General features: G+C 35.9%; 9 protein-coding genes across 11 annotated transcripts in view; 3 read left to right on the top strand and 6 right to left on the bottom strand.

The window, feature by feature from the left end:
• The window catches only part of LOC110796424 (kinesin-like protein KIN-14P), a 9,376-nt gene extending 792 nt beyond the window's left edge, over positions 1–8,584 (bottom strand). The window contains exons 1-21 of one of the 3 annotated variants that reach the window (XM_022001483.2): positions 8,213–8,584; positions 7,371–7,605; positions 7,133–7,290; positions 6,915–7,025; positions 6,439–6,589; positions 5,883–6,007; positions 5,720–5,803; positions 5,532–5,609; positions 5,353–5,445; positions 5,225–5,254; positions 3,782–4,291; positions 3,602–3,683; positions 3,423–3,518; positions 3,151–3,327; positions 2,913–3,019; positions 2,650–2,828; positions 2,370–2,534; positions 1,830–2,083; positions 1,524–1,687; positions 173–609; positions 1–43 (exon numbers count right to left, since the gene is read on the bottom strand). The exon at positions 1–43 is cut by the window's left edge and continues 67 nt beyond it. In XM_022001483.2, coding sequence (XP_021857175.1) covers positions 1–43; positions 173–609; positions 1,524–1,687; positions 1,830–2,083; positions 2,370–2,534; positions 2,650–2,828; positions 2,913–3,019; positions 3,151–3,327; positions 3,423–3,518; positions 3,602–3,683; positions 3,782–4,291; positions 5,225–5,254; positions 5,353–5,445; positions 5,532–5,609; positions 5,720–5,803; positions 5,883–6,007; positions 6,439–6,589; positions 6,915–7,025; positions 7,133–7,290; positions 7,371–7,446 — 3,120 coding nt within the window. In that variant the 5' untranslated portion in view covers positions 7,447–7,605; positions 8,213–8,584. Of the gene's footprint in view, positions 44–172; positions 610–1,523; positions 1,688–1,829; positions 2,084–2,369; positions 2,535–2,649; positions 2,829–2,912; positions 3,020–3,150; positions 3,328–3,422; positions 3,519–3,601; positions 3,684–3,781; positions 4,292–5,224; positions 5,255–5,352; positions 5,446–5,531; positions 5,610–5,719; positions 5,804–5,882; positions 6,008–6,438; positions 6,590–6,914; positions 7,026–7,132; positions 7,291–7,370; positions 7,606–8,212 lie in introns of those variants that run through there. The other 2 variants (XM_022001482.2, XM_056829210.1) reach the window with 2 other exon arrangements.
• A 3,184-nt stretch (positions 8,585–11,768) lies between these two features.
• LOC110796426 (NADH dehydrogenase [ubiquinone] 1 beta subcomplex subunit 10-B) lies at positions 11,769–16,686 on the top strand. Its single transcript, XM_022001484.2, has 3 exons — positions 11,769–12,138; positions 12,250–12,314; positions 16,452–16,686. The coding sequence occupies exons 1-2, from the start codon at positions 11,850–11,852 to the stop codon at positions 12,279–12,281; spliced, it is 321 nt and encodes a 106-aa protein (XP_021857176.1). The 5' UTR covers positions 11,769–11,849; the 3' UTR covers positions 12,282–12,314; positions 16,452–16,686.
• Positions 16,687–29,008: 12,322 nt separating this feature from the next.
• Positions 29,009–29,563, bottom strand: LOC110796441 (uncharacterized). Its single transcript, XM_056829412.1, has one exon. The coding sequence runs from the start codon at positions 29,561–29,563 to the stop codon at positions 29,009–29,011; it is 555 nt and encodes a 184-aa protein (XP_056685390.1).
• Positions 29,564–40,123: 10,560 nt separating this feature from the next.
• Positions 40,124–40,684, bottom strand: LOC110796446 (uncharacterized). The gene has a single exon (XM_022001508.2). It carries the CDS (start codon positions 40,682–40,684, stop codon positions 40,124–40,126), a length of 561 nt encoding a protein of 186 aa, XP_021857200.1.
• A 1,100-nt stretch (positions 40,685–41,784) lies between these two features.
• Positions 41,785–42,763, bottom strand: LOC110796448 (uncharacterized). Its single transcript, XM_022001509.2, has 2 exons — positions 42,577–42,763; positions 41,785–42,371 (listed from the first exon to the last, which is right to left on the bottom strand). Exons 1-2 carry the CDS (start codon positions 42,761–42,763, stop codon positions 41,785–41,787), a joined length of 774 nt encoding a protein of 257 aa, XP_021857201.2.
• A 2,485-nt stretch (positions 42,764–45,248) lies between these two features.
• Positions 45,249–49,609, top strand: LOC110796427 (uncharacterized). Its single transcript, XM_022001485.2, has 4 exons — positions 45,249–45,386; positions 45,536–45,590; positions 48,377–48,467; positions 49,315–49,609. Exons 3-4 carry the CDS (start codon positions 48,377–48,379, stop codon positions 49,437–49,439), a joined length of 216 nt encoding a protein of 71 aa, XP_021857177.1. The 5' UTR covers positions 45,249–45,386; positions 45,536–45,590; the 3' UTR covers positions 49,440–49,609.
• A 2,649-nt stretch (positions 49,610–52,258) lies between these two features.
• LOC110787300 (uncharacterized) lies at positions 52,259–54,226 on the bottom strand. Its single transcript, XM_021991913.2, has 2 exons — positions 53,397–54,226; positions 52,259–52,626 (listed from the first exon to the last, which is right to left on the bottom strand). The coding sequence occupies exons 1-2, from the start codon at positions 53,700–53,702 to the stop codon at positions 52,465–52,467; spliced, it is 468 nt and encodes a 155-aa protein (XP_021847605.1). The 5' UTR covers positions 53,703–54,226; the 3' UTR covers positions 52,259–52,464.
• A 1,461-nt stretch (positions 54,227–55,687) lies between these two features.
• On the top strand, positions 55,688–60,300 carry LOC110796428 (asparagine--tRNA ligase, cytoplasmic 1). The gene is made up of 6 exons (XM_022001486.2): positions 55,688–56,258; positions 57,534–58,124; positions 58,715–58,965; positions 59,040–59,169; positions 59,724–59,782; positions 59,947–60,300. The coding sequence occupies exons 1-6, from the start codon at positions 55,755–55,757 to the stop codon at positions 60,128–60,130; spliced, it is 1,719 nt and encodes a 572-aa protein (XP_021857178.1). The 5' UTR covers positions 55,688–55,754; the 3' UTR covers positions 60,131–60,300.
• A 3,536-nt stretch (positions 60,301–63,836) lies between these two features.
• Positions 63,837–68,578, bottom strand: LOC130461058 (uncharacterized). Its single transcript, XM_056828954.1, has 6 exons — positions 68,047–68,578; positions 66,112–66,162; positions 65,962–65,999; positions 65,759–65,861; positions 65,036–65,100; positions 63,837–64,051 (listed from the first exon to the last, which is right to left on the bottom strand). Exons 1-5 carry the CDS (start codon positions 68,386–68,388, stop codon positions 65,083–65,085), a joined length of 552 nt encoding a protein of 183 aa, XP_056684932.1. The 5' UTR covers positions 68,389–68,578; the 3' UTR covers positions 63,837–64,051; positions 65,036–65,082.
• Between the last annotated feature and the right edge of the window lie 966 nt (positions 68,579–69,544).

Genomic DNA, 69,544 nt, shown 5'->3' with positions numbered 1-69,544 from the left:
TGCTAACCTAGATGGTTGAGATATCCTTGAAACCGTCCTAGGCCTGCACACAAAACCAGTGTATATATATATATATATATATATATATGCATCATTGTTTTTCCTGTGTGTATAGCTGCTATTTACTCCTTTATCAGTAATAAGTGGTGGTAAAAGGAGTTAAACTACATACTTATCTGCTCGCTTGTCTGCAATATTTGATGGTTTGGCTACCTCATGTGAAGAACTTGTTTCAGTGTCTGTTCCAACAGAGAGATCACCATCAGATATTTCACTGAACCTCTCATCAGTACTAGAATCCCCCAGACCAGTTGTGTTTTGAGCGGTTAAGTCATTCATGGACAATGATGATCGTAACCCTTCATTTTCATCTTCGTGTATGGAACCGATACTCGGATCATAATAACTTGGGAAGTCATCCTGATCAGATGTTGATTTTGGACGAGTTCCCATGCGTCTAAGACTTGATACTTTTGGGCTAATGGTCTTTGTTGATGGAGATGAAGGACCATTCTTTAAGCTCCGCCTTGAAATCGGACTTCTCGGATCTTTCTGTAATCGCTCTATCTCCTCGTCTTTCTTAGCTATTGTATCTTTAAGTGATGCCATCTGAAATTTCCACATAACTTTTATAAGGTATACAATATATTATGGTAACATTTCATATTGCTTGATGTATGCAGAAGTATAGTTTGAAGAATCAAGGAACACAATCTCAGAAGCAATGCATAGTTTGGATTGATAAGGACTTTAAGCCTGACAGATGCACAATTATTCGAGGCTCGCTAATAAAACCATCAGGATGAAATTCATTCAACAATCATTTGTGAAATAAAGTATATTGTTGATGAAACTAAAATGTGAAGATGAATGTGTAAGCTAGTAAAAGTATTAGAGAAAATGATTTCAATCAAAGTTAAAAGGGTTCATAAATGAAATCCTAACCCTTTCAACACATTACTGTTTTAACATTCTGAAACTTGTAAAACTAATTTCTGTTTTCCCATGCCAAAAGAGTGGGTGACGCGGTTGCTAACTCATAGCCAAACTTAATTCTAAATTTGAGGAAGTTAAACTTTGGATTGCTGAAGCTGCTAAATGGGTGCTGATGCTACTGACAGACATTGGTTTAATTTGTTGATTGAAGTTTCATTGAGTTTTACCCATTTACAAAAAGTCTCATCAACGAACCTCTTTGCAAGGCTTTCCATGCAATGTTCTCTTATGTGCACCATGTACAAATTGCTAAATCTCAGGTTCTCAGTACAAGAGTAACAAGACTAGCTATAATTAATGAACATCTAACACTTGGAGGTGACTAGTTGAATGGCTGTGATATCATTAAAGATGACGAACTGACTATCGTAAGAGGCCCATTTTCTGAATTTTTCTAGCTTGATTTAGCAGGGTTTTTCACATTTAACCATAATGTCAAACAAGCCAGTCATTGTACTTCATTTAAGTCAGCCAGAGTAAGCCATTAAAGTACACAACATGCATGTATAAGGTCACAAAAAAAACACCTGATCCATTAATTCTCTGACATCTCTGCCCTCTTTGCTACTCCGAGCAGCACCCAGCTCAACACCGGACACCCTTTCAGCAAACTTTAAAGTGCTTAATGATTCAGAGTAAGAACTAACATCAGGATTAACCTGAACAAACATAAGTGTCTTTGCTCGGCCACCTGAAATATTAATGGTGAGTATCAAACTATCAAGATTCAGTTAACAACATGAGGCAAGTCATATATAGAACAGTGGGGAGAGGAGTTTAGGTTCAAAGAATAAGTTATACTGACTCAAAGGGAAAGAAAAGAAATAATTTACCTAGAGACGCTTGAAGAACCTGCGTAAGCTTGCTATTTCTGTAAGGTACATGGGGGTTTTTCTGAGAAAGTGAAAAGATAACATCCCCCAGAGCAGATAGTGATTTATTGATATGCTGTGCTTCCTTCAACCTATCTCCAGTTGCTTCAGACCTGTCAACTCTTTCACTACCAGCAAGATCTACCAAATGCAGACTTCCATGTGAGGTTGCTCCAGATTTTAGATCTTTTCCCTGAACATGAATGGTGACAACACTGCAAAACAAGATTATGCAACAGAAGCTCAAGAAACAATATAAACTTGATAAAACTCATTTCACTTTTAAATCTTGTAAACTTCACCATTATTTTCTAACAATATAACCAGTAGTTAAACAATAAGTTCGCATATAAATACTTTTTTTAGATAAATAGAGATATGATGCATTCACATTATAGTCGAACTTATTCTACGTAAACCATCAAAGTAAAACATAACATATTATTTTGGATTGGATTAGAAAAAGTAGGTCATGAACTCTTAATAACATTGTGTAAGGACCTGTGTGAGCGGCTACTTCTTTCATTCATTGCAGTAGAACTCACAGATCTGTTTGATAGTCCAATGTCCATCAATTCAATAACATCTTCAGTTGATCTGACTGGATGCATGCTTGCATCTGGGACAGCAAGTCCATGCGCTTGAGGTGTGGCTAGAATCCCAAGTGTATGCAAGTTATGGAAAAGATACTTGAACATAATCAGTTAGATAAAAGTACAGGAGAAAAATAATGCTAGAACTTATCACTCATCATGGGAAGAAAACGGTAACAAAAGGATATTTCTTTTGCGAACCATCACTTGAGAGTAAATCCCGAATTTGCTCATTATATATTTCAATCATCTGAACTCCTATCTCATAGGAAAAGAAGCTCCTTCTATCTTCTGAGATTTGGAAAAGGTCATCTAAAGCACGATAATTGACCCCCCAATCCTCCTTTGCTGCATTATCCGGTCCACTCTGCCACAAGACCAATAAAATGAATATCTCTATTAAGGAAACATAACTTCCTTTAGGATAGATGAAATCAAAGAAAGATGTTACCATCGTGTAGGTTTTTCCAGAGCCAGTTTGACCATAAGCAAATATGCAAACATTGTAACCGTCAAGAATGGTCCGTATCAATGGTTGAGTATCGGAGAAAACCTCAGCTATGACAACAACATACATGTCAAGAGCAAGTTAGTAACACCGCCAATTAAAATAGGAAGAAAAAAGATTTATCTTACAGCATAAGGTAAACAGACACTATATATAAGAGGACAAGAAAAGTAAAAGAAACCTTGAGTAGACATAGGACCGTAAACTTTGTTGAATCTAAATGACTTTTGAGAATCGTTTGGTTTAGTAGGATTTGTAACAGTCATTTCTCCATGTTCCCCAATGCTCTCTAGAATTGTTTGCTTTTGGTTCTCATACGAACGGAATGGCCTTACTCGACAATATACTCTAATATTACCTGTGAAAATAAGAAGAAAACAAAGAGTAAAAAAATGTAGGATAAAAAAACATCACTAGCTCTCACGAGGCTGAAACAACAGCAAGAAAACAAACCTTTTAAATCCTGAAGCTCGTTAAATAATTTGCGATTTTCATTCAGAACTTCGTGATAGCTCTGAGCTGCTTTCGCTAACTTTTTGAGCTTTGTACCTGTGATAGTTAAAAACCCTTGAGTTAGATAATGGAAAAATCAATACTGTCCATAAAGTACAGAACAAGATGGCACTTCTTACCTACTTGGTTCAATTCCTCCAGGTAGGTCCTCTGTGTTAACAACATTTCTTGCTTGATGGTATCTGAAGTGTGTTTAAGCTCCTGAGTGTTGCAGTACGTATATCAGTATGTAGAGTGATCGAAATTTGATCTTTCTTGCTAAAAGGATAACTCTAAATTCTAAAAAATTAAATAAGTACCTCCAAACCAGACCACTGAATCTTCAAAAAGGCTTCATAGACATGCTCTTTCTTGGTCCATCTCTGATCTTTTGTCTGACAATTCATCTCCAGTTCTTTAATCTTAACCTTTGAATCTTCCAAAAGCTGCTCTTGTTTCCTTAACCTTTTCTCCAAGTCAGATTTTACCGATTTAGCCTCACTTTCCAGCTGCAAACTATGCAGTTCATTCGTCTTTTTTGCCATTTCCAGCTCCTGTTTCAGTGTTGAGACCTCAACCAGGTCTTCTGTCTTAACCTTTGAATCTTCTAGAAGTTTCTCTTGCTCCATTAATCTCTTTTCTAAGTCAAATCTCACCAATTTGGCCTGTGTCTCTAACTCCATGTAGCGCAGTTCATGCATCCTTTTGGTCATTTCCAACTCCTGTTTCAATGTTGAGACCTCAACATCATTTTCATCCTTCAGTTTCTGCAGCTTAGCAGTGTCCTGTTGTTCAAACTTTTTCTTCTCTTCCATCTTGCTTTTCTCAGACTATTCACAAGAAATTGAAATGTCAAAGCATGCAAATAAGTTTCATGAGCACTTTCACATCTTCCAGAAGTAAACAATATATTTATTGTCTCTAATGCATATGACCACTTTCATGGGACACCAGCTGATATCAAAGTATGATTGAAATTATCAATAATTATTTGGCAACATTTTTTTTACCAAAATCCTGAGTCTCATAACCAATATATTATCATAGAGAGTTAAAATGTATTCTATTTATGAAGATACATACAAAATGTACTAAGACATCGACGTTCAAATAAAGGTAATACTACAACAACAAATTTTACATCTTCCATTATAGACTTGCAGGAAGCAATGTTGTTTTTCACAGAGGAAGAAGAGTCAAAGTTTCCACATCTATCCCTAGTGGAAGATGGAGGAAGCATATAAGTGGAATAAAACAATGACATCAATTATTTCAGAATGAACTTTTTAATTAGTAAACTTTGTGAAAACCAGCACCCCCAAAGAGAGTAGGTGCTACAGTGAAGGTGGCTGGAACAACGAAGCAACTCCACAGATTGACCAATCTGATCTAAGACAACTGCCGTAATTTTTATTCTGATATTTCAGCGGTAGATATGGGTCATACAAAACAAAATTACATATTAAAAAGGTAAATAGCTTTATAAGTATGGTATTGAAACAGAGACCAGTTGCAAGGAGTCAGTCAGAGGTTAGATGTTTTAAACAAAAATTGATCCAAAATCTTATAACTTATGTTTAGCCCGCCCACTGTATATGGCTTGATCCAGTCCAAGTCAAAACATGATGAAATTTTCAAGTGTTTACAGATAACAATACTAGTATTCAGTTCACACATTTTGTGAATAAATGTAATTGTATCTGCTTAATATTAACACAAAAGCATACTCCGTATTCATAGTTTATACACATTGTTAACTGTACCTTTATATGCTGGAGTTGGTTCATAACGATCTGTCAATAGATGGACGATGTTTAAGTCAAAAGATGGCAGAAAATGGGGTAGTTAGCTACAACAAGACCATAACAGAATTTAACTGCTATTGAACTACCTCACTCTCCTCGCTAGTCCCTTTGGCTAGAGCTTCAAGCACTTTAATTCTGGACTGGTATTTATCTTCACGTGCCTTAAAGAGATTGCTTTGCTGCAGGAAAGGGAAAAAATTAATGAATATGGAGTAATTGCTTTTACTCCATGATATCTCATAGCAAAAAGCGAGGAACACATTACAGTGCGCAAGTGTTCTGCTTGAGTTGCAATTCGTCTCTCAATCTCCAGCACAACTTTTCTCAACAGACACGCTACACGCTGACAAAGGGAACAATGTGAGCAAATGAAAGGAAGTATTAGATAATGTACTCACTACAAACATAATTCCCAATCACATGCAGATACTAAAGAACAAACTCTTAAAGTACTTGAGGTATTTCAGCATTCTTTCTCTCTATGCTTTCATCCAGGATTCCGTTGATTACACTCAGAAGTGACTGAGTTGGAGCATTCTGCACAAAAGATGATAATTATTTCCTTGAAAGTAATTTTGATCCAGAATGCTGAGATTCACAAATATGAAAATCTTACATCTAAGCTATTTGACTTTAACATTTCCGAAATTTTTGTAGCAGAAAGATCGGTATAAAATCCTTGTTTCATCTGAAACACTTCATGGAGCTTATTTCCACCATGCAGTAGCTTAGTTGGTGATTCTAAAAGAGAAACACAAGGTACAGAAAAGAAAGAAGGTCACAACAAAAAACTTAAACACCATTGACATTTAATGCGCTAGTTAGATTTCTTAAACTTATACTCCCTCCGTCCCTCAATATTTTTAAAAAATCACACTTCCCTTTTAGGTGAACTGTTCCATTTCTCTCTTGATCATAACCCTTCTCTTACCTTTTCATCTCTCTCTATCCACAACCACATCTTTTTATTCACCTCTAGCAACTATCCTTAATATTCATGTATAAAGAAATTGTGGAACTTTTTATTGAATGGAGGGAGTACTTCATATGCTAAGCGAACATGGTATGTGTTTATGAGCCATCATATGTGTTTTCTTGCAGGTGAGGGTTAACATCACTTATTGTCAATGCAGGACATCTTTTTTGGCATAAATAGAGAGAGAATATCTAACCTGGTGAAAGTGGACTGCATGCACGTTGAAACTTTGAGTCTGACAATGCCTTCCGCCTTTCATCCGCAGCTTTCAAAACCGAGCCACCAAAATTTGGCATTGAATGTTCTTTGAGTGCTAAAAGGCAATCCAGAACAGGCTTCATAGATCCCTTCAAATAGTAAACAGCAAAGTTGAAATTAAAGTCAAATATAGAGAACAAATTGCACAGTTATACACCAAGCATAGACTGGTAATGAAGGAAGATATCAGAATCTCAATATATAAATAGCAGATAGCAGATGTCAGGAACCGAACTTATATTCATCCTTAAAGTACCTATAAAATGGTTTCCTACCTATAACATATTTTCTTACCTACAACATATTTTCCTCTAAGAAAAAGGAACAATAATCATGCTTCTATGCCCTTTTATAATAAGCTACTATAATGACACTTGTGGAGTAAAAAACACAGATTTTGGTTGCAGTGAATACCTTCTCTAGGTCTGATGTTTCAAAACTCGGCAACCCAATTTCAGACATGACAGAGATAAACCGCTGAATTTTCCTTTTTTTGGATTCTGGAGAAGGACTTGAATCATCCATCTATAAAGAAATCGATATCATACTTTAAAAAATAAATAAATAAACAGTGCAGGGTCAACTACAGGTGAAGTATGAGGCAAAATGATAATATAAAGAATCTTACTAACTTCATCATTAGAAGTGTATTTTAACTTGAACAAAATCTGACTTAGTATATCGCCATCAAGCAAGGATGCCCTCATCTCCTCATCTGAAGCTTTTACCGACAAATAGAAGTGAGGAACAATGGTGTTTATCCATTCAACCAGAGACATACGCTTTTGAACTGCAGTGTAACAAGTAAATTAAGTAATGTCAAGAAGATTGTGGTTCAGAGGCACGGTAAACATAGTCTGCAATCCTTACCTTCGGCCTCAAAAGTTGGACTAGACACCATTTCGAAAGCATTTCCTTTAACATTAAACCTTGGACTAGTATTCATAATGTCGAACTTCCCAGAGACATAAACCTCCAAAACTCATTCATACATAGCAGGGTAAATGATGAAGTTCTATATCAATTCAGGTACAGTGGGAATCAATAACAAAGCATATGGATTATGATTCAGTTGTCTTCGAAGATGGATCTTAATTGCAACTCCCTACATAAAAAAAAAATAGCAATACTCAATTACAACCTGTTGAAATCTATCAATAAAACTTGCCAGCAACAGCAATTCTTGAAGCATATCAAAATGAATCAAAGCAATGGAAAAACTAGTTAAACCGAGAACAGAAACTAATCTATATATATCGCCTTCATATAGTATTGTAAATTCTAGCAGAAGGAAAATTGTCTACAAATTGATTACTCAATCAAGGAATAGCTCATCCTCAACATTGAGCAGTTGAGAAATCATATGACATAATACAACTATGTCAAGCACACAATTTAACGAAGCAAACACGTCGATTTCTACATGTTTGACGTAACCATTTCCAAGAAGAGACCTTATGAACAACATCTACCCTCATTGTACAAGCAATTCAACACATACTCAAACATGAAAGTCGAAATCTGGGTATCAAGATCAATTCTATCATCCAAAAACCAACAAGTAACATTTCATCGAACAGTTGGTAGGCAAAACCCAATTGACTTTTTTTTTTGCACAGCAGAAAAAAATAGTCAAATACCCAAATCAACAAACATAAAGATGATGCCAAAAACCCCCCAACAAAATAACAATAATCTTAGATAAAACTTACTTCTGATTAACAATGTCTGATCAAATAACCCAAAAAAAAGGGGGGTATGACAAATATTTAGCTAAAATACATGCAGAATCTGGAAAAAAATCAGGAGAAAATATTGTTAATACCAGAAGAAAGGTGGGAGAAAGATGGAAGATGATGTGGCGTGGGTGTATGATGAGAACATGAGGAGATGTAAACGGCATTCCTTTGTTGTAGGAAATTAACAAATTGGAGACCGTTGAAATTTTTGAATAATTGTTGATTTTATTAACCAACATTTTTGAGTTAAGACACCCCACTTTCTTCATTTCGTCTAACAACTTTCTTGGAAACAGTCTGACATGGCGGGAAGTTAAATGAAAATGTGGAGGGAAAAAAACAAAATGAGCTACCACTCTACCACAGCGATTTCCTTCAATATTGCATAAAAATTCAATAATTTTCAAAATACGTTTCTTTTTAAGTTAATTCCCACCATACCGTCCACGTCAGCAAGGGTGTTTTTTTGTTAAGGGGATTACAAACGTAGGACGGTAGGAGTGCAAACTTGTAACATGACATCGAACATAGTTAACTACGTAAATAATAGAGGGAAAATGAATTGGCAATTTAATAGAGGGAAAATGAATTGGCAATTTTTGTAGTGTGCAATGGTTTAACCCCACCCGTTTCAATGATATACCTCCTCCGTTTGCGAAAGTTTTTACTCTTTAAAAATATGTCCAAAGTAAGAAAATTTTGACCAAAAATTTTCGCTATCATATACATTAAAATGTTATCATGTAAGATTATGTTAGATTGATCTCGGTATGTTTTCAGAATATCAATTTCTATAATTTTTTCACAGATAGAATTGGATATATTAGGTGGTTAAATATTGCATAGGACTTTGTGCAAATAGTAAGTGTAAAAACTTTAAGGAATGGAAGTAGTTCATAAACGTTTCATCTATTTTTCCGTTTTCAGCTAGGTGGTAAAAAACAAGTTTAAATTTTTTTAAAGTGGTAAATACAAATTTTAGTTTTTAGATGGTAAAATCAATTTTTCGATTTTTTAGTTGGTAAAAACAATTTATCCTTATAGTTAAAGGAGTCGTTCTCTCCCTCCTCTCCCTCTCTCAAACCCTAGCCTCCATTAGTGAATTTCGAAGGGGCTTCCATCGATTTTTTATCGTGGGAAACCCCGATCTTTTTATTTTGTTGTTCTTTTCTTTAATTTTATTTGTTTTTTAGGATTCTAATAATACTTCCTCTTTGTGCGAGGAACTGTTCTTCCTCGAAAGACAGGGTTTTACTTCTCATTTCAGGGCGAATTTGTCTTGGGTTAGAGGAACCTAAATTTCTGGTGTATTATTTAATTATGCAGGAGAAATTGATTCATCGATGAAGATTTGTGTGATGTCGCAACAGATGTCAGTTCTAAGCTTACAATCAATTGAATCTGATTTAATTCAATATCAAAACTACAACAGATCAAAAGACCTCCTCGTTGAATGCTGTATCAAACAACGATGTGTTATAAAGTATACAAGATGTTCGACGTGCAATAATCGTAGTTTTGCAGAAAACGAGTTTTATTTGATTCGGTTTGTTACGTATTTCATAGATGCATACGGAGTACTCCCTCCGTCCCGGAATACTTGACCTGTTTTCCTTATCGGGCCGTCCCTTAATACTTGACCTGTTTCTAAAAATGGAAATATTCTAACAATATTATATTATTTCTCACTCCACCCCTATTAACCCACCTACCCCCTACTCCATACAAAAATAATTAAAAATTCAACCCCTACTCTCCCCCAACCCCACCTCTTAACCCACCTCCCACTAACTACATTAAAATAATACCCCACTATCAACTACTACCTATTAAATTAAATAAGTCAATTCAAGTCCCTTAAACTCTGTGCCGGTCAAACCGGGTCGAGTATTCCGGGACGGAGGGAGTATCTCTTTTGTTGATGGCGTATGACTTTTTATCAATAAATTTTTAGTTTCAAAAAAAGTTAAATAGTTATGTAACACTATTTCATTAGTAGGTGTAGACGTGTAGTGTAACATATTGCCATAGATGATGGAAATTATTTGTGTTCGTTAAATGCAAAATGCTATACTCAACATTCGGGAACGGGTGATTCCAAATCAATAATTGTTATTGATAAATAGTACAAATCACATGGCATAATAGTAAAAATAAATATACTTTTAAGATAGGGTGATGATAAAGGTCGCAAGTTGCGACAACAATCTTACGTGTCGGAGTTTAATTGGTACATATAGGGGCCACGTATGTAGGTTATGCGTCATCAGACTATTTTTACTATGAATGCAATATTTTTACTAGGAAAATATGTAACAAGGTAGTGATTATAAAGAAGGAAACAAATTAGAATATTAAGATTTTCCTACAACACATATAATAGGTTATATAGTATAAGTTAAATACTTTAATTTTCAATTTAAATTATGACACATAAGCATGTCATGTCATCATTGTGACACGGCTTAAAGGTTGCATGTTGCGACCTTTATCATTTTCGTTTAAGATATACATCTAAACTCAATTTATATTTAGTTAATGTCAAATTTTATTCATTTAATACACTTTTCCACCTTTTTTTACCTGTTTAATTACGAAAATATTATATTATTTGCATTATTCATAAATCACGGTTATTAATAAATTCATTTCCATTTGGGAACTACTTTGGACATTATCTTGTTTCAAGAAAAATGCTCAATTTATTCTAAGTTCTATTTATACTCCTGTTAAATAATCTGGAGACAAAGTAATAGAAATCTAAAATATCTTTATTTGGCACGAAATCATAGAATAATAAAGTGATATGAATTATATCGCGACCTCGAGAGTAACTCAATTAATAGAACACAAGATTATAAACTTAACCCGATCTAAACTTGAAACACAAACTCAATCCGTAATTGACCGTATCAGAGTACATTTTATCTAAGCTTGACCCGAACCCGAGACTCACCGATCCATACTTGACCTGAATCCAAGACTTAGTCGATCCGGAAATGACCCCGGTACCCAAAGTAAATCAGTACAATAGTACCCGAATCCAACATACACCCGAACCAAACTCAATCCGAACCAAATCAAACCGACTAAAACCGTTTTAAACTCGAATCAATTCCATTCAAAAACTCGAGGTTAACTCGAATTGGAGTTACCCGAACCGAAACCGAGTTCAATCCCGAAACAACTTATAACCCGACCTCACCGAAATCGAAGTCATATGAACCGATCCGAATAGAAATATTAACACAACATTAAACAATTTTAACGTGACTCCAGCCGTTTATAACCGATCCAATGACCCATTTAACAACCTTAAAATCATAATCCATTATCCATATTTATTTATCACTTTTAATTTTCATTTTAATGATCTAAGGGCCCAATGTGCAATCTTCATTGAGCACTGACCCAATTTAAGTCAACTTCTCTAATAACTTGAACCCGACTAGACCATTATCCTATCTGGTTTGACAGTTCTACTGAAAGGGGGTAATTGGGCCTCTATCAAAATCACGCCCTTAATTCCCAATTCCCTCAGACTTTCACAGTTGCAAACTGCAAAGCAAGAAGGAAGGAGAGAGAGAATTGAGAAAGCAAGAGAGGCGAAATGGGTCGAAAGAGCTTCAAGGTAGAGTTCGACGAGTCACCGCCGGACGACTTCGATCCCGCGCACCCATACAAGGACCCGGTTGCAATGCTTGAAATGCGGGAGCATTTGGTTCGAGAGAAATGGATCGACATCGAAACAGCTAAGATCCTCCGTGAGAAACTCCGGTGGTGTTACCGTGTTGAGGGTATTAACCACCTCCAGAAGTGTCGCCACCTTGTGCAGCAGTACCTTGAGTCCACTCGCGGCATCGGTTGGGGCAAGGATCATCGTCCTCACTCCCTCCATGGTTAATTTCTCTCTCTACCCAATTTGTTTTCTTTTTCATTTAATTGATGATTTTTTTTAGCTGGGGATGTTGTTTTAATATTGTTCTGAATTGGGTTTGATTTGGAAATAGGTCCTAAAGTGGAATCGGTTGAGGCTGAATGAATTTGTTTGCCTTGCTTCTCGCATTGTTTTGAGGTAATACTCTACCCCTTTTCAATTTAGGTTAATTTTGTTCTTGTTGTTGTAGTGTTTATGTTAGATGGGGTTGTGCAAAGTAGTATCCAATAATGAATTGAATGTTTGAGGTGTTGAACTGGGTATTTCTCAAAAATTAGCTTGTTATTTGGGCTAATCTTCAGGGAATTGAAGAGGAAATTAACAGTCTTTGTTAAGTTTTTTCCGTTCACGTGGCTGTCTAATTGGATCATCGCGCTGAACGATCAGTTTTTCTGGAACTCGAGTTTCTAGTGTTAATGTCTATGTTGCAGTGTGGAACAAGATAGAAAGAGGTTTAGGACTGTTATATAGAAGTTGTTGATGCATTTTTCTTCTGAGTTCTTGCTGTTTTCCAGCATAAATCCTAATTTCCTGATACTGGATTGTCTTGGTAGTCAGATATGGGAAGTTGGGAATTGGAACAAATGGGTAGTAAAGCGCATCAGTTAGTTTGTTGAACCTTTTACCTATCCGTAGACTGTAGTGCAAGCCAGGTTACTGTTTTTCTTCAATTTTGTCTCCAGAGCTCAGTGTTTTCTTAGTTTTCTAGGAGATTCAGATTTTTGATTGCGGTGCATTCAAATTTCAAACTATCATATTTCCCACACCATTAAGGTTTTGCGCCTTTAATTGATTGAGGAATTATTGAAATTCTGCTGAAACCTGGGTTGATCTGTTGCTATAAATATTGTAGTCTGGGTGGGGGAACATAGTGTGACTTATGGGCTACTAACACAGATAAAAAGTGTGCAATCTGATGCCTCAATGTGGTGGTTTTGGGTGATGATTAATGTTGCCATTGGGTAAAGATCAAGAAATTTTCTTCGTGGTAGCTGTGTATCTCGTCCTTTAGTCGACATAGCCAAGTTAATTTTCTTGTTGTTGAGCTGTTCCTGAGCATATTCAACTCCTATTGCTTGACTAGTGTTTGATGAATTGGTTGAAGGTGTGGCCATGATAACGTTATGAATTGCTTCCTTTGAAAGCCATTGATCATTTTTCTTTGGGGATTCTTAGGTTAAATAACTGGAGTTGAGCCAACTTTAAGATGGCCTTATTTTATGATACGCACATTTCTATCAAAGTGTTTTGGAATGAATTCTGCCAAAGGATGACGTCTGTAATTCCTGTTTGATCTTTATATGTTGGCTCATAAGATAGTATCTGGGTGCTAATGTATTGCAAGGTTCCTTTATTATCCCAAGAATCACAACTTATGTTATTTGGACTGTTCAAAGTTGTCGACTCGCTAGAAGTATTTGGCACTTGTGCAGAAAGCTTTTTTATGCGTTCTTATTTTTTGGAAGGATCACACTGGAGTATTCTTACCCATTTAAGGCGTCGTATGTGTTTGGTACTTTTGGAAAAATAATTGAATTTTCTTGGACATTAATGTAGGACTAAAGACTAAGTAATGAACCACAATACAGACTGATCACACGCAGTTTTTTTTTCTTAATCCTTTTAGGCATTTGAGCAATTATAGCCTGCTTAAGAGCTTGATTAGTAGCAATGACCTCATAGAACACAGATTTTCTTATGAGCAACATGTTTCTAAATGAGAGCTATGGGTAAGCGTTTGAACTATATGACTATTAGGGCTTTTGAGATGTATGTTACTATGTTACTGCTGCTATAATGCTACATCACTAACATTTTCGAGGGAAAAGGAAGGGAGAGGAAGTGAGGGATTTATCCTCTATTTTTGGATATGATTTTGGGAGAGGGAAGGGAAGAGAAAGGAATTGGAGGGATCTACTTTCATAAAATAAATCCTTTCAATGTTGGAAAGATTTGGAAGACAAATAAAACCCCATTTCTTCCCTCTCATAAACCCCCTTTCTTTTTTCTCTCTACTTCCACCATTGCTATTCAAATATAGTATGATTTAAAAGTAATTAGATGACTTCTTTGTTATATAGCTTTGCAAATGTTAAATTTGTGCAGACATTGGTAATTGATGATATCATAAGAAACTTTTTTGATATGAGTGAGAATCACACATGGATATGAACAGAAAATAAAAAGGGCTAAGGCCAGAAAAATGACTTTTTGTCCGGAATCTTGCCAAATGGTGTCTTTTATAATAAGTGTCAATAAGGGTTTTTTTTCACAAAAAGAAGATTATAAAAGGTCTTATTTCACACACTTTTGGTTATAAAAAGGTGTTTTTTCACAAATTTACCCCAAAAATATTAGGATAAGGAGTGGACTTATGGAAATTTTTACATTTAAGATATGGGGACGTGGTTGATAAGCTTTCAAAATTAGATAAGGCTCGGGGACAAGTGAAAAATTATACTCAGCCTTTTTGTTAATTAGTGTCCTCAAATCTAGATCGAGGATTTTAGAAGCAAAATCTAATCATTCTTTACGAAGGTGTAGCTGTGTCACTCGATATCTTCAGAAGTGTTGGACTCGTTAGATATATTTGATACATATAAATAACGCTTTTGTTCTGTTTCTAGGATCACGCCCAAAAACCCTTGTCCGTTATGCGTCAAAACGGACGGTGAAATAGTTTAAGTGGCAAAGTAACACAGTTTTGTTGAGGAAAGGAAGAAAGCTAGTCTGTTTTCTTATAAAAACATGATCCTCAGTTTTCTCTTCCCTGTGTTGTGCGCATCTAATGTGTCCATATCTAGTTTGTGTTGTGCTCTTGTATCAGCCAGAGCACGACAGGTATTTTTCAGGGTCAAGCATCTTAATTGATGAAGATTCAGCTAGTTTTGCCTGGTTTTCTAATAATCTCAGTGTTGCACCAACTTGTAGCCTGTTTGTTTCACACTTCCACATGAGGTTGTTATCCTGACCAGTAAAGTTAGGAAGTGTTTACTTTGAGGAAATTAACTATGTGTACTCCTCAATTGTCAGAACTGAAAACTTTGGGATTCATGAGCCTATCCCCTCCCCCCCCCCCCCCCCCCCCCAAGTAATTGCTGTACCCTTGCTCCAGCAAAGATGTACGCATTAGTAGACTAAATTTTTTAGGCTGTTTGGTCAACCGGGAGTTGTAGATGTAAAGAGAGAAAGTGGAAATGTGGAACAGTGGGTGGATTAGTTAGACTGTTTGTTCTGTTTTTCTTTCCTCTTTGGTGTTTCTCAATTGTAAATACAAGATGCTGGGAAACAATGGGAAACAGTATGAGTGGATAACGATAAAGTGCGGAGCAATATTGGTTAGACCGAATGTGTTCTGTGAAACCACAGAACAGTATCAAGTAAGCCGAAGCTTGGTCGAGTATCTCAAACTGTCTAGATGTTCTTGGTTGGGCTCTGAATCCTTACTGGAGTATGGTCTAAGGAATAAGTGGAAGACGCCTTTTCAGTTTGACATCCTTTTTTGTGCTGTTGGTCAAGGTCAAAAATGCATTTCATTTTAGGGGCAGTTGGATTAGAATCCTCAATCCAGACTTGAGAAGTAATACAACTTCTGCCCCAAAGTAATAGGCGACAGTTTATTGAGAGAAGTTCTAGGATTATCTTATATTTAGGTCATATGCCACTGCCTAGATTTAACATGTTAAATTCTTGTATTACTGATACTCTTCTAAGTTTTTGGAAGAGATATTACATCACAGTGAAGATGCAAAAATTTTTTGCACCAATGGATAGTTATGGTAAATTTGCGAAACTCTTTTAAAATGACCTCAACCCATTGTTGTTAATTTGAGGTTTTAACCTGACAGAAAGCTAAGGAATCAACGGAAGGTCTATTGTTGTGTGCACTTGTACGGTTTTTGTATCCTCTTGCTGCTTATCCTCTCCGCTTACAAAGCATATTGCAGAGGTGCATATGCAGCTTATGTACTTCTAAATTATGCTGTTGCACAGACCTTAAGACTTGATTGAAATTTATCTTTATGTTCGTCATGTCCTCATTCAAGTACCTCATTGTGACAGAATTCAAACATGGTTTACACCCTTATTTATAAATTGCTATGTAAACAAATCCTCGACATGGAGATTTATCTGTAACTTGATTCATCAATTAACTTCTATAATCAGCAACTGGGTCCTTTTGAACATTTTATTGCTAAACAAGGCTGCTAATAAAATCACATATAATTCAATGTTGAAAAAAGGTATTTAAATACATCTGTCTTTTGTTTGCAGATCACTAAACGTGGTACCATGCCGATGAGAAAAAGGATGTAATGGTATAATACTGCTGGCCTGTTGAAACTGTGCCATGACATTTGATGTGTAGTTTTATTTCAACTTGTTAGTCACCCTTAAAACCTTTTGTAGATCTTGATGGATTTTGCTATTTGGAATAATAAATCATTTTGTTATCTGAAATTTTGGATTGCAATGGTGAATGAAATCACGCTTTATGCTTGTTGCTTTGCGGAGAGCAGAGTCACCATTTCTCTTTTCATGTTAAGTCCCATATCTTATTCTTAACGGATATTTCATGAAATACCCCCGAGGTTTAAGTTAATTCACCAGGTACCCTCGTTGTTTCAGTAATCTACCAGGTACCCCTCAGGTTTCATTTTCTCGCATGACTTAACCCTGCCGTTAAGTGGCCGTTAGAAACTTTTTTTCACCAGGTACCCTCGTAATTTATTTCACCAGGTACCCCTGAGGTTTTTTAAATTTTCACCAGGTGCCCTTGTGCTTTATGGTAATTTCACCAGATACCCCTGCTCACCAACGGCTAGTTTTTTTAAAAAAAACTAGCCGTTGGTAATCCTTCTCTATTTAAAGGGGGAGCCGCTGCAACTCTTCACTACAAATTTCTGTTCTTCCCCTTAACCAACTCATATTTTTCCTAATTCCCAACTCACCTTCAAATGAGCTCATATTCTCAATCCCAATCTTCTTCTACAACGTATGAATCCTCATACGTTTTAGTTCCAAACAAAACATGCAACATATGTGGGAAAAAAATTTGCAATAAGAAGTTCTGAAACAATGAAAAATCCTCAAAGACTATATTACAAGTGTGACTTATGTGACAACTTCAAGTGGTGCAAGGGAAGCATTGAGCAACCACTGCCAATCAGAAACAACAGAGGTAGCACAAAGGAAGGAGAAATTGAAGAAAACAGAAGCTTGGATGAAGAAATTCACCAAATGAAGAAGAAACTCAAGCAGCAAAAGAAATTAATGCATGGAACTATCAAAATTGGCATTGTAATGTTTTTTATTCTAGTATTTGTAATGAGAAAGTGAATGATGACATTTCATCAATAATATGATATTTCATTTCCGAATTAAGTAGCTTTACAAAAGTGTGCCCCCGACACGCAAAAACTTTAAGTGTAGCTCTACAAAAACTTGCTCCCATTGGCAAAAGATATACATGATAAGTTTAGCAAAAAGTTATGCATAAATCACAAAATCAAGTACGCTTCCTTTTTCCCTTACTTGATGCATTACGTTGTTGCTGTGAACTGGAAGCACCTTGATCTCCCCCTTGTTGTGAACCAGCTACACCAGAACCAGCTGCACCAGCAGAACCAAAAGCACCACCACCACCAGCAGCAGCAGCAGCAGCCTTCTTTTGCTTTGCAGTGGCCCCACCTCTGCATGTCCTTGCATTGTGTCCCACCTCCTTGCACTTACCACACCTCACAGTGCTATTTCTCTTTCCCCTTTTTGGATCATGTTTACCTCTTTTTCTCAGGTTAGGGGGTCTACCTGATGCCCTCTTCATGGGTGGTGGGAGGATAATAGGAAGGTCAAAAGAAAGCCATTGGGTTGGGTCAGGCATGGGGTGTATGTGCTCTGAGTAAGTTAACTTGTATGCTTGCCCTTTGAAGTAGTGAGACACAAAATCAGTAGCCTCAAGTCTTTGGTGGTAAATAACCCTAAGGCCATGTCTGCAAGGTATGCCAGATATTTGCCATACTCCACAACCACAAGTCCTTGCATCAAACTTAATAGGGTATTTGACAGCCCCCTCTTTCACTTCATATTCCCCTCCCCCAGCAATTGTTACAGAACAAAACCTGGTGAAACTAGCCGTTGGTGAGCAGGGGTATCTGGTGAAATTACCATAAAGCACAAGGGCACCTGGTGAAAATCTAAAAAACCTCAGGGGTACCTGGTGAAATAAATTACGAGGGTACCTGGTGAAAAAAAGTTTCTAACGGCCACTTAACGGCAAGGTTAAATCATGCGAGAAAATGAAACCTGAGGGGTACCTGGTAGATTACTGAAACAACGAGGGTACCTGGTGAATTAACTTAAACCTCGGGGGTATTTCATGAAATATCCGTATTCTTAATCATGGATATCGAATTGGTATAGAGTTTCCTGTGTTGCTGTATACTTCTGTAGCACAAAACTTGTTAAGCTGCATGCGTATCTTATTCTTAAGCATGAAAATCAAAGTTGTTTCTTAAATAAGCTAATAATACTTGAGACTCTAGTGTTTAAGTAGGAACTATTTACTTTATTAAATCTTGCCTGTTGCATGAACTTCAACTTTACAGGAGAAAATAGAGACAAAAAACAGCAGAAAAAATCATGTTCCTTTTTATTTTATATCTGGTTACAATCTTCTGGTTCTTCTTGTGTATAATTGGTCCAGGCGGGTGGATGACCTTGTAGCATTTGTTCAGGTGGTTGATCCTGTTAAAAAACAAGGAAGAGAAAGTAAGTTGAAAGTTGATAGTGATAGTATAAAAAGATATGTATATTCAGGAAGACTAGAGTAGAAGAAGTGATGGGGATATGAAGGGATGGAGCTCCCTTCACTCCAATTAGCGGACAAAGCGACGTGGAAGGAGTTGCTCCCGACTCATGCATCAGGGCTATTTTACTTGCATTTCGGCTTTTGTTTTGTTTTGCTTCGCTTCATCCTCGGCCGCAATTGATAAGAATGCAATGTAAATAGCCAGAAATGCATGAGATGGCAGCTCTTAACCACTTCTCAGCCCTCTATATTGGACATGAAGGAAGCTCAGCTCCTTCCTTCCCTCTCTCCCTTTTCCTATTTCCTATTTCCCATTTCCCATTTCCCATTTCCCATTTCCCCTACAAATAATAATGTTAGGGTTCCTTTCCTTTATATAGAGAAATTCAAGTGATTACACTGTTCAGATCAGGTACAGAGAATACTGCATTTGATGCAGTTTGAGAATCTTGTCGGAGTTATCTGTTTCCAAGGTTCATTTGAACGTTGAATACAGATTTTACTCTGTTTCCCAAGGTTTTTTGTTTTCATGTCGTTTGGATTTGAATATGAAATCTTTTGACCTTCTGAATCATATCCATTCTGCATCAATTTGCATCAACACTGGAAATGTGAAGCTTTATGTCAATTCCATAAAACTAAAGCTGGGTACTTTTTTTTTGGCTTCAAGGGTAACTCGTTTGGAGATCGTGGTAAACCTAAGAATATTGTTTCAAGAATTTAAATGGTAACATACTATTACTAACATTACATGAAGGTAATGTTCTTTTAGCGGTACCCGTGTTCTTAAGGCATCATATTTACTGTACATCATGGTTCACCATCTAAATTCCATTTCTTTGGTTCACACGCATTTTAACAACCAAATAATGTTAAGGACATTTGCTAGTAATCGTATGAAGGAAATAATTTCTCATGTAATGCAACTACTATAGGAATTTAATTCCCATTTTACTTCGCTCCGTATTTTATGTTATGAAGTGTTAGACCATGTGCATCATTGACCTTCGATCAAGTGATATATAATTTCTCTCTCATCTTTCTCTTTCTTCCACTTCATATTCCACTAACTTGACATACCGCTTACTTAAATCTCTCATTTTTCTTCTACAATCTTGACTCAAGGTCATTAATTTCTCTTACCTACTTTTTTACTTTTACATACTTCCTCCATTTTTTTATTATTGCACCATCTACATTGGGCACAAGAATTAAGAAATGAGGTAAAAGGTGAGAGATTGACAAAAATGCCCATGTGATTTAGTACAAGTTTTGATGTAAAGAACAAGTGGGGTTTGGTCCCCACCACACATATAAGGATAGAAATGTCATTTCATGGGGTAAACTTACTAAAAAAAGGAAATGGTGCAATTAATATGCAACTTCCGAAAAAGGAAAATGGTGCAATAATAAAAAAAATGGAGGAAGTATACTATACTTTAAACGGTTTTTTCATGAAATGCCCCCGAGGTTTTGCAAAAACGCACCAAATACCCTCGCGTCTTTTGAATCACATATTATACCCCTATTTTTCCGTACTGTTCATGAAATGCACCTTCAGTTAACAGACGTTAGTCTGCCGTTAGTAACGTTTTACTATTTTGCCCTTAATACATGTTTTTCGACATAAATTCCAAAAAAAAAAAATCTCAACTTCTTTCTCTTTCTCTCTCCTCTCAGATGTTCTTCCTCCTGCTCTCTGGTCGTCGGCGGCGTCCGATCTCCGCTGCTCTCTGGTCGTCGGCGGCGTCCGATCTCCGCTGCTCTCTGGTCGCCGGCGAGTAAGGTTTAGAAACCTCACGCAAACCCCTATCAACTCTTCAAATCTTTGCTCTTAAATTAACGTCGATCGCCGCCGCCCACCTCCAACCGTTGTCGCCTTGTCGGAGACCCACCACCGGTTGTCGGCTCGGTCGTCGGCTCGTGAATTGTGGCCCTCACTTCTCCGCCACCGGCCTACCGCGCTACTGGTTGTATCTCGCCCTGACACCGTTGCTCCGTGCTAGTCGTTGTTGTGTTGGTTTTGCTATTTGGCTTGGATTTTGTTGTGTTGTTGCTTTGTTGATCGATTGGTGTTGGCTCCAATGATTTTTAGAGAAAAAAAGAAATGAGGTGGGAGAGATAAATAGGGGTATTCTACTATTCTGTGATTCAAAAATAGGATTTATATTGGGGAGGTAGGAGAAGAGAGCCTCCTTTTCCTTTTTTCGGGGTTGTGATGGTGGGAGGCTGAAGGGGTTATGTGGCTCTGTTTTATTGTCATCATCATCGTAGTCATCCGCTTGTTTAATTATTATTTTTTGTTTCATTTAGAAAATTGAGATCCTTTGTTTCTGATTTTTATTGTTTTGTCAATAATATATCTAATGGAGTAATGGATAACCAAATCTGAAATGTTTACTCGTGGAGAACTCTTGCATTTAGTGGACCTGTGTCCCAAGCTCTTCCTTGGTAGCCCCAAGCTCTTCCTGTGACATCAAGCTTCTCAAACAGTTGCATTAAGTTCAGTTACTACAAAATCATCAGATTAGTTTACTAGTATAAGATAATGAAGTAAATTCACGAGTCTAGTTTGCTTGCACTTGGGAAGAGAGTTCGAGCATTCTTATTGGATTTGTTATTTGAGCATTTCAAATTTTTTTGATTATTACTTCTTATGGATTTGTTGTTTGAGCATTTCAATTTTTTTTTTTATTATTACTTTTGTTTTTGTTTTAGGTTTTAACTTTTGGGTTGATTAATTAGGTGAACGATTTGTGGAAATCAAATTATGCAGTTTAAAAGCAGTTTGAGTATTTGGTTCAACTTAGTTTCAAAATAGGTATATATTGTGCAATAAGTTTATAAATAGGGGTATTTTGTGAATTATAAACACGACTTAACGGAGGACTAACGGAAGGTCGGTTTAGGGGTATTTGGTGCAAACTTGGGAAAACATAGGGGTATATTATATGATTCAAAAGACGCGAGGGTATTTGGTGCGTTTTTGCAAACCTCAGGGGTATTTCATGAAAAAACCGTACTTTAAATTCATCTACAATCACAATTATTAATTTTAACAAACAAATAAATATGAAATTAAATTAATATTACATATAAATAAAAATGTAACGTATAACCTTAAACATACATATATAGCACAATGAAGTAAAATTGATACATAACTGACTATTAATTTATGATTGTTATCATGCAAAATAAAATAAAATAAAAATAATACTGGTTCCATGCATGCATACAGTACATGGAGAAAAATGCGCATGCATTAATATTTGCATGCATACAAAAAATATAAGCCTAAAATTATGTATGCAAACGGCTAATATTATGCAAGTGGCAGCGGTCCCACATTCAATTTTAAGGAACTTGACCTTGGGTCACATATGCGACCCGGGTCAAGTTAATAAAATTTTGACCCTTGTACACTGTCAACATCGTAGATTTGTAGTCATTTTGTCCTGTCAATAGTCACTTGACCCAAGCTACATGTCAAGGTTGTGTGTGCTCTTATCGTAGAAAGTGTGACTATTTATTTTGGGAGTATATCTTTAGCAAAAGGTTTTGCGCGCATAAGATGTACAATAAATTTATTGTGCACCACCATATTTTTTATCTAGTTTTTGTAACTTTTATTTAGTTTTTTGTAACTTTTAATATTTTTTTATTAACTTTTATATTATAAAATAAAAAGTTGATAGATAAATAATTTAAAGGTTTAAATGATTAATTTTTTATATTATTGTTTATTAGACCACTCCCATCCATGGGGGAAAAAAAAACTCCTCACCACTATCTCTCTACCACTTTCTTACTCCTCCACATCACTTTCCTCACATACAAATTTTGTTACAACAAACTCATCCCACCAATGAGCAAAAAAAAAAAAAACTCCTCACCACTTTTACTTTTACTATTCACTAAACCCCACCACACTTTCTATTTCCCACATACTCCATCCATTTTGTATTTATTCAATTATATTAATAACTTAAATGAATTTTAACAATTAGTTAAGATAAATTATTTAATTTACGTTAATCATTTTATTTACGTTATTTTTATATCTATTTTTAATACTATAAATTTTATTGAAAATATTTCATAAATTTAAATAAAATAAAGGGACATAATTGAGTAAAATACATAATAGATGGACTAAAGCAAGACAAGTTTCGGATAACTAAAAAATTACAACAACTAAACACACTATGTCATAAACTAAAACATCATAAAGCCAAAATATGATTAAAAAAAATACGATAAATCAAACGCAACCACTAAAATAACAACTTTTCTTCGAGGCATGAGTTTAATGATTATTGCCTCCATATTTATGCCAGTTATGCTCAATTAAATCCTCTTTCAAAGAGTGATGAATTTGACTGTTACGCAAAGCTGTTATTCTCCCCAATAATGCATTAATGGAGAAGGGTTGTCCAGTCTGGAACTCAAAGGGTTCACCATTATTCACTGTTGCGGTTAAACTCGAAAGGTCTTCTTCATAGTACCTTCGTAACACATCAGCTCGGACATACATATCTCGTTCATCCTCAACTATCATGTTGGGTAAGATGATACAAGCCTTCATTATATCGCCTAATATATCTTCATCGTAAGCCAAAGATGGTTGTCGTACAATGGCGAATCTTGCTTGCAAAACTCCGAACGCACGTTCAACATCCTTACGAACATGCGCTTGTCTGTTAGCAAACAACCTTTCCGTTTCAAGTTGGGGACTAGAAAATCCTTGAATGAACGTAGCCCAATTTGGATAAATACCATCTGTGAGGTAGTACCCCATGTTGTATTCATGTCCATTCACCTGAAATGTTATAGGAGGTGCCTTACCTGTCAAAACATCATCAAAAACAGGAGAACGATGCAGAACATTAAGGTCATTCGATGAACCAGGAATACCAAAAAATGAATGCCAATGTAATACCTCGTATTTTTCTATTATTATAAATATATTTTATTATATTTATAAAGCATTTCGTTGTATTTTTACAAATTAATTTCATTTAATGAGAATTAAATGCGCTTTTATTTTTAATTAATTTAAATATTAATTATTTCGAAAACCGTATTTTTATTAAATAAATTCAAGGAATTTATTTAGTCGGGAATTGTTGGGTCGTATTTCAAAAACGAATTTAATAAACTTAAGGCCCGGTCGTTTTGTTTTAATTAAACCCAACAAAGCTTGCAAGGAAATTAATGAACTAAGCCCGAAAGCAAGCCCAACTCAAAATTACCCTAACCTAGCCCACAAGTGAGAGAAAACCTATAAATATAGACCCCATATCAAACCCCCAAAACCAAAAATTCAGAAATCTCTCTCTCTCCTCTCCCTCTCTCCTTGCGGCACACTCCACCCGCACTCCCTCTTCTTCGTGCGCCTTGCTTGCAGCGCAAGCCATCCCCCTCTCTCGCCCGTCTCTCTCGCCCGTCCCGCACCACAGCGTAGCACTACGTGCCTGCGAGGTTGCGTGGTCGTGCGCGCTGTGTCCCGCCTGTGCCCAGCGCCTCTCGCTTGTCCCCTTGCGCGCACGTTGTGTGCGTGCGTGTGTCTTGCTGTGCCCAGCGCCCTCGTCGCCTACCCTGTCCCTCGCGCGCGCGCCCGTGCTGTGGTGCGTGCGTCGCTGCTGCTATTATTGTTGTTGTCGTGTGTGTGTGTGTGTGTGTGTTGATCAATTGTTTAAACAAATTTTGTTTTCAAAATTATTAATTTTCAGTTTTAAATTGATTAAGTATTGTGATTAATTTAATTATTGGATTGTTTAGACTAATTAAAACGGTTATGAACACCGTATTGGGTTAGTATTGTGTTTTAATTGAAGAGATTGGTTTTGATGATTTAAATTATGATTTTCAGATTTAATAAGTTTATAAAGTGTTGATTTTTGAAGTCAAAACATGTTTTCGGATTAAACCATTGTTAGGGTTTCGGTTTCAAATCGATTGAGCGATTGATTCACATAATTTAATGACAATTTAAATTATGGGAATCAACCTAAATTTTCAGATTGGTTATAAGCTTTAAAAAGTTGGTTTTTAAGGGTTTTAAAGCGAAAAAGTCAATGTTTTATGCTAGGACTTGAGTTGACTATTTGAAACTATTAAATTACCAATTAATTAATGAATTTTAATTAAACTAAGGGTTTTAGTTTCTTAAATAGTTGCTGGAAATTTAGTAAACATGGATAATAATTTAGTTCTCTTATTTTGTTTTATAGGAGTTGATTTCTAGTGAGTCGTGATTCGCACAGTGGCCCCCGTACTTAGGTATTCCAGGTACGTACAAGACTAGGGTGACCACCCATCCCTTGAGGACTTTGTGAAGTGTATTGAATGCGAATCATGTGAACTTATTGATGAATCATATTTATATAGGGTATTCTAGGCTCATTTAGGTTGCATTTCTAGGCATTCGTCTCATTTAAGTTGCATTTAGAGTCATAATTGCATAAGTCGTCGTTATTGTACTCTATTACGCTCCGTTTGTGTTTTCTTTGATATTTCAGGTGATTTTACAATCATTTGGGTGCTTTCGGAGTGTTTGGAGGTGGATCGAATGATCACCGGATGGTTTGAGTCGGAGACGAAGTGTTTGATCGGAGAATTGAGTTTTCCGGGGATGATTAACTCGATGTATCGCTTGTGCATAGCCTCGCAAGATCCCTCGTTGGCTCGCAAGATCCCTCGTTGGCTCGCAAGATCCCTCGTTGGCTCGCAAGACATCCATCGTAGGCTCGCTACATTTATCGTTGGCTCGCTACATCTATCGTCGTGCCTCATCGCTTCATGGTTGCTTGCTTCACTAGGCCAGCGAGGGATGGCTCGCTAGCTCCCTCGCTGCCTCGTTGCTCGTCGCCTTGGCCTGCTATGCATCTCACTAGGCCAGCGAGGGATGGCTCGCTAGCTCCCTCGCTGCCTCGTTGCTCGTCGCCTTGGCCTGCTATGCATCTCACTAGGCCAGCGAGGGATGGCTCGCTAGCTCCCTCGCTGCCTCGTTGCTCGTCGCCTTGGCCTGCTATGCATCTCACTAGGCCAGCGAGGGATGGCTCGCTAGCTCCCTCGCTGCCTCGTTGCTCGTCGCCTTGTCTTGCTGCACTTCACTAGGCCAGCGAGGGATGGCTCGCTAGCTCCCTCGCTGCCTCGTTGCTCGTCGCCTTGTCTTGCTGCACTTCACTAGGCCAGCGAGGGATGGCTCGCTAGCTCCCTCGCTGCCTATAGCTTCGTCGCTTAGCTTGCTACACACACGCGCATGGCAGCGAGGGATGGCTCGCTGCTTACTTTCTTGCTAGTCGCTCATCATGATGCCAGCGAGGGATGGTGCGCGAGATCCCTCGCTGCCCATGCCTCGCCATCTATCTTCCCGTGTGCGCGGCTCGTGCTCGGGTTTGGCTGCCACGTCATCGCTCCATCGACCAATCATCGACGACTTTTATTTTTTATTTTCATATTTATTTATTTACTTTATTTTAGAAAATAGGAGCATATAAATACTCAAGGGAACTAATTTATTTCCCTCATGTTATTATTTCCTTAGAATTCTTTTAAACGCTTAGTTTTATTTTTCTCTCTACACATTATTGAGCCCTAGTTCATTCCATTCAATTAATCAATATAGAGGTATTTTCATAATTCTTCTTGCTTCTTTTGCTATGAATTATCGTTTCTTATTATTGTTCATTATGAAATTTATTGTTAATTCATATTTCTTGCTTTGAATTATCGTTTCTTATTATTGTTCATTATGAAATTCATTGTTAATTCATATTTCATGCTTGTTAATTCAATTATGAGCGAGTAGTTTTATTCTAGGGCTAAGTAAGGGAAGCCATGTTTATACCATGATTGATATGCATTAAAGTTCGTTAATTTATAGATTATGATTGAGTAATTCCAATTGATTTGTTCTTAATCGTTGATTCATGTTATCGGCCAATTTCATGGATTAATTATCTAGCTAATAGGAATTAGAATCGAAAGATCGTGTTTTTAGAGGCTTTGTACAATTGGCAATTCTGATTATGTTAGCGACCGTACTGCATATGTTGAATTAAAAGTGTTAAGACCCGACCGTAGGATTAGCATGTACTTTAATTACTCGGCCTAGTTTATTCGTTGTCGAATTGAATTGTGTTATTGGATTGGTATAAGCATGGTGAACCGAACAGACGCCCTAGACCTTTAATTCATTGATAAATTACGCGTTTTTATTATTGTTTTAGTTTTACTAGTTAATACTCAAAATCAACTTTCGTTATTGAAATAGTTCGTATAATTGGGCAAAAACTAATAGAACTTGTCTCCCTGTGGGATCGACCCGTATTTGCTAAGTATCTGCTAACAACAGACACCGTGCACTTGCGGTATCACTTTTTAATTCATCACTTATATGCTATGAATTCATGTTTGATGATTGAGAATGATTATGTTGTTATGAATTCATGTTTAATGTTGAGAACGAGCATGTTATTATTATTATTGAATCTATGTGAGCGAGCATGTTATGAATTGAATTATGCTTTATAGATTCTATTGAACTATCATGTTATGGACTTTTATAATCGTTGAATTATGTCAAGCATGTTTTTCAAGTTGGTTTGCATGTATGAGTAGTGCGCATGCAAGTTATTATTATTATTATGCTATAGTACAGGATGTCTAGCATAATTATTGAGCTAGTCGAATATTGCCAGTGAGCAATATATATTCTACCAAAGGGGTAGAATATGTTAGAGAGTCTATGTGAATTGAATTAAGGACAATTCGTGCTAAGGGCACACCCCGCTTGTTAATAGGCAATGTCGGGTTATCTCAAACAGTGTTTTTGAGAAGGAACAATGGGAGTAATTTCACTTGAGTCTTGTTTGATCACAAGTCCTAAAGAATTAAAATAATGAAGTGTCATTGTTGAATTGTTTAATTGTTCAATTGCTTGTATGTTGTGTCTTGAGTCGCCTTGAACATAATATACTAATTAACGTAAATTGTAACCCAAAGAGCTTCAAAACTCTTGGAACGTATATACCTTGAGTATGAACAATGGGGGGAGTCTTGCCGGAAAACTTGTACTCCTAGAATGATACAAGACGTTGTTTCATTCTCTTTTATGCCGTTGTGCATTGGAATTCCTGTCGGTATGGCCCGACTGTCGGTAGTAGCCCGACTTATTTTGGTGTATGGTTCGCTCCCATCACCCTTTCTTTCCTTTTGAGGATACTTTACTTTACCCGTTCGAAGCTACTTTTTATTAATCTGTGAGTCAAGAGTCGTGTCTCGTGTCGAGTCTTGTCTCCATGTTTACTCGTTTATTTTATGGCTTTTGCATGTGGATTATTTAATTATCGAGTGAAGCATGTTAGGATAGAATGTTATTCTAGCTTGTCCGTACTCAACTTTTGCTGACTTCGTGCTTCATGTCTTCTGGTCATGGCCTTCGCCTTAATGACCCTATGATGATCCATCAATTGCATTTGCGTTGTTGGGGAGTAGATTTTCAATAAAGCAGGTTTGTAAAGATAACTTGCGGGAGAAGTTATCATGGGATTCGAGTTGAAAGTTTTATGCTTCCAAAATTTATAAACTCTATTTCTATTTATAGTCATGACTAATGCTACTATTTTCAGTTAATGGATTTCAAACGGTTTGTTTTAGTTTGGGCCTCAACGGTTCCAACTTGTTTTAATGACCATTAACTATTTATTTAATGTGTTTTGAAAGTTAGTTATTTCCGCTGCGTAATTCTGGTAAATAGCCTTAGCCGTTATCACGGTGGCGGTAATATCTTGGTAATTCCTGTGTTTTAAGTTGGAAAATGTTTTATAAAAAGCAAGGAATTATTAGGGTGTTACAGCCAAATCCATAGATCTTGATCTGCAACAGCTTCAAGAATTAGGGACGCTTTCCCGCTGCGTCCTTGGTATTGACCTCTCCATGCGGTAGGACAGTTCTTTCATTCCCAGTGCATACAATCAATACTATCGATCATGCTTGGAAATCCGCGCATTTCATTTTAATAAATGATTCTCCTTAAGTCTTCATCTGTAGGACTTCTTAGGTAATCGTCTTCAAAATGCTTGATTACCCCTTGAGTGAAATGTAATAATGATTTTTTTGAAGTTGTTTCACCCATTCGCAGATATTCATCAATTGCATCCGGAGACAAACCATACGCTAACATTCTGATAGTTGCAGTGCATTTTTGCAATCCTGATAACCCTAATTTTCCGGCAGCATTTCTTCTCTGTTGCAAGATAACATCATTTTCAACCACTTTGTTCATGATACGGCAAAACAAAGGTCTTCTCATTCGAAACCTTCGACGAAACTGCTTGTCTGAATATACTGGATTTTCCGCAAAGTAATCATTAAACAAGCGGTTATGCCCTTCTTCACGGTTTCCATCTGCTGGAATCGGAATAGTATCATTCACATTTCGAAGTCTAGGACCTCGTGGAAAGAACGTGTTTGGTAAGGGATGAGTGACAAAATCGTCAACCATTCGATCAACTTCTCCGTATGGATTTTCATCAGCAGGTTCTGAGCTTGAACTGTATTCAAATAACATTTTTTTGAGATATAGTAGAGTGTGATAATGAGAAGTGAGTGTGAGAAATGAGTTTGATAACGTGTGTGTATTTAAAGAGTAATGTGGATAAGAATATATGGATTTTTGGATTTTCTTAGATTTTCGATAACATTTTTGGATTTTCTTAGATTTTCGATAAGATTTTTTGGATTTTCTTAGATTTTCGATAAGATGTTATTGGATGTTCTTAGATTTTCTTGATAAGATGTTATTGGATGTTCTTAGATTTTCTATTGGTTGATAAGATTTTATGGATTTCTTGATAAGATTATATTGTACTTTCTTATAATATAATAACAACAATGCGTAAAATACTACTTGGCAATAAAAAATAATATATTACATAACACAAAACAATACAAAGTTAAAGACATAACACGAACTAATACAAGTTTAAAGGCACACACGAATTAATACAAGCTTATTGAAAACTTATTAAAACTAGATTGTGACATAAAATTTAAACACATGAAATAAACTAAACATTAAACACTTTGCTAATTATCACCACCATAAAACTCCAACATCAATCTTGCCTTAACTTTTTCCTCATAAGGAGTTAGACAAGCCTTAGACACCAATGTTTGTAAGAAATCATGTTTCATTTTTTGCTTATCCATCTGAATTCTCTGTTCCTCTATCTCAAGCTGTCGTCTCCTCATTATATTCTTTTCTGCTTCTCGCTCGAATCTCTTTAAATTTAGTTCGTGCTCATTATTCCTCACTTCAGTGTTAGCTTGCAAATGACTTCCAAAAGACGAAACTGCCTCTGATGATTCTGCCCCTTTTCCTTTTCTTCTGGCCTTAGCTTTCTTTACACCATCTGGTCGAGATATACCTCCAGATACGAAGCTCCTACCACTTGGCAAGACGGTGTCACCATCATCATCAAGTCTAGTTCTCTTGCCACTTCCATCACTCTCTTCAGTAGAAATTGGTAGACTGGCATCGTATGTTTCTCTCTCTGTCTTTGACATACCCCACCTCTGTAACACCCCGACAATTCTCTCTTTTCTAAAACAACATTTTAATATAAAACGTAGAGAATTATCAAGGCATTATCGCCCCTGTGAAAACGTAACGGCTTATTCAGAATTTTGCAGCGGAAAACATAAAACTAACTTTAGGTTTGTAAATAATCGATTATAGGTTTAATCCCAAAAATCATCCAACGAAAATAAGGAAATATAAATAGTACGACAAGTTTAAAGTCCCAATTAACAAACCCAAGTTAACTTAGCAAACCAAAACTAAATACAAGCTCTCTATTCCCGATCCCAATGATGAAACATCTTCAAACCTGCAGATGGACAATGCTTATTGATCCTTAGAGACTGATCACCAAAGATTGGGTCATCACAGGATCAATAAGGCATAGCCATGATCAACATGCACAAGCAAAAGCACGTAATCAGCAAAGCTGAGTACTACATACTAAATCAATAATAATCCTAACATGATTCTATTAAACGAACAATCCTAACATGGTACTAAATAAAACATAAGCAAGGATAATCAAGATATATTGACTTGAAGACCATATTTGACTGAACTAGACCTTTGTATCATTAACATTATTTTAATTGAAATAGTCAATGGACTGAGTAGTCTACTAGAAACTTCTTCTTCTTCACTAAGGAAGACGAGGTACGGGCGCGACACCATAAACCCCAATGACCTGCGATATCGAGGAACTTTTTAAATAAAAATAGAACCGGTGATCAATCCGGCCCCAGAAAAAGCCTAGGCTACCCATGACCCCAACTCCTGATTGTCCGTCACTTTAGACGTGCACAGTCTAAAGCTATTGCTACTCATTTTCACTTTACATGACTTAACTTTTAATACTTGGTTATGACTCATCAAACATAAATATTATATTCAACAAGTAAACACAACTTCTTTTATCTTTGAATTAAACCAGTGATCACAACATTCAACCAAGAGCCAATTCCAACTATTTTAATCCTTCCTTTATCCATATTTAAAAACCTTTATTAGGTATAAGGTTCAACTACCAAACAAGGTCCTCGGCCCTTATAAAGTAGTGAAAATCTAAAGAGGAACAACGATCAATAAAGATCTAAACCAATATTAAATAATATAAAGTTCCACAAAACCAACATGCTTGCATCAATATTCCATGCTAACATGATTCAATTCTTATAAATAAAGTTCTATGCTCAACGCATTAATTCAACGACACTGAACATGAAATTCCAACATAAACAAGTTCATAAATATATTCATCATATTCTCAATACAACACACATCCAAGCACACAGGCATGTACGTACCTTGTGTAAACAAACTGATAGGCCACTTTAACGAATTCAAAAGTCGCCCACAAAGAATTCTCCGCCTAAAATAATCAAGAAACGTACCCAAATCAATTCCTAATAATTTACAGCAACACTAACGTACTCTAAACACATCCTAAACATATTTAGAACATTCCCCAATATCGAAACTTAATTAATTAACTTCCTAGAATAGTGATTAATTCCCTAACGATCCCTAATTATCATAAACTCCAACAAACGTTCCTTTTTAAAATTTCCAGCAATATAAAATAATTTCAAACGTCCAAAAAACATAATCCACGTTCTTAAAATCTTAAAAATAATAGCTTTAATAATATATAGTCATTCTATTATGATTTAAATCATTAAAACCTTAAAAATTCACACTTTAATAATTAAAAACTCTTATTTCAATTCAATTATGTAATCTGAAAATTAAATTATTAATTAAGCATAATATATAATCTGAAAATCTAACTTAATCATAAAACTTATAATTTATATTCAAGAAACATGAATTAAATTAGTAAACATAATTAAATCCCTAACTTAAACATGATTAACAAATCTGAAAATAAATTAGTTTATAATATAATTTGAATTCTAAACATAAATTATTTGAATTCTAAACATAAATTATCAAAACTAATAATTTAAACTATGAAAACCTTAATTAAATTATTAAAACATAATATTTCATTAATTAAATAAGAGGTTAAAGCATTAACCAAAAAGAGAAGGAGGAGGTGCTGGCCGGCGATAGTGCAGGCGCGGCAGCGAGTGGGCGGCGCGGAGGCTAGGCGCGCGACGGCTGGGCGCACGACGCGGTGGTTGCTGGTTCAAGGGTAGGAAAAACACAAGGAGTTAGGAGAGCAAGAAATATAAGAGAGAAAGAAACGCGAGGGGGAAGAAAGTTACTGGCAGAGTAGACCCGCGCGGGTGGTGGCTTGGTTGCCGGCAAGAAACAACGAAGGCTGCTGTGGTTGGTTGTGAGAAACTGAAACAATAAGTGAGAAGGAGATAAAGAACGAATGGGGAGGAAAGAAAAAAAACGAAGGTGGGAAGGGAGGTGTAGTTTACCGGTCGGCGGTGCTGCGTGGCGGCAGGTTGCGCGTGCAGGAGGTGGTGCGGCGGTGAGAGATGTCGGTTGACGGCTGAGCAGAGCCACGAACGTGAGAATGCAAGCAAGGAGAGAGATGGGTTTTGCCCTTTTGTTTTCACGTGAATTAGGATTAGAGAAGGTAGGAAGGAAATTTGGGTTTATCATGTTGGGCTTCACCAAATTGGGCTAGGAATAGGATTAAGTTTGGTATTTGAATTCGACACAACTTAGGATTGGTTTCTAAATTCAATCGATTTTCGTAATTCGAATTCTTTTCAACTTAAAATTCAAACATTATTTTTGATTGCACAAACCGTTAAAATATTTAGAATATATTTAAATAAAACTAAATATACATTTAATATATAAATATAATAAAGTTCAAAAATCATAAAATATTTAGAACGTACTTAAAATAAAATAAATGTACGTTAATTATATTTTTATTACTAAAATTCATAAATTCTATTTAAATATAAATAATATACGTTAAAATATATTAATAAAATTTATAAATTTACGGGGGATTACAATCTACCCCTCTTAAAAGAAGTTTCGTCCCGAAACTTGACACGAAATTTCCCACATTTTCCCCAAAACTTTTAACTTATTCTTACTAGAGAAGTACTTGTGCCACATGTGTGCACTCTTTTGCCAACTCAAAGCTATTTGTGTTACTCATGAACACCTTTTTTTATGCGGAGAATCTATTTGCTTTGCATCAACTTGTAAAATTTGCTAAAATGAGCATAAAAATGCATAAAAATGCCATAAAATAGGTAAAAAGCGCGAATTTCTATCGCATTCTACCCCCTTAAAGAAAACGAGTTACGCCCTCGTAACTCACCTCAGGGAATAACTAACCAAAATTCTTTTTCGACGAATTCTATCCTCAAAATTCCTATTTCACTAAAACTACTAACTTTAGACTTTTCACAACAGATGACGAAACAAAAGAACAAATCGCCACGAATTAAATAATGCTTAACTTGCGCAGAGTTAATAGAAAAGTACCAGAATCTATATCGGCAGATCGTTCATTTTCATTCTGATTCATCATGTACAACTTTCTTGGAACCTTATTCGGGTTGTTGTGATCATTTGCAGGCTTATTATAGTTCTCTTGATTGTTTTGTGCCCCTCCAGGCTTTGAATTTTGACCTCCAGACTGGTTAAACCTCACTTGGTTTCCACTTCCATTACTATTTTGTTCCTTTCTGTGCTTAGTGAAGCACTCATACTCCCTATGCCCCCTTTTCTGACAATAGTTGCAGGTCACTAATTCTCCTTTGCAGTTCTTACCAGGGTGATTGTTACTGCACATCTTGCAATGATGCACTCTCTCAGATGGGTTCGAGTTGTTGTGGTGCCCCTGATTGTTTCCTCCTTGGAAATTTCCATTTCCATTCCCATTTCCGTTTCTATTCCTTTTAAAGTTTTCTTGGTTACCCCCAGTATTAAAATCTTTTCTCTTTTCCCCAATTACCAAAGTTTTCTTGTCCCTTCTAGACTGCAGACCATAAATATGAGCAGCTCTCCCATACACTATGTCTAAGGATGTAAAAGTTTCCCCACCTAATCCTAGTTGAATTTCATCAGTCAGCCCTTGCTCGAACCTTTGAGCTTTCAGCTCCTCAGTAGCTACAACCTCAGGTGCAAACCTCGATAAAGCTATAAACTTGCTATAGTATTCAGCAATAGTCATATTCCCCATCCTAAGGTTGATGAACTCCTGCGCTTTCTGCTTTCTCATAAAAGGAGGATAAAACTTCCCCCTCAATGCAACTATGAATGAATCCCAATTGAATCCCGCAACAGCACTTAGTCTATTTCCATTTTCCCTCCACCAAAGGTCGGCCTCATATTTCAGATAAAGGACAGCTTGACTTACTCTCATACTCCCAGGGCAACTCACAGCCTCAAATAGTTTCTCAAACTCCCTAATCCAGTTTTCCAGAAAGGTTGGGTCGGCTTGCCCCTTGAAATACGGTGGCTTAACCTTAGAAAGTCTTTCAAACATTTCCCCTGCAGAGTCGGGGCGCTCAGTTCTCTCTTGGGTTAGCTTTTCCGCCAAGAGGCGAATCGCAGCAGCTAGATCATTGTTGTTGGCCATTCTAGAACGCGACCTGCAATTAGTATATTCTACTTTAGGTTTGAAACATCACTTATACGTTATCCCATACAATTTAATACTTGAATTGACCATAAAGATCGCCTCAACCAACAATGTTCACATTAATACACATCATTTACGAAGGCACGACAATTGTTTACGAAGGTGCAACGATCGTCTACAAGATGCAATAATCATTGAAAAATAATCATCCTCAATAATTCACGAAAGACATTTACACACTACACATAAGGCATAACATTTTGAATCATATTGGTCATGAGGGTCTAGATTGGCCCTCACTTCCTTTATGTACTCAAATCATTTAATATTTTTGTGGCAATTGAATTGATCCACAATTCACACTGGGTATGCAACCAATAGGAAGATTAATCCACGACGTACTACCTAGAGGTTGGGGTATTATGTAATCCTCAAAATAGAATAAAGAACAATTCCTTGAAAACTTTAACTTTTATTGCTAACTCCATAGAGATTTATTACATCTTTGAAAATAATAAAGAATATTTCAAACTTCAATAAACTTAAACCTTAAACAGTTGTAGCTTTGCTACTTATTCTTTAAAACATAAAAGAGCTAATTAACTATTTATGACTTCAAAATATTTGTGGCCTTTTGCCTTTCCATTGCTCCTGAAACTTGCGGAGTGAAATTTAGATCTTAAGATCATCGAACTCTTCTTCAGGGTCTTCATCGGGGTCTTCCTCAGGGTTTGCATCTTCACCCATGTCTTCATCTTGATTAGGCTCACTTGCCATCTCCTGTTCACTTTCGAGCTCTGCATCCGAATCACTAGAGATCTCAATGGTTTGCTCATGAGCCGCTGGGTTAGGATTCTCTGCCTCAACACCTACATTCTTATTCTCCACAGCTACATCATTTTCCTCTAGGTCATTATTTACACTTATTCCCATAGGTTCTTCTGTAACTGAATCCCCAACATGACTCCCTACGATTTTACCGTCTCTAAACCCACTTTCTTCCGCTTCAATAATGGTGGTCAGAATTTCTGAATCATATTTCCATCTACCATCCCAAGTTCCATACTTAGCCAAGTTTGGAGTTCCATTATCAGAATGCATGTCTTTAAACTTTTCTTTGAGTTCTAGGTATAGAAATTTGTTAGGTAAGCAATTAATGATAGTGGCTGCTATGATATCCTTTCTCATTAAGATAGGTTGCCCTTGAACTTTAGCATAATATTCACATCCAAACACAATTTTCTTCACGTAAATATTAGGGGTTTCTATATCAAGTTTCTCGAAGGATCCTATGTTGGTATACTTGGAAAGAAACATTTTATTCCTGAAATAAACAATTCAAGGTCTCACTAACGATTTTCCAGCCAAAACATAAACAAGGTTCAATAATCAATAAGTTATGTGGAATCAAACAATTCTTTATGCACATGTAAATGTAACACTTAAACAATTAGCACATGCACATACATAACAATCAATTTCTTATCATTGACTAGCTACTAATGCACATATAATTCTATCTTATATGCCCTTCTTATACTACCCATCTCTCATAAACTAAAGCATTAGAATCATTTATATAACGAAATAAAAGAACGAAAATATTATAAAATTATAACATAGAATAATAACATAAATAAAATATAAAATAAATAAAGTGAAATAAGTTAAGAAAATGCGTAGCGAATAAATGCGAGAATAAAGTTATTAATTCGAAAAGATTTATATTTCCTAATTAACGAATTCTAACTCTTGAAACAACTTTAAAAAAAAATTTGAACTCCTTTTAAAAAAAAAAAAATGTATTCATATTATTTTTATGTATTTGTTTGAATAATAAATAATAAGAAAAATAAAAATGTCGAAAGTATCACTTTAACTTGGAAGAATAATTTGATTTCGAACGTAAATAAGGAATATCGTATACTTTCAAACAAGATAAAAGGAAATCGGCCCCCCCAAAAAAAAGTACCAATTTTTGAACACTATAATACGTAGAAGCTCGATTTTTAAGAAATTTATTTTAAATAACTAGATAGTTAGGCGCCTAAAAATTTATTAAAGTAAAACCTTAGCTCTGATACCACTTTGTAACACCCCGACAATTCTCTCTTTTCTAAAACAACATTTTAATATAAAACGTAGAGAATTATCAAGGCATTATCGCCCGTGTGAAAACGTAACGGCTTATTCAGAATTTTGCCGCGGAAAACATAAAACTAACTTTAGGTTTATAAATAATCGATTACAGGTTTAATCCCAAAAATCATCCAACGAAAATAAGGAAATATAAATAGTACGACAAGTTTAAAGTCTCAATTAACAAACCCAAGTTAACTTCGCAAACCAAAACTAAATACAAGCTCTCTATTCCCGATCCCAATGATGCAACATCTTCTAACCTGCAGATGGGCAATGCTTTAATAATTTAATTAAGGTTTTCATAGTTTAAATTATTAGTTTTGATAATTTATGTTTAGAATTCAAATAATTTATGTTTAGAATTCAAATTATATTATAAACTAATTTATTTTCAGATTTGTTAATCATGTTTAAGTTAGGGCTTTAATTATGTTTACTAATTTAATTCATGTTTCTTGAATATAAATTATAAGTTTTATGATTAAGTTAGATTTTCAGATTATATATTATGCTTAATTAATAATTTAATTTTCAGATTACATAATTGAATTGAAATAAGAGTTTTTAATTATTAAAGTGTGAATTTTTAAGGTTTTAATGATTTAAATCATAATAGAATGACTATATATTATTAAAGCTATTATTTTTAAGATTTTAAGAACGTGGATTATGTTTTTTGGACGTTTGAAATTATTTTATATTGCTGGAAATTTTAAAAAGGAACGTTTGTTGGAGTTTATGATAATTAGGGATCGTTAGGGAATTAATCACTATTCTAGGAAGTTAATTAATTAAGTTTCGATATTGGGGAATGTTCTAAATATGTTTAGGATGTGTTTAGAGTACGTTAGTGTTGCTGTAAATTATTAGGAATTGATTTGGGTACGTTTCTTGATTATTTTAGGCGGAGAATTCTTTGTGGGCGACTTTTGAATTCGTTAAAGTGGCCTATCAGTTTGTTTACACAAGGTACGTACATGCCTGTGTGCTTGGATGTGTGTTGTATTGAGAATATGATGAATATATTTATGAACTTGTTTATGTTGGAATTTCATGTTCAGTGTCGTTGAATTAATGCGTTGAGCATTGAACTTTATTTATAAGAATTGAATCATGTTAGCATGGAATATTGATGCAAGCATGGTTGTTTTGTGGAACTTTATATTATTTAATATTGGTTTAGATCTTTATTGATCGTTGTTCCTCTTTAGATTTTCACTACTTTATAAGGGCCGAGGACCTTGTTTGGTAGTTGAACCTTATACCTAATAAAGGTTTTTAAATATGGATAAAGGAAGGATTAAAATAGTTGGAATTGGCTCTTGGTTGAATGTTGTGATCACTGGTTTAATTCAAAGATAAAAGAAGTTGTGTTTACTTGTTGAATATAATATTTATGTTTGATGAGTCATAACCAAGTATTAAAAGTTAAGTCATGTAAAGTGAAAATGAGTAGCAATAGCTTTAGACTGTGCACGTCTAAAGTGACGGACAATCAGGAGTTGGGGTCATGGGTAGCCTATGGCTTTTTCTGGGGCCGGATTGATCACCGGTTCTATTTTTATTTAAAAAGTTCCTCGATATCGCAGGTCATTGGGGTTTACGGAGTCGCGCCCGTACCTCGTCTTCCTTAGTGAAGAAGAAGAAGTTTCTAGTAGACTACTCAGTCCATTGACTATTTCAATTAAAATAATGTTAATGATACAAAGGTCTAGTTCAGTCAAATATGGTCTTCAAGTCAATATATCTTGATTATCCTTGCTTATGTTTTATTTAGTACCATGTTAGGATTGTTCGTTTAATAGAATCATGTTAGGATTATTATTGATTTAGTATGTAGTACTCAGCTTTGCTGATTACGTGCTTTAACCAAAAAGAGAAGGAGGAGGTGCTGGCCGGCGTTAGTGCAGGCGCGGCAGCGAGTGGGCGGCGCGGCGGCTAGGCGCGCGATGGCTGGGCGCGCGACGCGGTGGTTTCTGGTTCAAGGGTAGGAAAAACACAAGGAGTTAGGAGAGCAAGAAATATAAAAGAGAAAGAAACGCGAGGGGGAAGAAAGTTACCGGCGGAGTAGACCCGCGCGGGTGGTGGCTTGGTTGCCGGCAAGAAACAACGAAAGTTGTTGTGGTTGGTTGTGAGAAACTGAAACAATAAGTGAGAAGGAGATAAAGAACGAATGGGGAGGAAAGAAAAAAAACGAAGGTGGGAAGGGAGGTGTGGTTTACCGGTCGGCGGTGCTGCGTGGCGGCAGGTTGCGCGTGCAGGAGGTGGTGCGGCGGTGAGAGATGTCGGTTGACGGCTGAGCAGAGCCACGAAGGTGAGAATGCAAGCAAGGAGAGAGATGGGTTTTGCCCTTTTGTTTTCACGTGAATTAGGATTAGAGAAGGTAGGAAGGAAATTTGGGTTTATCATGTTGGGCTTCACCAAATTGGGCTAGGAATAGGATTAAGTTTGGTATTTGAATTCGACACAGCTTAGGATTGGTTTCTAAATTCAATCGATTTTCGTAATTCGAATTCTTTTCAACTTAAAATTCAAACATTATTTTTGATTGCACAAACCGTTAAAATATTTAGAATATATTTAAATAAAACTAAATATACATTTAATATATAAATATAATAAAGTTCAAAAATCGTTAAATATTTAGAACGTACTTAAAATAAAATAAATGTACGTTAATTATATTTTTATTACTAAAATTCATAAATTCTATTTAAATCTAAATAATATACGTTAAAATATATTAATAAAATTTATAAATTTACGGGGGATTACAACCTCATCATCACCCTCCACTTTGGGTTTTCTTTAGTAAGCATCTTCCAAGCATGAATCAATGTGAAGTTCCTTTTGTTTTCTGAACTATTGCGGAATAACTAGTGAGCGGTAGCAACTTGGTCCGCATCACTATTCCCACTTGCAAATAACCTACCAACCTTTACAAAACTAGCAGCCCACAACATGATGTTTGGAGACATTCTTCCCCAACGACTCTCTAAACATTTTGCATTTCTTACAGTAAGTTCGTACGGTCTACCTACTTGAATTTGGCTATAGCGCACAACAGCTTGCCTCCAAATATCAGCTTTTCTTATGTTGGTGCCTATAATCCGATCGGTGCAAACTTTAATGTAGGAATCAACCAGAGCTTCATCCTCTTGAATCGACCAACTTCGAGACTGAGATGCAACCTTAGTTGGTTGATTTGGTTTGACGGGCAATGGATGTGTCATGATCGGTTCTTGTGTCTCCATAACACGTTCCTCTATAGCTTCACGGTCAACAATAGTGTTAGTATAAAATGATTGTTGATAATTTTGAGAGGAAGAATTACCCTGCGAATAAGAATCATAGTCAGGATGCTGATTGTTGTCAGAGTTAAGATCAAAATCATCAAAATTGTTTTCTAAATTTTGAGAATAGTAATTAGGGTCCATTTTATTTTTTAAAAATACGCAAGCACACTACTAAGTAACAATAATAATAATAAAACTAATGACAATAATAATAATAATGACAATAATAATAGTAATAATGATAAAATTAATAAATAACAATCGGAAATAAGATTTTCGAAAATATATGCTATTGGAAATTTTCAGTAATTTTCAAAAAATAACACAAATTATAGTAATACTTAGTATGAAAAATGATTTTGATGATTTTAGAGAGAGAAAAATGAATTTTGAAAGTGTGTCAAAATATAGCAAAATTGGTCTCTATTTAGAGATCTTGAAATTTTATGACCGTTGGTATATTTTTTTTTTTTATTTTTAATTATTTAAGGCAAAATTACCGTTAAAAATATATAGCCGTTTTGAAAAAGGAATAAAATTCTGATTGGCTAATCAAATAATGGGACACGTGTCATGCAGGGAGTGAGTGATAAAATGTAGTGTTTTATTTTTTTGGAATGTAGCTGTTGGAAAGCAAAATAAATGGTAACATCATGTTGGTAATCACGTGAATTCTTCAAATTTCAAAAGAAAATGGTTAGGTGGTGGGGCCCAATTTCTGGCGAGCATTTCAGCCAAAAATGCATGCCTCGCATTCTTTTTTTGGTTTCCTCGTGGGCAATAATTGTCTTCCTCATTGACGTAATCTGTTATTTTTTTTCCCTCACCCTTTTTTGCTCGTGAGCAAACTTTCTCCCCATTGATGGGAGTGCTCTTAGTGACTTTGAAGAAATATTTTTTATTAAAATGAATTTTTTTTTCTTTTTTTTTGGCAAATAATCCAAAGAGGGGGTTACAACTAGCCAAGCTAGACCACTAAGAATAAGACACGCAAGCTACAACCACACAATAGCAAACATAACACTACAACTACACTAGGCTACTCTGAACCTTATATCTTGCAGCAGCTCATCAGGCCCCTGCACCTCTGATTGAACACCCTCTCATTACGATGGATCCAAACCCCATAAATTGCACTATGTGAAGTACATTAGTAAGATTTTGTGTCTAACACCAGTTCTTTTTGTAGCCTTCAGAATCCAAATTAACTCCTGTTCAAATTTAGCTGGCCTTCCTGAAAACTAAAGACTATGCAGAACCTTTTGCCAAATACTAGTAGCATAATCACATTCAAAAAATAGATGAGACACTGACTCGGAACACTTAGAACACAAAGGGCATTGATCATCAGTGACCACCTTCCAAGTCAACAACCTGTCTTTAGTAGGCAATCTATTCCAAAGTGTTAACCAGGTGATAAAAAAGCTTTTAGGGGTAGCTGAGTTATTGCACAAAATTCTTCTCCATGTAACTTTCTCATGATTGCCTAGCAAGGCTTGATACATAAGCTTGATTGAAAACTTACTTTTCCTGCACACATTCTCCCATCCACCTACGTCATGAATGAGCTGATAAGAAGAAAGAATTTTCCTCAGTGAGCAGGAAATTGTAGAAGGCCACTGAGTAGACAAGGATCTTCCCTTGATGTAATAGGCATGGACCCATCTACACCAAAGTTTATCTTTCTTATGGGTAAGGGCCCACAGCAGATTGGACACATCAGCTTTATTCCATAAACTCATTTCTTTCAAGTTCCAACCACTTGCACTCCTTGGTAAGCATAAACTATGCCATGTCACTAAAGATTTCTTTGAGGGATCAGTATGCCCTGTCCATAGAAAGATTATGCAATAGTTTTGAATTTCTTTAATCACTTTCTTTAGAAGGATGAAGATTTGACACCAACAAGACTGCAAACTCAGGAGAATAGACTGGACCCGTTGTAACATGCCAGCATAAGATAGGTTCCTAGTTGTCCAAGATTTGGCTCTATTTACCACCTTATCAATCAAAGATCTGCACTGTTTATAAACAAGTTTCTTGGTAGTCAGAGGTACTCCCAAATATCTGAAAAGGGAATTGGCCTTTAGAAATATGCACAGAAGCAACAATTGCCTCTCTTTCAGTAGCAATAACACCACCAATGTATATATTACTTTTATCAATATTAGCCGCTAGACCAGAAGCTCTAGAAACTTGAGAAAATGCATCAAATAACATCTAGACTGACTGGAGATCAACTCTTGAGAACATTAATAAATCATCAGCAAACATCAAGTGTGTGATATCAAGCTTCTCACACTTAGGGTGAAAATTGAAGTCTGGAAGATGTTGAAGCTGCTGCAGATGCCTAGATAGGTACTCCATACCAATTGCAAACAGAAATGGGGACATTGGATCTCCTTGTCTCAAGCCTTTCTTTTCCTTGAAGGGGAAAGTAGGTTTCCCATTAATCAGAATACTATAAGAGACAGTAGTGATGCAAGTCATAACAACCTCACAAAGCATTCAGGAAAGCCTAACACAATCATAACAGCTCCGAGGAAAGACCATTCAATTGAATCATATGCCATTTCCTAGAAACAACACTAAGAGTAGAGCCATTTCTAAAAGTGGGGAGATGCACTGTAGGAAGGGAGACATCAGCAGAACCAAGTAACTTCTTATAGAATGAGGTAATTTCACTATGAATAGCATCAGAATCCACTAATTTGTTACCAGAATCATCATATAAAATTGAAATCCTATTGAGCCTATTCCTCTCCTTGAGAGAAGAGAAGAAATAGTGATGGTTGGAATCACCGACCTGCAACCAATGTATTCTGGATTTTTGCCTTAAGGCAATCTCATCCACCTTTAGCCACTTCCTTAGACCAGCAATACAATCTGACTCCTGCTTGTGTAACTATGGGGTAGAATTAGTCTTCAAAGAATGTTGCACAGTATCCAGCAGCTCTCTAGCCTTAGAGATTATATAAGTAATACCAACAAACTCCTCCCTATGAAGAGTTTTCAGTTTGAGTTTGACTTGTTTCAGTTTACACCACATCTGATACATATAAGTGCCTGATACAGAATTTTTCCAAACATTATTCACTAGAGGTTAAAATTTCCTGTGATCAACAAGAAAATTAAAAAACCTAAAAGGTTTCCCTCCTTCAGGTTTAAGGCAAACATTATTCAAAAAATTTCTCTCTCGTCCTCTCTGAGTTGGTGCACGTTAAGGGTGTCTACTAACGTGTGCACCCTCCATTGATGGCGAGGAAGAAGAAGGCAGTTGCTGCTGTAACTTCACCGGTGTCTTCGGATGATGATTCCAGATTGATTCCCACCCAAAAATGTTGTGATTCCGGCCCGAATGGACGTCCAAAATGTAAATCCAGATAACTCGGTGTTTGCGATGAATGACGATGATGAGGAACTCATTCACTCGGATCTTGTGAACCCTTCTGTTGGTATGATTTCTAAGAAACTTCATAGAGTTATTATTGTTTTGAATCGCGAGTTAGGTTTAACTGGGAATGGCCATTTGATTGGTACGACTACTACGGACTCTGTTATTGTCCCTTCCCCTATTATTGACCATATGAATGTTGATGGCCCTAGCAATGTAACTGATAATTCTGGAATTCATATTAGTTCTACTCCTATTGTCGAACCAGTAGTGGTGGAATTGCCTACAGATCTATGGAAAAATTTGTTTGTAGGGTCGAAAATGGCTTCAAAAGGGGCAAAAATTGGGTTTATTACACCATTGGTTAATTATGGAAGGAAGATAGCTCAGCTTTAGAAGAAGGAACTAGATACTATGACTGATAAATGGCAGTCCTCCATTGTTATGTATGTGGTGGGAGAATCTCCTACTATTGCCTCTGCCAAGAGGTTCATGAATGCAGTCTGGACTAATGTGGCTCAACCACTGGTTTTTTTTTTTTTTTTTAATGTATATTTTATTATCACGATGAGGGTTATTGTATCCTCAAATTTGCTAGCATTGAGGATAAGAACCTTATTGTTGCAGGTGGACCTTATACCTTTTATGGCAAGCATGTTATCATCAAACCTTGGGTTTCAGATTTCAACTTCTATGAGGAAGTTTTGAAGGTAATTCCATTGTGGGTTAAGTTCCCTAACCTTCCTCTCAATTGATGGGGTAATGATTCTCTTAGCAGAATAAGTAGCTTGTTAGGAGTTCCCTTCTTTGCGGATGGTTGCATCACTAGACGGAAAAGGGTGTCCTTTGCCAGAGTATTGATTGAGATGAATGTTACCAATCCCTTGCCTGGTCATGTTTGGGTTGAAGATTCATATGGGAAAGCCTTCAAGCAAGCTGGTGTACGAATGGAAACCAAACTTTTGCAAAGTGTGCAATGTTGTAGGACATGACTGTGACAAAATTCAGAAGCACTACAAAAAATTTACCTTTTCGTGGCGAATATTTAGTACCGAATTTATAATCGCTACAATAAATCAATAATGTGTGTGAAATAACATAACCAATTGTAGCACTTTATAACCGTTATATTAACCATTAGTTAAACGAGACCGAAAAACTAATTAGATATTTATTCAAAATAATGAAATATACCCGCTTCACTTTTCATAAATTGGGCTCAAAATTTTTGGTTCCCTCCTCTCAGTCTTTACAGTGTTCTTCTCAACTATCAACTTAGGGTTAAGAGATCAATTTTCTCTCATCCATCAAATTCCTCCACAACTAACAAATCGAAGGGGAAACGGTTTTCCATTATTCACCAGAAAATAAAATCAAATTCGTGTATTCTCAACTTGATTTCTCGAAACTCCATTCTCACTTCGAGCTTGATTTCACGAAAAGTTTCAGGTAATTTTCCTCATTTTATTTTAATTCTTTTCGAAATTTGGTATTTTCCCTGATCTTTTCAAGTTTTGGTTGAATTTTCGATGATAATTCCATATTAATTCGGTTGTCGTTGTTCGTTTCTCATCGCTTCTCTCCTTCCCCAAATTGAGGTACTCAGGGCAAACCAATTCACCTCTCTCTGTTGATTTCACGAAGCAGTTCCAGGTAATTTTCCTCTTTTGTATTTTAATTCTTTTCAAAATTGGGTTGAATTTTCCAATTATTTTCGAAATTTGGTTCAATTTTTCTAATTCTGTTCGAATTGTGGTTGAATTTCCCTAATTATTTTCGAATTAGGGTAGAGATTTGGTCCTCTGGTTTTCGAGGATTGTGTTGTGACTTTAGGCCGAGGCACTGCAGTCACTGTACTACGATTCTGTCAATTTTCTTTGAAACTTGTCCCCGAAATAAAAAGTTGATCTAGTAAATTAATCTCGTAGTTGCTGGCTTGAAGTGAGTCATTAACTTGGGGCAGGTTGTGGAGTAGCTGGCTTTGGTATATTTCACCTACTTCGTAGATGTCTTCTATAGTATGTGTGCCATTGTCTTTTTATCACATGTCACGAGTAAATGTGTCCATCTCAACTGCATTATGCGGAAAATTATACTGTATTGTTCTTGTGCTCCCCTTTGTGACATTTTCGGTAACCAGGGATAGTAATGTTAGGATGTGAAGTGGTCACAACTGAGAACTGTACATAAGTCCATTCACCAGTACACAAAGCAACATTAGCCAGTACAATGGGTGGTATTCATTCAAACATATTCTATTGGCACTCGAAAGTCTAGAACTAGCCTTAGACAAAATAATCATTGGACTGCATTCTTCCCAATTCTATTATATCTTTCTTTAATAAACAATACAAACCTTGCATAACTAGGTGTCTGCAACAACTCAGCAGTGCATAAGTTACGGAAGGAATCCAAGGGTAGTTTAAAGACTCTTCCTTACCCTAAACCAAGGCTTCCTGCATTCTCAGCAAACTCAACAAATACTTCAAATTCAATAACTCGAACTTAGGTAGAGGAATCAAAGAACATGCATATTCTTTTGGTGTAGAGAGAGTCACTAAGGGCAAGGCCACAAATGACATAGACGGGATTCGATCCCGGGTCTTGGGTACTACCCCCTCTAAGACTTTACCAACTAAGCTAGTTAACATCCACCTAAAGAACATGAATTTGTGACTATAAGACTTCAAGCAGAAACCCAACCTTCAAATCCTTCGCTCAATTCATTTCCAGTACTCTCTTTGACCAATTTAAAATCCAAAATCATTATGATAATTTCTTATTACCAATCAAAATTACAGCACACCCTTAAGGATTTCACTTTCAATAATACACATTATAAATTAAAACCAGAAGACACCTTTAGAAAGTCATCCTAGATTCTTAGTTAAGCAAAGTCATAAGAGACAATAAAATGCCGACTGAAACAATAATCACCTTTTCTCTATTGACCTTCAGCTAGAAGCCTAAGTTTCAAAACCTGTTAGGTATGTGTTGGCAATTTACAAGTAGATGAATAATACGAAATGATGTGCAATGAAGTGATATAGGGAGAGGGCACTCTAGATAGTATCTTAGTTATCGGTAGCTTGGGGAATAAGCTAGGAAGTTTATCACTATCTTAGGTATGTTCACAGGTCACTCTACCATGTTAAAAAATAAAAATAAACAAATCATTTTCTAGAAAAGAAAATTTCAGATTTCCGAGTTGCTTGACCGTGAATGTCTTCCCAGCGGTGGAAAAGATTTCATTATCTAAAGAAGTAAGATGATGACACCTAGTAATGTTGCTAGGTGTACAGTTCTATTTTCTTATGTACACCTAGTAATGTTGCTTGGTGTACTGGTGAAAGAAGTTTTGCAGCTGCTACAAAAAAATGTTAAACGTAATACTTCAAGGATCATGCAAGCAATTGCCAGCTCAGGTAGCTAACATTGTGGGATATGCTTCAGTTGTTCCTTTTGACCTATCTTTTCCTTGATTTTCGGCCATCCTCTTTGCTGGTGTCCATTTTCTATGTATCCTTTTACGAGAATATTTATTTGTAGATTCATTTGGCTCTATCAAGGTTGCAAAACTGGATTAGGGTAATAAAGATCATATACAAGTTGTTGATCCCCCATATGATTATGTGATTGACACTTATGTGGTAGGTGTCTGATAGTATTTCTCTTTTGAGGATGACATTGAAGTAATGCAAGCTTATGATCGTAAGTACATGTGTCATTGTGGTGAAAAAGTGGTTAATGTTTTGGAGCTGTAAAACCTGTTGGAGTGTTAAAACACGAGAAGGGTTGTTAAATCCAAACTCACTCATTTAGAATTTCCATGTTTTTTCTGAATCCCTGGAATATATTTAAAGACTTGTGTGCAACTAATATTACATATTTTAGAGTTTAAGATACTGGTGGGGCATAGAATTTACACAGGGTTTATCATAATTCACGAAACAAGTAATTACATGCTTCTTTACTTTGTGTAAATGTAGTTAACGTTTGGTTCTGTTTATTTGAGTATAAAAGGTAGTTGACTTCTTCGCAGATAAGGACCTCCTTAGTTCTAAATTTTTAATTCTCATTTGTTTGCATATCTACAAAATGTTATTCCAGAGGCACCTACGACAAAGTTATGCATGTCTAAATTATATTATGTTAGTTAATTTTGCCATGTAAAAATTTGCACGGAAAAGTTCTGATATGTGTGGATATCAGGTTTGTGAAGAACATCTTCTTGGTCCACTATTGCAAACAATTCAAATTTTCTTCTCTACTTTTTCACTCTCCTTCAAGATTGTATCATTTGTCTATGGGGTAAATAAATTCAGACTGAGGGCGTAGCAACTTAGTTATCACTTACCAATCATTAATATGTTAATGGTTGTTTCTTTAAGTATAGGTAGTTATGGGCTCATGCCTCAAATTATTTCATGTTATTGCAGATGAAGTTCCTGGATTGGTACGTGAAGATTGCAGTGGGTTCTGCCATGATTGGAGCTTCCATGGAGTTTTTCATGATTAAAACTGGCTTCTGTGTGAGAAATCTCCATTTCTCCCCTTTACTCCCCCTCCTCTCCCTTCCCTCACCCCCAATAGCCTTCTCATCCCCCCCGGCCCCGGCCCCGGCCCCGGCCCCAGGGATATATTCATCTACAAATTGCATCGAGTAGATGATAAGTGTACAACTAACAATCTATAATATAACTGATAGAATGCCTCCGTTCATCGTGTTCTTTGAAGTGACATAGACAAAGATGTCGAAAGGTCAAAGATTCATGTTGGGATATGCCAAAATTCGTCCTCTCGGGTTTTGTCGTCTGGGTGCAAAATATATTATGCATCTGGGTGCACCAAGAACTATTAGCTACAAATGAAAACCTAGGTGCATTTTGATGTTGTGCAGGTTGGGTGTATTAATTCTGTTAAACACATTTGCTTCACATAAAGGTTCTGCATATTGCTTGAGTTGCTTATACCAACTTCATCAGTTTCAGAGTAATAAAAGTTGAATGCAGACTTCATAAGTTGAATGTCATAACACTAGAAGGATGAAGTCCCATGTTCTGAACCTGATACCCTTCTTCTTTATTAGATTTTACATTGGACATCTCTCAGTAGCTCGAGCACTCAAGAATTTCAGATGTCTCACCCCTGGAATATACTAAGATCTGGTTTGGTGGTTTACGTATATTATAGAGTTGTATCAAATGATAAAAACATAGGGTAAAAGTAGTTCTAATGGTCTGTTTGCTAGGCATTGAAACGGGTTTTAGTTCATGTATACAATAATCTGAAACAATTTCTTGTGTTCTGAAACATATCTGGTATATGAATTTGAGTTAGCTTCAGGTTTACTAATGCTAAATTCTTTCCAATGCAGATGACAAGGTAACAGTTCTGGAGTCTGAAAAGCGAGCATGGGAGAATTCGCCTGAAGCTCAGGCTGCTAGAGAGGCTCTAAATCCTTGGAGACATATTGATGCCAAAGAAAATAAAGATCAATAGCTTGTTTGTAGACGCATTTGATTTTCACATTTTGGTGTTACATGTAATTTTAGAGGGAGTGTGTATTGTACGGGTTATTTTTTTGACGTCTCAATCATGAGAATTGCAGTAACTTATTTTAAGTTGAGAAATAAAAAAATATAAATAAAACATTCAGAAAATTTGTAACACACTATAGATATTAGATACTGCTATGTTATGTACCCCGTATGGCCCTGTTTGGCAATTGGCTGTTGGTTGTCGGCTGTTTTACTTGGCTGGTTTGACTGGCTGTTCAAGTTGGCTGCTTTTGTTGGCTGTTTGACTATGGATTGGTTACAAATATGTTTGGTAAAATCAGTTGTTGGTTGTTGGCTGTAGCTATGTAAAATGACATTTAAGGACATTTAATGAATTTTATTCATTTTTCAATACATACTTTGTATTATGTACGGAGTAAAACGTAATTACAAATAAATAAAATATAAATTTAAAAATAAATTACTTTATGCAATAGTATTAATAAATTATTATTTAATTAATAATTATGGAGTAATAATTAATAACTAATAATTAATAATCAATGATTAATAATTAATAATTAATAATAATTAAATTAATAATAATTATTAATTATTAATTAATAATTAATGATTAATTATTATTAATTAATAAATAATTATTTATTAATTATTCACTTTTAGTTATTAGTCATTAATTAGTACGGAGTACTCCGTAATTATTAACTTTTAGTTATTAGTTATTAATTATTAATTATTAGTTATTAGTTATTAGTTATTAATTATTAGTTATTAGTTATTACTCCCTCCATTCCTTTTTGTTCTTCCCATTTCCTTTTTTAGCATTTCTTTTTGTTCTTCCCCTACTGAATCTTTACTATTTTTGGCCATAGTTTTTTTACCAATTTACCCTAAGATTCCCCACTATTTACAAAAAATACCCTAAGATTCTACCCTTTCCCACCCACTTTTACCCCACCCACCTTATTTAATTAATTAACCTAACCCTACCCCCCCTCCCTTTATTACCCGTCCCTATCTCACAATCCCTCCCTCACCTCTCATTCTGATTTCTCTCTCTCACCTCTTCGGATCTCTCTCTCTCTTATTTCACTCTCTCTCTCTCTTAAAATTCCTCCCCTGTTCTTGAGAAAACCCTAGGTTTTCCGCCTCTGATCTGGGTTTTCCTCTCCAAATCTCGCAAATCTGAAACGTTTTCGCAGAAAAACGTTCATAAAAATTACTCGGAATCATTTTCCGATCAGATCCCCTCTATTTTTGTCCCCTTTTTGGTCCCTAATCGTCGCTGATCTCTGTTTTTCTGGTACTTTATGGGTTCTTCTTTGTCTAGAACTCGAGGTGATTCTGGGGTGGGAACTTCTGGTCAAAGAATCCCCGATTCCAACTGTGATTGGGGATCCAAGTGCAACTGTCCCAATAACGAGCATTCCTACTCCGCCGAATATAAAAACAATCTGTATTTGGCCCAAAAAGAAAATACGAGTACTCGAAACTATTTGGAAGAATGGTTTCGGAAGAGGGAAGTGGAGCCAGGAGAGGAGGTTGAGTCAAAATATGACGATCGGAAACCCACTCCCTCAGATCTGCGTTTTTTCGGTGAAGGAGATTCCGATGAGGTATTAATTTTGATTTTTTGCGATTTATTTAGGGTTATTGATGTCGGTTTTATTAAAATGGTTTGATGAAAGTTTGCATGTCTAAAAAAGTGGGATTTGATAAATGTTTGATTTATTTGGAGTATTGTTCATTAAACTCGGATTAATTTCTGGAGTAGTTGCTCTGATTTCCCATTGCATGTGTTAAAAATGCAGATCTGGTATTTGTTCGAATTTTTTGGAGATTTTTTGGAGATTTGTTGGATTCATTCGGGTTTTTTATGTTATTCTTTGCTCTGTTTTCTCATTGCATGTTGTTAAAATTGAGTTCTGATTTTATTTTGTGCTCTGTTTTTTCATTGCATGTTGTTAAAAATGAGTTCTGATTTTATTTTGGGCTCTGTTTTTTCATTGCATGTTGTTAAAATTGAGTTCTGATTTTATTTGGAGCTATTTGGAAATTAGTTGAAGAAAATCGGAATATTCATGTGTTTTGTTGATCTGTTTTCCCATTGCATGTGGTTAAAAATGGGATCTGGATGTATTTGGGATATTATTTCACATTTTTTGGGTAAAAATGGGATCTGGATGTATTCCGAAAATTAGTTGGATTTTAATGGAATTATTGTGTGATTTGCTTTCATTTATCTCATTGCATGTGGTAACCATGGTGATCTGAAATTATTTGGAACTTTATTTTGAGTTGTTTGATTAAATCTGATTTTAATTCATGGTCCCCTGTTATTTTATGATGGCACTAATCATGTTGTTTGTCCCCTATTGATTGCAAAGAACCAAGTGGGTCTGATTCATTTGATCTGGTGTATGTTGGAGAGTGTGAAAATGAGAATGGTGATGCTGTTGGGTCTCCAGGACAACTTTCATCTGGTTATCCCTCCTCAAAGAAAGGAGAAAAGGGAAAAAAATCGGCTTCAGCATCTGATGATGCTTAGATAAGTCTGTCTCCTTTCTCCCTTTTTTCATTTTATTGAATGCTGGCTAGCTGTGGAGTCATAAGGTGGATGCCAACAACTGTGATCTGTTGTTGGCCAGGGGTGTTGTTGTTTGGATGATGATGTTGTGATTAGTTGTATGGATGTTGATGTTAGATATTTTAAGTTATGATATTGATATTGATAATGATGATTGGATGATGGTGTTTCCATATGGTTATGATGTTTTTTTATTCATAACCATATGGAAACACCATCATCCAATCATCATTATCAATATCAATATCATAACTTAAAATATCTAACATCAACATCCATACAACTAATCACAACATCATCATCCAAACAACAACACCCCTGGCCAACAACAGATCACAGTTGTTGGCATCCACCTTATGACTCCACAGCTAGCCAGCATTCAATAAAATGAAAAAAGGGAGAAAGGAGACAGACTTATCTAAGCATCATCAGATGCTGAAGCCGATTTTTTTCCCTTTTCTCCTTTCTTTGAGGAGGGATAACCAGATGAAAGTTGTCCTGGAGACCCAACAGCATCACCATTCTCATTTTCACACTCTCCAACATACACCAGATCAAATGAATCAGACCCACTTGGTTCCTTGCAATCAATAGGGGACAAACAACATGATTAGTGCCATCATAAAATAACAGGGGACCATGAATTAAAATCAGATTTAATCAAACAACTCAAAATAAAGTTCCAAATAATTTCAGATCACCATGGTTACCACATGCAATGAGATAAATGAAAGCAAATCACACAATAATTCCATTAAAATCCAACTAATTTTCGGAATACATCCAGATCCCATTTTTACCCAAAAAATGTGAAATAATATCCCAAATACATCCAGATCCCATTTTTAACCACATGCAATGGGAAAACAGATCAACAAAACACATGAATATTCCGATTTTCTTCAACTAATTTCCAAATAGCTCCAAATAAAATCAGAACTCAATTTTAACAACATGCAATGAAAAAACAGAGCCCAAAATAAAATCAGAACTCATTTTTAACAACATGCAATGAAAAAACAGAGCACAAAATAAAATCAGAACTCAATTTTAACAACATGCAATGAGAAAACAGAGCAAAGAATAACATAAAAAACCCGAATGAATCCAACAAATCTCCAAAAAATCTCCAAAAAATTCGAACAAATACCAGATCTGCATTTTTAACACATGCAATGGGAAATCAGAGCAACTACTCCAGAAATTAATCCGAGTTTAATGAACAATACTCCAAATAAATCAAACATTTATCAAATCCCACTTTTTTAGACATGCAAACTTTCATCAAACCATTTTAATAAAACCGACATCAATAACCCTAAATAAATCGCAAAAAATCAAAATTAATACCTCATCGGAATCTCCTTCACCGAAAAAACGCAGATCTGAGGGAGTGGGTTTCCGATCGTCATATTTTGACTCAACCTCCTCTCCTGGCTCCACTTCCCTCTTCCGAAACCATTCTTCCAAATAGTTTCGAGTACTCGTATTTTCTTTTTGGGCCAAATACAGATTGTTTTTATATTCGGCGGAGTAGGAATGCTCGTTATTGGGACAGTTGCACTTGGATCCCCAATCACAGTTGGAATCGGGGATTCTTTGACCAGAAGTTCCCACCCCAGAATCACCTCGAGTTCTAGACAAAGAAGAACCCATAAAGTACCAGAAAAACAGAGATCAGCGACGATTAGGGACCAAAAAGGGGACAAAAATAGAGGGGATCTGATCGGAAAATGATTCCGAGTAATTTTTATGAACGTTTTTCTGCGAAAACGTTTCAGATTTGCGAGATTTGGAGAGGAAAACCCAGATCAGAGGCGGAAAACCTAGGGTTTTCTCAAGAACAGGGGAGGAATTTTAAGAGAGAGAGAGAGTGAAATAAGAGAGAGAGAGAGATCCGAAGAGGTGAGAGAGAGAAATCAGAATGAGAGGTGAGGGAGGGATTGTGAGATAGGGACGGGTAATAAAGGGAGGGGGGGTAGGGTTAGGTTAATTAATTAAATAAGGTGGGTGGGGTAAAAGTGGGTGGGAAAGGGTAGAATCTTAGGGTATTTTTTGTAAATAGTGGGGAATCTTAGGGTAAATTGGTAAAAAAACTATGGCCAAAAATAGTAAAGATTCAGTAGGGGAAGAACAAAAAGAAATGCTAAAAAAGGAAATGGGAAGAACAAAAAGGAATGGAGGGAGTAGTTATTAGTTATTAATTATTAATTATTAATTATTAATTATTAATTATTAATTATTAATTATTAATTATTAATTATTAATTATTAATTATTAATTAATAATTAATAATTAATAATTATTAATTATTAATTAATAATTAATAATTAATAATTAATAATTAATAATTAATAATTAATAATTAATTATTAATTATTAATTATTAATTATTAATTATTAATTATTAATTATTAATTATTAATTAATTATTAATTATTAATTATTAATTATTAATTATTAATTATTAATTATTAATTATTAATTATTAATTATTAATTATTAATTATTAATTATTAATTATTAATTATTAATTATTAATTATTAATTATTAATTATTAATTATTAATTATTAATTATTAATTATTAATTATTAATTATTAATTATTAATTATTAATTATTAATTATTAATTATTAATTATTAATTATTAATTATTAATTATTAATTATTAATTATTAATTATTAATTATTATTATCAATTATTAATCATTAATTATTAATTATTAACTATTAGTTAATTAGTAAAAAATAAGGACAAAAAAGTAATTTAGATAGTGAAAAGCCAAAAGCCAACTCCAAAAAGCTAGTGTTACTAGCTTTTCATTTTTGACGGAAAAGCTAGCTTTTCAGCAAACTAAAAAGACAGTTACCAAACATATTTTTTGGCTGTTTGACCAGATTAAAAAGCCAACAGCCAAAAGCCAACCAAAAAGCCATCAAAAAGCCATTTGCCAAACAAGGCCTATATGTATGTTGGTGCTGGTGCAGATACACCGTTCTGAGAGCTTCAACAGTCAGGGAAATTTACGAACAAGTGCGGCAGTTGATAATGAACTGAATTTGTAACTTCCCCATTAAAAACATGGTGTAGTAGTCAACCTACTGATGTACAGTATCAGACATGATTGCTAAGCGCCTTACTTAAAATTTGGCTTAAATCCCACTGTATCATTTTCAGATTACCCGAGTTGAAAAAATCCTTGTTTGAATATCTTATGTGAGTATTTTTTGTCTTTTCTGATCTAATCTGATTTTTCTAATCTGGGTTACTAAGTAATAAAAATGAAACACAACGATAACATTCCGTACAAAAATAATCCTACCAACGACTAGAATGGAATCAGAATCAATTCCAATCCATATCAATTACTCCGTATCAAATACTCCCTCCGCCCCGGAATACTTGACCTGTTTTCCTTATCGGGCCGTCCCTTAATACTTGACATGTTTCTAAAAATGGAAATATTCTAACAATATTATATTATTTTTCACTCCACCCCTATTAACCCACCTATCCCTACTCCTAAGTCAATTCAAGTCCCTTAAACTCTGTGACGGTCAAACCGGGTCGAGTATTCCGGGACGGAGGGAGTAGGTGTGAACCACATCCACTAAAAGAACATTCCGTAGTTCATTTTTTGAAGAATCCATAATAGGGTTAATTGAGCACTAGAGTGACGCATTTGTAACCAAATCCACATCCTCCATGGCGGAAGAGTCCACACCACCGCCGCCGACAACCGAAATGTCCAACGCCACCCTAACCGATACACCAACACCACCCACCCTCCCTCTAGCCCGCTTCTCAAAGCGCGTTCCAATCGCCTCTATTCTCAACCGCCCCGATGGCGGCGCCTCCCTCGCCGGCCAAACTGTCGTCATCGGAGGGTGGGTTCGTACCGGCAGGGAACAAGGAAAAGGTGCCTTCGCCTTCCTGGAACTCACTGATGGTTCGTGTGCCGCGAATCTCCAAGTCATGGTCGACGCTTCAGTGTACGATTTGAGCATCATTATTCACACCGGCACCTCTGTTTCTCTCTTAGGCACCCTCAAGACGCCGCCTGAAGGTACCAGGCAGAAGATTGAGCTTAGGGTTGATAAAGTGTTGGAATTAGGTCCTGCTGATCCTTCTACTTATCCTTTACCTAAAACTCGGCTTACGCTTGAGTTTTTGCGTGATCGTTTGCATCTTCGACCTCGAACCAACCTGGTAATTCCATTGCTTTCATTGTTTCTTTGTTCATTATTACGCTTTTATTGAATGTGTGGAGTCTATGTGGGAATTTTTTGCACATTTGCCACCTTCCCGATGGGTTTCTTTCCTGTTTGCCTGCCGGATTCGACTCGGACGTGTTTGGACTTCCCTTATTAAGTACTAAGTAGTAACTGACGAATGCCGATTTATGTTGTGGTGGTTTTCGGTAATGTTTATAGGATTATGGTTTTGGAAAGAGAGTTTTCGTTATGATGATAACTTAGGCAACATCCAGTAATTGAGAACTTGATTTGAAAGCAATGCTTTGCAATGTGGTTATGTTTGTTTCGAACTTTCATTTGTTTGGGATTGAAATTTTGTTTAGATTGCTCTTATATATATATATGATCAGGTGGTTGAATATGGTTATATGACCTGCTGGTTGAATTGCAAGCATTCAAGAGCATGTTAAACTTGGAATATTCTATTGTTATTATAATTTTTGTAATGACAATTTCAGACTTTCAGGACACATTTATGCGTCTAAAAATTGGAAGAAGTTTAAGATTTTGATCATTTTACCTTGACCAAATGTAGGAAATTTGAGGAAAGCATTTATTCTATGGTAAATTTATCTAGTTTCCGTAGAGTTGATTAGTGGGTGTGTTTGGATAGTGAGATAGAAGGGAAAGGAAGGGGAGGGGATGATGAGGGAGGGAAGGGGAAAGAAAGGGAGGAGGGAGGGAGGTAAGCTCCATTTTCCCTCCAAATCTCTTTTCCTTCCCCAAATCTGTATGTATCATTACTTTGTTCATAAGTTCATAGTTCTAAGTTCTTCAATAATATGTATCATTACTTTGTTACCTTTCAATTTCAAAGTGGACATAGTTATGTAAGCTAGTAACATTTTCTCATCATAACTGTTGCCCAACAGGCTCTGACCTCATTCATCCAGGGAGCATCATTATATGTTTTGTTCTGTTTTCTGTTATCTCATATTCTCGTTGCCTTCATTATAGTAGATTCTCATCATCTCAATCTCATAATGTGGACGCTGTTAGGCAGATTGTCTTGTAGGTTTTTGTTTATTTCTGTATTACTGATCTTGAGATGTTACCTGCATATACTCTATTAGGTTAAAGACATTGAAAATTGAAGGAACATTACATTTTATAGTAGTGCTATTCTTGAACTTTGCACAAGTAATTTTCTCATCAAAGTGTTGTTTTGAGATCTGATGCTAATTGGGTACCTAGTGTGTCTAATGACATGGCTATTTCTTTGAAACAGATATCTGCTGTTAGCCGAATTCGCAATGAACTTGCATATGCAACTCATGTATTCTTCCAAGAGCATGGGTTTCTGTACTTGCATACACCCATCATCACCACTAGTGATTGTGAGGGTGCAGGTGAGATGTTTCAAGTCACAACGTTGATCAACGAGACAGAAAAGGTGGAGAAAGAGTTGATTGAAAACCCACCTCCATCAGAAGCTGACACTGAAGCAGCAAAGCTTGTTGTTCAGGAAAAAGGGGAAGCTGTTAAGAAACTTAAGGAAGATAAGGCAAGCAAAGAGGAAATTAAGGCTGCTGTTACACTGTTAACCAAAGCTAAAGACGATCTTGCCAAGTTGGAAGAGAGAGCTAAGCTTAAGCCTGGTCTTCCCAAAAAGGATGGGAAAATAGATTATTCTCAAGACTTCTTTGCTCGTCAGGCATTCTTGACAGTTTCAGGACAACTGCAAGCTGAATCTTTTGCATGTGCCCTTGGTAGTGTTTACACATTTGGGCCGACATTTCGTGCTGAGAACTCCCATACTTCCAGGCATCTTGCTGAGTTTTGGATGCTGGAGCCAGAAATGGCATTTGCAGATCTTGAGGTTCTTTCTTTTCTAGATTTTGTCTATTAAACCGTTTTTTTTTTCCTTAAGTTTTGTAAATCAAGTGCATGCCCATGAATCTTGTATGCTATACGTAGACTTCTGTACTCAATTAGACTTCCAGAAACCTTAGGTGGATTGACATTTAAGATGGCAATATTTTGTGATGGACATGCCTGCTTTAATTTTTTTCCAATAGTTTCCTTGCGGCTAAGCTTGCATTTATGAAATCCTGGTTTCTGTAGCTGTTCTGACTGCTGGGGTTTAGTTTTTTATTGAACTTGACTCCTCAAGTCACAAAGATGTTCACTATCTTTAAAAAATATTTTACATTGAGTTACATTAATTTATATAAGCTACTTTACTGTATTCAATGAACCTTTTCTGCAACTGCTTTATTGGTCTTTTTTGTTTAAATTGTCTCTACTCATGGGGGAGTAAGAATCATATATGCATTATTGTCTGTACAACTGCACAAGTCATAAAAGGCTCAAGAATCCATGAATTCTGTGCATGCAAGATTATTTGTAAGATTTAACAACAAATTTCAGACAACATTGAACTGATAAATGTTTACATTCTCTTCCCAGGATGATATGAACCTTGCAGAGGCATATGTACAATTTGTTTCTCAGCGGTTACTTGACAGGTGCATTGATGATATGGAATTGATGGTCAAATTCGTTGACAAGACAGCAATTGATCGTTTGAAAATGGTTGCTTCAACTCCTTTTGTGAGAATTACTTACACAGAAGCAGTAAAGAAGCTCCAGGAAGTTACAGATAAGAAATTTGAGAACAAAGTTGAATGGGGGATTGATTTAGCAACTGAGCATGAAAGGTACATAAATCTGTGTTTGTGAAAATTCAATTGATGGCGCACAGGCTGATGTCATAGTTCACTTTACCTTGCAGATACTTGAGTGAGGTCTTGTTCAAGAAGCCAGTCATAGTGTATGATTACCCAAAAGATATTAAAGCATTTTATATGAGGCTAAATGATGATGGGAAGACCGTCGCTGCAATGGATGTGCTTGTGCCAAAGGTAGGCTTCTTATCGTTGATATAAGTGCATGCTTCTCCGCCAAGGTGAAATCTTGAGCTGAAACAAAAAGCACTGTCCTTTTATTTTACTCATTCCGTCTGGATTTTGTAGTCACAAAGTCCCAAGCTCCCAACACTACATAATCAGGAATTCATCATGATTTCGCTGAAATACCCGCTATATGTCTTATTCCCATCTTATATCACTTAGGCAGTTAGGCCCTCTCTTCAATGACAAGAATATATTCAGTAAAAGTAATTTTAGTAAGTAAAATTGTTGTTTGAACAAAAGTAAGTTTTAACTAGTACTCCATAAGTTTTTTTACCTGTAAAATTCAGTTTAAATCAGCAAAAGTTAGTTAATAAAAATTTCTTTGTGAGTCAGTATACATGACTATTATTTCCAGAAGGAGGGGGAGTTTAGTTTCTTGTATCATTGGTGGTGATATTTGTGATAGCCGATTCACTAAGGCCAATATATGAGGGCAATGTGTGTAAAGTGTAATCATGGTTTTAGGTGTTCATATGGTCATATCTGTTGGTCTGTATTTGCAGGTTGGTGAACTGGTTGGGGGAAGCCAGAGAGAAGAGCGTTATGATGTTATATGCAAAAGGTAGGAAGGATGAACTTTTTTTTTATTTGGGTTTGTGCTGTTTATTTTGAGGCCATTGATGTTGATTACTGTAATGTCTTTGGTTTGTTTTTGGTGTTTTAAATGGTTAAGATTAAAAAAAGATCAAGTATGAGATCCTCAGAAATGCTGTATTCATAATGCAGGATTGTTGATATGGGATTGCCTTTGGAGACATACGAATGGTACCTGGACCTCAGGCGTTATGGCACCGTGAAACATTGTGGATTTGGTTTGGGATTCGAGAGGTTGATTCTGTTTGCGACTGGCATTGACAATATCAGAGATGTTATTCCTTTCCCGCGTTACCCAGGGAGGGCGGATTTATAGGGAGGACAACTGGTGATACTGCTAGTACTTACATTTACCCTATTTGCGAAAACAGCATTACCAATTGTGAATTATTTTTGACCTTAACATAATTACAACCAAAAATAGAAAACCAGAACTTCTTGATGAAGTATATGATATGGACTTATGGGATTGATCATTGATGATGACCTTGGAGTCGATTTTTTGTACTCTTTTTTTTTTTTGTTATATATGTTTAAAGCTCTTGTGATAAAACTAAAAGAGGTGTTCAAGAATCGGCTTGGACCGGGAAAATGGACGGGACTTTATTCCCATATTGAAAAGACATTTGGTCTATCGATTTTGGACTTCTTAATTAAAAACTAGTTTTTGGGCGCAGGTGATGTCCCGTGTTAGAACTCTTTTGCAATAATAACATGAAACATGTCATGTGCCTAATGGTAAAAGCTTTATTGTTTAAACTCAAGGTTGAGGGTTCAAACTTTATACAAATCATGTTTAATATTTTTATGTAAATGAAAATTACATGGGGTGAAAGAATCGTAAACAAAACGCCACGTGACTACTTTCCATGAACTCTTAGCCAACAAATATTACCGGTCCCTAATTTATATATGCAAGGTAAAACAACTTGTCATAAAATCTAAACAACCGCCAAGATATACTAAATCGTCCATCCACGAATAACCATCACATTTCTCAATTTGTTAAAGGTCACTATGACTAACCAATGTAACAATGCTTCTTGAATTTTTTTCCTGTCCATCTTGATGTTTAAAGCTCTTGTGATAAAACTAAAAGAGGTGTTCAAGAATCGGCTTGGACCGGGAAAATGGACAGGACTTTATTCCCATATTGAAAAGACATTTGGTCTATCGATTTTGGACTTCTTAATTAAAAACTAGTTTTTGGGCGCAGGTGATGTCCCGTGTTAGATTTCTTTTGCAATAATAACATGAAACATGTCATGTGCCTAATGGTAAAAGCTTTATTGTTTAAACTCAAGGTTGAGGGTTCAAACTTTATACAAATCATGTTTAATATTTTTATGTAAATGAAAATTACATGGGGTGAAAGAATCGTAAACAAAACGCCACGTGACTACTTTCCATGAACTCTTAGCCAACAAATATTACCAGTCCCTAATTTATATATGCAAGGTAAAACAACTTGTCATAAAATCTAAACAACCGCCAAGATATACTAAATCGTCCATCCACGAATAACCATCACATTTCTCAATTTGTTAAAGGTCACTATGACTAACCAATGTAACAATGCTTCTTGAATTTTTTTCCTGCCCATTTTCATTCATATTCCTCTTGAAATTCCTTTGGTTTTCCCCAGCATTAAACTCTTTTCTTTTCTCCCTAAGAACAATATTTTTCTTGTCCCTTCTAGACTGCAAACCATAAATATGAACAACTTTCCCATACACAATATCCAAAGATGTGTAGGTTTCCCCACCTAATCCTAATTGGATCTCCTCAGTCAAACCTTGCTTAAACCTCAGAGCCTTTAGCTCCTCTGTGGCTACAACCTCAGGTGCAAACCACGACAGTGCTATAAATTTGCTATAGTAATCGGCAATAGTCATGCTCCCCATACTAAGGTTTATGAATTCCTAAACTTTTTGCTTTCTCATAACAGGTATGGTAAAACTTTCCCTTAAGGCAGTAACAATTGAATCCTAATTGAATCTCTCAGCAATGCTAAGCCTAACTCTATTCTCTCTCCACCATAAATCAGCTTCATCTTTCAAATACATGACAACTTGACCCACTCTCATATTCTAAGGACAGTTCACAGCCTCAAACAATTTCTCAAACTCTCTAAACTAGTTCTCTAAAAAGTAAGATCAGTTTCCCCCTTAAAGTATGGTGACTTAACTTTTACTAGTCTCTCCAACATGTCCCCAGCAGAATCGGGACGCTCAGTTCTCTCTTGGATCAGCTTTTCCGCCAAGAGGCGAATAGCAACAACTAAATCATTATTGTTGGCCATTCTATAACACGACCTGAAATTAATATACTCTATCTTAGGTTCTAAACATCACTTACATGCCATTCTATATCAAGCAATATTTGATTTGACCATAGAGATCGCCTCAATAAACAATATTCACATAAAATCATTTACGAAGGTGCAACAATCATTGCAAAATAATTCTCCTCGATCATTCGCGAACGAAATTCACATAAAGGACATCCGATCGAGGAAAACAAATCAAATGCAATCATCACAAATAATAATAATAAAAGAAATTATTCCTCTTCGCGTGCCCAAACTAAATCATTGACCACTTGGATAATTGAATATTTAACTTTAATTCCTCAAAAGAAACTTGTATTTCCTAAAAGAAACTTTTATTCCTCAAAACAATCTTGCTATTCCATGCACGAGGAGCTTGTTTGAGCCCATAAAGGGCTTTTCGAAGGCGATATACCTTTTCTTCTTGGCCTTCTATGACATATCCTTGCGGTTGCTCAACATATACTTCTTCATTGAGCTCCTCGTTGAGAAATGCAGATTTAACATCTAATTGAAAAACTTGTAATTTAAGTTGAGCCGCAAGTGCGAGAACTGACCTGATCGTCTCCATGCGGACGACTGGAGCATATGTTTCAGTGAAGTCGACTCCTGGTTGTTGTGAGTATCCTTTTGCGACCAGACGAGCCTTGTTCTTTTGAATTGATCCATCTTCATGCTCCTTGATCTTGTAGACCCATTTGAGGCCTATCACTTCCTTGTCTTCAGGCTTGTCAACGAGCTCCCATGTGTTATTTTTCTCAATCATTCGAATCTCCTCATTCATTGCTTCGATCCATTTGTCTTCTCGTGTTTCTTCATGAAAGCTTAGTGGTTCACCGGCAAAGAGAGCCATGATAGCATAATTGCATTCATAATTCTCCAAGTAGGATGGAGGACGCCGATCACGTTGAGATTGTCAAACTGCTTGAGTTGGTCTTGAAGAACTTGAAGTTGATGTTGTGCCTTGTGAGCTGGAAGGTGATCTTGGGCTCCTTGGTGATGATGGACTTGAGGATGATTGTGTTGCTGGCTGAATTGGGCCTTCTTCTCCATTTGGACCTAGTGGAAGAATGTCTCCTTGAGAAAGTTCTGGATCATTCTCGTTCCATTTCCATTGTGCTCCTTCATCAAATTTCACATCTCGAGAGATGATTAATTTCTTGGATTCGGGATTGAAGAGACGATATCCTTTTGATTCGTCACTGTATCCAATAAAGATACATTTCTCTCCTTTTACATCCAACTTTTCTCGATTTTCTTTCGGGATGTGGGCAAATGCAATGCACCCAAAAACTTTAAGGTGCTCAACTCTTGGCTTTCTTTTGTGCCAAGCTTCATAGGGGGTGACTTCCCTGACTGCTTTTGTGGGAGATCTGTTAAGAATATAGACAGCTGCATGGACAGCTTCTGCCCAAAAATATTTAGGAAGATTTTTCCCTTGCATCATGCTACGGGCCATTTCAGCAATTGTTCGATTCTTCCTTTCCGCAACACCATTTTGTTGAGGTGTGCGTCTTACTGTTAATTCCCTTTTAATACCATGCTTTTTACAAAAGCCATTGAATGTAACACCCCGACAATTCCCATTTTCTAAAATACCCCTTTTAAATATAACTGTAGGGAATTATCAAAGTATTATCGCCCGTGTGAAAACGTAACGGCTTATTCAGAATTTTGCAGCGGAAAATATAAAACTAACTTTTAGGTTCATAAATAATCTTATTACATATTAGTCCAAAACCAATTAACTGAAATAAGGAAATACGAATAGTACGACAAATTTCAAATTTAAGTCAACAAGCCAAATCACTTAATAAAGCAAATATAACTACAAGCTCTCTAATCCCGATCCCAATGATGCATCATCTTCAAACCTGTAGATGGGCAACGCTTATTGATCCTTAGAGACTGCTCACCAAAGATGGGTCATCACAGGATCAATAAGGCATAGCCATGATCAACACACACAAACAAAGCACGTAATCAGCAAAGCTGAGTACTACATACTAAAACAATAATAATCCTAACATGATACTATTAACGAACAACCCTAACATGATACTAATGAACATAAACAAGGGCAGACAAAACATGATAATTTGACGACCATACTTAACTAGACTGGACTTTAATAACAATAATATTATTTTAGTTGAAATAGACAATGGACCGAGTTTTCTAGCTAGAGGCTTCACTAAGGAAGACGAGGTACGGGCGCGACTCCGTAACCTCAGTGACCTGCGATATCGAGGAACGTTTGAATAAAAATAGGACACGGTGATCAATCCGGTCCGAATTAAAGGCCATGGGCTACCACCATGAACCCCAACTCATGTTTGTCCGTCACTTTAGACGTGCACAGTCTAAAGCTATTGCTACTCAGTTTCACTTTACATGATTTACAAATTGACACTCTGTTATGACTCAACAATCACATAAGGCATACAATCCACATTTATTTACAACTGTTTTTATCTTGGAATTAAGTAAGTGATCACAAAGGCATCAAACAAGACTCATTCCAATTAACTCCAATCCTTCCTTTAATACTGATCAACCCTGTATATGGGTATAAGGTTTCAACTTACTAAATGAGGTCCTCGGCCCTCATAAAGTAGTGAAAAGCTAAAAGGGAACAACAATCCACTGATCTGAATTATATACAAAGTAATCTAGTGTTCCCAATCAAACATGTTTGTATCAATCATCCATACTAACATGCTATAATCCTCAAAATGCAATATAGGTTCAATATGTCTAACCAACAGTATTAAACATGCAATATTCAACATGACTAAATTCATCAACGATATCAACATAACCAAGTTCATCAACAATTCAACATGGTTTCAACAATTAGCACACATTCCAAGCACACAGGTATGTACGTACCTTGTGTAAACAAACTGATAGGTCACTTTAACACTTTCAAAAGTCGCCTAAAGAGAATTCTCCGCCTAAACAATCCAACAAGTAATCTCAATCAATTTCTAATCATTGACAACCACAATAAAGCATTCTAAATGCATCCTAAACATATTTAGAACTTTCCTAAATATCAAAACTTGAACATTTGCTTTCCTAGCATCATAATTATTGAACTAGTGGTTGAAATTCGTTGAAAACTTTTTGCAATCATCGTATTTTAAATTTTCAGCAATATAAACTCATTTGAAACTTCACCAAGGTCCATCTACGTTCCTAGTACCTCAAAACAATGAATTTAATAATCCATACTCAACCTACCATGATTTACAATCATAAAAACCTTGAATTTCATACTTTAAACAATAAAAAATCGATATTTCAATGTAATTAGATAATCTGAAAATTAATAACTTTATTATATAATTCGTATAATCTGAAATCAATAATTTAAATCATAAAACTATAACTTTAATTCAAGAAAACGTAATTCGAATTAATAAAACATGATTAAACCCTAACTTATATTTTAATCAACCAAAACTGAAAATAATTCGTTTATAATCTCAAACCAAATCTGAAAATCATGTTCAAATCATAAAAATTATAAATTTAATATCAAGAACATAATTTAAATTAACAACTATAATTAATTTAAAATAATTAGTTATTTAGGGTTTAAGAAATAACCAAATAAGAGAGAACAAGGAGGCTGGGCGGCGGTGCACGAGGCGGCAGCGGCGGTGGCTGGCTGCTGTCATGGGCGGCGGTGCACGAGGCGGCAGCGGTGGTGCTGTCGAAAACCGAACAAAAAGGGAAGGGAGTGAGGGAGGACGAACGAAAATGGCACGAAAAGAAAGGGAGCGACGGAGAAAGGGGATGCGGTGGCTTACCGGCGTGACTGACGACGGTGGTCCGGCGGCCTTGGTGGCTGCAAGAAGACAACACATTAAGGAGGAGGCAAAATCGCAAGGAAGAAAGAAAAACAGGGAGGGAAAAGGAAGACGAAGGAGAAGGTCGAAGGAAAGGGAAAGCAAGCTTACCGGCGGCGAGCGGTGGTCCGGTGGCTGGGCAAGTCGGCAGAGAGTCGGCGGCTGGGCAATGAACGTGAAGGGAGGAGAGAGAAGCAGCAGTGAAGAGTTACGTGAATTTGGTTTCACGTGAATTAGAAAAGGGGAGGGAGTATTGTTTTGGGTTTCATTGGTTTGGGCTTTACCTAATTGGGCTAGGAGTAGGATTTAGGTTGTTTGAATCCAAAACTGTTAGAATTGTTTTCCAAATTCGATCGAGCGCGTTTTCGTAATTCGAATTCTTTTCAACGTAAAATTCTAAAATTACTTTTAATTTCATAAATCGTTAAAATATTTAAAACGTAAATAAAATAAATATACATTAATTATATATTTATTACTAAAATTCATAAATTCTATTTAAATATAAATAATATATGTTAAGATATATTTAATAAAATTTATAAATTTACGGGGGATTACATTGAATTCACTACTTGTGAATTCTCCCCCACGATCTGTTCTTAAAATTTTCAAAGAATGCCCACTTTGTCTCTCCACGAGGGCTTTAAATTGCATGAAGTGAGAGAATGTTTCTGATTTATGCTCCAAGATATATACCCACATCATGCGTGAAAAATCATCAACGAACAATAGAAAATATCTTTTTCCGCCAAGAGACGGAGTTCTGGTAGGGCCCCATATGTCTGCATGAACAAGCTCTAACGGAGCTCTAGCCCTCCAAGATGATGTAGGAAATGGCAATCTATGCATTTTGCCATATATACAGCCCTCACAGATTTTTCTTTCATTATTTATTGGTGGCATTCCAACCACCATTTCCTTTTTCTTTAACAGTTTTAAACTGTCAAAGTTTAAATGCCCGAATCTTAGATGCCACAGTGTGGATTCATCAACAATGGAGGAGAGAGTCATATTATTTTCTAATTGCATTTTTAAAGGAAATATTTTGTTAGGAGCCATATGGACTTTTGCAATTATTTGACCATTTTTCTTATCATATATGAGGCATATATTATTATCAAATTTCACCATATAGCCTCTTTGAATTAGTTGGCCTACACTTAATAAGTTTTGTGTAAGCCCAGGGACATAGAAAACATCATGGATGAATTTAGAGGAGCCGTCTTTTGTTTTAACGGAAATAGTCCCTTTGCCAGCAACATCTTGGCTACTTCCATCACCAAGTGTAATTTGAGTTTTTATGTTTTCATTTAGACTGACAAATGAATTTTTATTGCCAGTCATGTGGTTTGAACAACCACTATCAATATACCAAGTATCACTCGGTTCATGTTGTGCATTTAAGCATGTATAAAATAATTGATCGGCGTTTGTGTTACTTCCGGTGAAATTAGCCTCTTCTTTTTGTCGGTACCAACAATCTTTCTCAAAATGAGTGTGCTTGTTACACCTTTTACATTTATACCGACAATCTTTTGTATTATGGCCATTTTTCTTGCACAAATTGCAATATGAACTTGATTGATTATTTTCTCGACTCCCTTGATTTTTATAATTTTCTCTCCCCTGCCACGGTTATATGAACTTCCTCTTCTTGATTGATAATTTAAACCGTGACCAATTTTTATTTTCTCCATTGTTAGAAAATCTTAGTTTAGCTTGAAAAGCTTGTTCTAGTGGCTCTTCTGAAAAATTACGCATTCTTTCTTCATGAGCTAAGAGTGAACCCATTAGCTCAGTTAAAGTGAGTGTTGATAAATCTTTATTAGCTTCTTCTATTGCAGCCACTATGTGATCATATTTTGCTGTAAGACTTCTTAATATCTTTCTTATAATTTTAACATCTTCTATTGTGTCTCCATTAGATCGAATTTGATTAACGATGGTTGAGACTTGATCAAAATATGATTGAAGATTTTCATCTCTAGACATTTTTAAAGTATCAAATCTTCCCCATAAAGATTGTAGTTTAAAGAGAATTACCTTTTCGGAGCCTCTATATTTTGTCTCCAAGATGCTCCAAGCCTCCTTGGCCGTTGTAGCAGCCATGATGGTAGGAAGGATTGTTTCATCTACTCCACGATAGATTAAGGATAGGACATAGTTATCCCTTATCCTATTTTGTTTGTAATGCTTCCTTTTTGCTTCATCCCAAGTAGCTTCTTCGTTGGCATCCTTGGGTTGTTCGTACCCATTTTGGACTAACTCCCACAAATCTTGTGAGATAAATACAGATTTCATTTGCATACACCATTGTTGGTATTTTTCCCCTTTAAATAAAGGTACCCAATTAACTTGGGGATAGTTGAATGTGTTTGAGGCCATGTATATTTAAGTGGTGGATTAGGTTGGATGCAAGAATTATTGGTTGTATTGGAGGCTTTAGAATAATTGGCTCTTGATACCAAATGTTGGAAATATTTAGGAAGATGTAGTGGGCTTTAGTATATTTGTGATTAATTGATTGAGTAATGTTGATGATCTTTGAGTATGAAAGAGGAATTACAAAGAGACTTTCGTGGGGAATTCTTCTTGTTGTATTCACTAATGCTTTACAATGCTACATATTTATAGTAGTACAATGTTGGTGGTTTCCACCACTACACTTCTCTAGACTATTCTATTCTAGACTATTCTACTTTTTTCCCTTTGTAAATAGTTCTAGGTTTTTCTACTCTTAGATATTTGTTTAGGATAGTCTAGATATTTTATTACATGTTTCTAGATTTTTCTAGATTATTGTTTTTAACAGAAACTTCACTCACAACATCAATATGAAGACAATTAAAAAAACACCCCATAACAATACACTGGTGTTAATTTTATTAATAACATCAAATTAAATGACCAAGAAAAAATAGTCATTTTAACACTCTCATGCGTGTATAATGCAACAAAATGCAAAAAAAAATATGCATTCTAGTACGGGGAGTGAGCATGAGGTACCCGTGGTTGGTACATAACTACATTTGATGCACGTGGCAGCATGTGAACCTTCATGTGTCATCTGTAATCAGTCATGCACTTCAAATTTTTGAGTACCCACAATCACCCTGATTATCTTTAAAACATATATTTGAATAAGTTTCACAGTAAAGTATCAACATTATGTATAAGGTATCACTAAATATAATAAACTAAACCCAAACGCATTATAATAACACCTAATGTTCTAATTTCCCAACTGAACCTATGAACAACATATCATATAATAAAATAAATTACAATTGGTATCCGCATAACACTTAGAGCATCTCCAATGGTTGTAGCTAGGGACTAGCTTGAAATTTATAAAAGTTTCAAGCTAATAGCTAGACCATTGGAGTGAAACTAATAAATTAGCTTGGCCAAGCAAATTAGCTTAAACAACTAGCTCTCAAAATTGCCAAATAATTAACTGACAAGTGGGACAAATTTAAATAATAAGCTAGTTGCTAGCCATTGGAGCACAAATTAGCTAAACAATAAAATAGCTTGAAAT

This window comes from Spinacia oleracea, chromosome 5, assembly GCF_020520425.1.
Source record: "Spinacia oleracea cultivar Varoflay chromosome 5, BTI_SOV_V1, whole genome shotgun sequence".
NCBI classification, from domain to species: domain Eukaryota; kingdom Viridiplantae; phylum Streptophyta; class Magnoliopsida; order Caryophyllales; family Amaranthaceae; genus Spinacia; species Spinacia oleracea.
This window is presented reverse-complemented; position numbering and strand designations above follow the sequence as displayed.

What these genes read in the sequence shown, in the direction of transcription:
- LOC110796426 (XM_022001484.2), top strand. Translation starts at nt 11,850, where the DNA reads ATGGGTCGAAAGAGCTTCAAGGTAGAGTTCGACGAGTCACCGCCGGAC. An exon ending in TCGTCCTCACTCCCTCCATG is followed by an intron (nt 12,139 to 12,249) that starts GTTAATTTCTCT and finishes ATTTGGAAATAG; the next exon opens with GTCCTAAAGTGGAATCGGTT.
- LOC110796441 (XM_056829412.1), bottom strand. Translation starts at nt 29,563, where the DNA reads ATGTTATTTGAATACAGTTCAAGCTCAGAACCTGCTGATGAAAATCCA.
- LOC110796446 (XM_022001508.2), bottom strand. Translation starts at nt 40,684, where the DNA reads ATGGACCCTAATTACTATTCTCAAAATTTAGAAAACAATTTTGATGAT.
- LOC110796448 (XM_022001509.2), bottom strand. Translation starts at nt 42,763, where the DNA reads ATGTTATTTGATGCATTTTCTCAAGTTTCTAGAGCTTCTGGTCTAGCG. An exon ending in CTCTGACTACCAAGAAACTT is followed by an intron (nt 42,372 to 42,576) that starts GTTTATAAACAG and finishes TTCTATGGACAG; the next exon opens with GGCATACTGATCCCTCAAAG.
- LOC110796427 (XM_022001485.2), top strand. Translation starts at nt 48,377, where the DNA reads ATGAAGTTCCTGGATTGGTACGTGAAGATTGCAGTGGGTTCTGCCATG. An exon ending in CATGATTAAAACTGGCTTCT is followed by an intron (nt 48,468 to 49,314) that starts GTGTGAGAAATC and finishes TTTCCAATGCAG; the next exon opens with ATGACAAGGTAACAGTTCTG.
- LOC110787300 (XM_021991913.2), bottom strand. Translation starts at nt 53,702, where the DNA reads ATGGGTTCTTCTTTGTCTAGAACTCGAGGTGATTCTGGGGTGGGAACT. An exon ending in GTGAAGGAGATTCCGATGAG is followed by an intron (nt 52,627 to 53,396) that starts GTATTAATTTTG and finishes ATTGATTGCAAG; the next exon opens with GAACCAAGTGGGTCTGATTC.
- LOC110796428 (XM_022001486.2), top strand. Translation starts at nt 55,755, where the DNA reads ATGGCGGAAGAGTCCACACCACCGCCGCCGACAACCGAAATGTCCAAC. An exon ending in TGGATGTGCTTGTGCCAAAG is followed by an intron (nt 59,170 to 59,723) that starts GTAGGCTTCTTA and finishes CTGTATTTGCAG; the next exon opens with GTTGGTGAACTGGTTGGGGG. An exon ending in TATGATGTTATATGCAAAAG is followed by an intron (nt 59,783 to 59,946) that starts GTAGGAAGGATG and finishes TTCATAATGCAG; the next exon opens with GATTGTTGATATGGGATTGC.
- LOC130461058 (XM_056828954.1), bottom strand. Translation starts at nt 68,388, where the DNA reads ATGGCCTCAAACACATTCAACTATCCCCAAGTTAATTGGGTACCTTTA. An exon ending in AATATAGAGGCTCCGAAAAG is followed by an intron (nt 66,163 to 68,046) that starts GTAATTCTCTTT and finishes TTCATTGCCCAG; the next exon opens with CCGCCGACTCTCTGCCGACT. An exon ending in CACCGTCGTCAGTCACGCCG is followed by an intron (nt 65,862 to 65,961) that starts GTAAGCCACCGC and finishes GGTTTTCGACAG; the next exon opens with CACCACCGCTGCCGCCTCGT.